This window comes from Leucoraja erinacea, chromosome 25 (assembly GCF_028641065.1).
Source record: "Leucoraja erinacea ecotype New England chromosome 25, Leri_hhj_1, whole genome shotgun sequence".
NCBI classification, from domain to species: Eukaryota; Metazoa; Chordata; class Chondrichthyes; order Rajiformes; family Rajidae; genus Leucoraja; species Leucoraja erinaceus.
Window position 1 is genome coordinate 6,975,420 of NC_073401.1, and position 72,089 is coordinate 7,047,508.

General features: G+C 41.5%; 1 protein-coding gene and 1 long non-coding RNA gene across 4 annotated transcripts; one reads left to right on the top strand and one right to left on the bottom strand.

The window, feature by feature from the left end:
* Positions 1-6,116: 6,116 nt before the first annotated feature.
* On the bottom strand, positions 6,117-41,944 carry LOC129709317 (uncharacterized). Of its 3 annotated transcripts, XR_008725496.1 has the most exons (5): positions 41,134-41,944; positions 38,520-38,628; positions 26,586-26,705; positions 15,143-15,258; positions 6,117-12,382 (listed from the first exon to the last, which is right to left on the bottom strand). It is a non-coding gene; the product is annotated as an uncharacterized LOC129709317 (long non-coding RNA). The 3 variants fall into 3 exon arrangements; XR_008725495.1 differs by lacking the exons at positions 6,117-12,382; positions 15,143-15,258 and adding an exon at positions 21,988-22,931; XR_008725497.1 differs by lacking the exons at positions 6,117-12,382; positions 15,143-15,258 and adding an exon at positions 25,505-25,901.
* A 98-nt stretch (positions 41,945-42,042) lies between these two features.
* Positions 42,043-50,789, top strand: tbx3a (T-box transcription factor 3a). Its single transcript, XM_055655600.1, has 7 exons — positions 42,043-42,743; positions 43,935-44,202; positions 45,316-45,462; positions 47,006-47,082; positions 47,465-47,628; positions 48,172-48,836; positions 49,543-50,789. The coding sequence occupies exons 1-7, from the start codon at positions 42,352-42,354 to the stop codon at positions 50,002-50,004; spliced, it is 2,175 nt and encodes a 724-aa protein (XP_055511575.1). The 5' UTR covers positions 42,043-42,351; the 3' UTR covers positions 50,005-50,789.
* Positions 50,790-72,089: the final 21,300 nt, after the last annotated feature.

Genomic DNA, 72,089 nt, shown 5'->3' on the forward strand with positions numbered 1-72,089 from the left:
AAAACCACTCATAGTTTAGTAGACATGTGTTCAGTGTTATTCACCGCTCAGACTGAGAGTCGTGACCTCTCGCTCCCACATCTTGCAGAGACTGAGGTAGTCCACACTTCCGGTGTTTATAGTCCCCCCCCCCCCCCCCCCCCCCCATCCCACCAGAAGGGGTGCGGCCTTCATGGCACGATTGACAGGAGAGAGAATCTCAACATTTTTCAAACATTAATAAGTTTGTTATTTTTCATCGATGCGAAAAAATCCTCTTGTCCTGCACAGTGGAGTGGGACTGAGTAAGATGGCCAAAAATCACAGCTGTAAGTGGTAGCATTTTTTCTAAAATCAATATACAGTGCAAACAGGAAGTGGTCAAGATTTGAGTTTTAATTATATAGATGATGTTGATCTATCTATATTATCCGTTGTCACAGCAGTAATTGGTTGCTACACCAATATTGCTGCACACACACTATTTCCCCATCCCTCTTCTCGATCTCATGTAATAACTGTGTAACCAGGAATGTTGAGCTCCCACTCCTACTCATTTACAAGCCATGCTTCAGTAATAACTATAACTTTTTGCTTTCACATACAACTTCATACTTCCTGTGCTCCTTCAGTTCACCGCCTTTATTTCTGAGATTCATTGCTTTAAAGAATATACCATCAAAGCACAGTAGCACAGCTGGTGGAGCTGACGTCTCATAGTGCCAGAGACCTAGGGTCGATCCTGACCTTGGGTGTTGTCTGTGTGGAGTTTGCACGTTCTCCCTGTAGCTCCATGGATTTCCTCCGGGTTCTCCGGTTTCCTCTCATCCCAAAGATGTGCAGGTTTCTAGGTAATTTGGCTTCTATAAAAATGCTCATAATGTTTAGGGAGTGGATGTGAAAGTGGGATAACATAGAACAAGTGTGCAGGGGTGATCTATGGTCGCTGTGGTCTCGGTAGAGCAAAGGGTCTGTGCCCATGCTGGATCTCTAAAATAAACTAATCTAACTCCTTGCCGAAGAAGTCTTGAATGGAGAATCTGGGGGAAGGAAAACAGACTCTGATTGGATCTGTTAATGGACATGGCTGTAAGCAGTGGTAACTGAGGTGAATGATCAGCCTATATTTGGGCAGGACATACGTCCGCTGCTCTAGATGCCAGCAGATCTATATCGGTGAGACCAAGCGGAGGTTGGGCGATCGTTTCGCCGAACACCTCCGCTCGGTCCGCAATAACCAAGCTGACCTCCCGGTGGCTCAGCACTTCAACTCCCCCTCCCACTCCGCCTCCGACCTCTCTGTCCTGGGTCTCCTCCATGGCCACAGCGAGCAGCACCGGAAATTGGAGGAACAGCACCTCATATTCCGTTTGGGGAGTCTGCACCCCCGGGGCATGAACATCGAATTCTCCCAATTCTGTTAGTCCTTGCTGTCTCCTCCCCTTCCTCAGCTCCCCTGCTGTCTCCTCCCACCCTCCAGCCTTCTGGCTACTCCTCCTTTTCCCTTTCTTGTCCCCACCCACCCCCACCCCCGATCAGTCTGAAGAAGGGTTTCGGCCCGAAACGTTGCCTATTTCCTTCGCTCCATAGATGCTGCTGCACCCGCTGAGTTTCTCCAGCTTTTCTGTGTAACCTTTGGGCAGGACATGTTGGCTGGACTAATGTGCTTAAAACAATGACTGTTGTAGGGACTCTGAAAATCAGTTTAATTCAAACCACCACGCATCTCCTTCGAGTTAGTTTAGATCATTCATTGGGTGGAGAATATAACCGAGACAATGTTAAATCCGAGAAGGAAGAACAGTATGATGTCATGTAAAATCAGCGAGCTTCCGCGTCAGGTCTAGAGTCAGACAGGGTTGCCCTCTATCCCCTGTCATGTTCATCTATTGTATTGAACCTTTTGCCGGGTCCATCAGGAAGGACGAGAGCATAAGAACACTGCCAGGCAGTGGGGGCACTCAGCTCAAAACCTCCCTTTACATGGATGATGTCGCCGTCTTCTGCTCGGATCCAGGGTTAGTCCGCAGACTGATTAGCGTCTGCGACCACTTTGAGTCAGCAACAGGAGCCAGGGTGAACCGCAGGAAGAGCGAGGCCATGCTCTTTGGCAACTTGCCCGACTGATCTTCCGTCCCCTTCACCATCAAGCATGACTTCTTGAAGGTGCTGGGGATCTGGTTCGGGGGGTGGGGGGGCGGAGGCGTGTAACATGAATTGGCTGGAGCGGATAGCCAAGGTGGGGAAGAAACTGGGGCTTTGGAAACAGCCCTCCCTCTCTATAACGAGAAAAAAATTGGTCATTGGGTATGAGGTACTATTGGGGCTGCTGTACTTGGTGCAAGTGTGGCCCATCCCCCCCTCCTACACCACAGGGATCGCCTGGGCCGTCTTCCAGTTCATCTGGGAGTCGAGGATGGACCGGGTGCGATGGGCCACCATGCACAAGTCGGCAGACAATGGGGGTAAAAGTGTGCCCAACGTCGCCCTCACCCTGATGGCCACCTTCGTGTGTGGCTGCATCAGGCAGAGCATTGAGCCAAGGCACGTGGGCACCAAGTGGCACTACCTGCTGAGGTACTACCTGCCACCGGTGTTGCGAAGGCTGGGCCTGGCGCAGATGCCATGCAATGTGCCAATCAGCTGGACATTGCCGCTCCATCTGTCGATCGTGGTAAGGTTCTTTCAGGCCAACACCTTTGACCGTAAGTCCATCGGTCAGTGGTCAGCACAGAACGTCCTGCAGGCACTGCAGGGAAATGACTCCATGGATCCTGTGGCGTGGTTCCCAGAGCAGAATGCCCAGCTTGTCTGGCAAAATGCCTCATCGGCAGAACTTACCAACAAGCACCAAGACCTGGCTTGGCTGGCGGTGAGGGGAGCCCTCCCAGTCAGATCCTTCCTGCACTGTCGGAACATCACTGCCAGTGCATGCCGCCCTCGGGACGGCTGCTGTGGAGAAGAGATGGTTGTCCACGTCTTTGTAGTGTGGATTTGCAAAGCGGTTCTGAGAGGTTTACAAGGGTCCCTGTCACGATTTATGCCGAACAGCTCTGTCACAGGGACACATTCAGAGACAGACATCGAGTGCTGCTGGAAGGTCATCAACTCGGTGAAGGACGCTCTTTGGTCCGCCCAAACTTTGTTGATCTCCTAGCGGAGCGAGATGTTCGTCCAGGAATGTTGCTGACTGGCCCGTCAAGTACTGGAGTACTTGCTGAGGGACGCACTGAAGCTCGGTGCAGCCAACGCTAAGGCTCGGTGAGGAAGGACCACAGTCTAAGTTCCTTCCGCTACTGGACATGGGGGGGGGCTGGGTGTGATGGAGACGCCCCTCAAAAATAAGGGAAGGGATTCCACGCCAGCGGGCCACATCAGTGGCAAGGGTGGAGGATAAAATTGTGTAATTTGTGTAAACAGTATTGATAGTTTGTCTAGCCTCCGAGAATGTTGGATGAATTTTTGGAACGTTTCCTGTATTGTATATATTTTATACTTGAATAAAGTCAATGATGATTTTTTTTTAAAATAAATGCATCTCCTGCAGATCAACAAACATGTGTCTATTGGGTTGTTGTCCTTTCTTCCAACTTCAGACATTGTGATGTAATCACAAGTTCCGTGCCCTGATTGATTAGAACAGATGTGAACATGAAACACATTGCAAATTAACGAGCTCCGTAACTGAATTCATTCAGTCAAAATGGAAAACATAACATCTGATTAAATGACTGCACATTCCTTTGTTTATTGTCTAAGATGGGTTTCTTTCTACCATGATTGGAAAAGTGAAGTGCACATTTTAAAAGTAACTAACATTTTCAGGAAGGAAGAATACATAATGACACTTTTGGCATGAATTACTATCTAATATCTGTTCATGGCTGAGTCTGTCAGCTGTCTGATTTTCTAAAATGTCCTTATTTGAAGTGGACACTTTTATAGAATAACAGAGAACACCTAAAGAAAAAATAAAGTCAAAGAACAAATATAAAACTACAAGCATTGTAGAATTTTATAATCTGCCTTCAATGAGAAGCAAAATTTAGCAGAGTGTAAAACACATGCTTATTTTGATTCTATCAACTTCCGAACATGTGGGTTACGTTGAAATTATTCCTATAATGTAGCAACATAACCTTTTCATATTACATAATACTTTCTTGGGATTATACATGGCACTTGATATAAATCAGTAAAGCAGTGCACAGCCTAAAACAATATCATAAACTGAAATATCTATGCACACATTTATCATTTTGCACATGGGGTTTGATGGTAAATAACAATGAGCGTGATTTTAAGTTCAGACAACTGCATTAAAAAGACTTCGTAACACAGTTTAAATTTCTCTCATATATTGAACTGAATGCATACATGGAAGAACTAAGACAATGTTATGTGGAAGCTTTTACTGATTAACATGTTTTTTGATGGATCAACAAAATAATCCCCTTCAGTTTGATTCAAATCAAGCACCTCATCTAATGTGTTGTAGATAATACAAGGTTCAAGTAAATGTATTCATGTATGTAAATTCATGCATTATTGTACTCGAAAGATCATTGAAGGTATTCCATTTATAATTTGGACAACAAGAACATTTCATTAACTAATGGAACAATTGTAAATGAAGTGCCAAGATAGAGAGACCCTAGATATATGTACACATTTGTTTAGGTGGCAGGACATATGAGGAGCTTATTCAAATAGTCAATAGAAGCCTTCGTTTCATAGATAGAAACAGGATTTAAAAGCAGCAAAGTTCTCCATCCTCACTAAATAATGATTAGGTCTCCGCCTTGCTACCAAGGCAATTTATGAAGTAGCCAAAGACTTAGAATGGGAGCAAAGGAGGTTTAATAGAAATCATTTGAGTTTGAAAAAAACTCATATTACATTGAGAAACCACAGAAAGAGTCATTCATTTTGGAATGGAACGAAAAGGGAAAAGTTTGAAAGAAGTGTTCAAACTCTATGAAGGTTTTAATAAATTAAGAAAAATAATTGTCACTGGCAGAAAGGTAAGTAACCGAGGGACACACATCGAATGTGACAAGCGAAAAAAGAGGCTTATGTTTAATTTTTTTAAATTTAGATAAATTATTTTGACAGGAATTATTAATCCTTATTGATGATGAAGATAAATATGACATCTATACAATTCTTCTCATTTTGCACTGTACAACTGTTGCTTTGCAAGATGAAAATAAAAGTTGATTGATTGATTGCTTATTCTGGAAACCACTAAACTGCACATCGAGCTGTTGAGTTATGAACTTGTTAATTTTTTGTTCATTTCAAATATTTGAAATCTATTTATTGAATATGAGTATATAAATACTAATTTATTTGAAAAAATAATAAAAGTTGGCAAGGTGGCGCAGCGGTAGCGTTGCGAGAGACTCGGGTTCTATCCTGATTCAGGTGCTGTCTGAATGGAGTTTGTACGTTCTTCCCGTGACCGGCGTGTGTTTTCTCTGGGTGCTCCGGTTTGTCCCACACTCCAAAGACGTACAGGTTTGTAGGCTAATTTGCTTTGTTAAAATTGTAAATTGTCCATGGTGTGTGTTGGATAGTGTCAGTGTGTGTGGTTCGCTAGTCGGCGTGGACTCAGTCGACCGAAAGGCTGTTTCCGCACTGTAACTAAACTAAACTATACTAAACTATTGTTTCTGAAGATTGGTGATATTAGCTCAAATAATTATTCCAAATGCTGTTGATTCTCTAACAGTTTTCACTTTGTTCAAATGACACCAAAATGTGCCTGAAGACCTAAAAATAAAAACTTATCCTTTCTGCTGCCAAAGTTTCTTCATGTGTAATTGCATAGATTCTCCCTTGGGTAGCAATCAACAATTCTAGCTTAAATTGTGCCCAAAATTGCATCTATTTAATGTTTTATCCCAAATTTCCACTCAAAAGCATTTTGTTGAATGCAAAATCTGCTTTCAACCAGCTTAATCAAGAAATAAGTCCAGGCTGTAAGCTGTGTGTAAATGATGAGTGAAATATACTGAAATATTTGGGGGGGGGGGGGGGGGGGGGGGGTGGGGGGGGGGGGGGGAGGGCGGGGGGGGGGGGGGGGGGGGGGGGGGGGGGGGGGGCGGGCGGGGGGGGGGACATGTATACCATACAATGCATACAATATTTCTTAAACTCATCAACTTAAAAGGGCAAAGATAAACATATTTTGTTTCTTGAGTAGTTTTCCATTGATTGATTGGAACCTGAATATTTGAAATTTATATCATTGGAGTGTTGGTTATACATATTACATCTCATCTTTCACTATAAAGAGTTTCTTGAAACATGCCAAATTGATGTCAGGCAGAACCAGGAAACGAACAAGTGATCCATGAAAAATCTGACTAGAGAAAAGCCCATCTGCTCCATATATTTATATCCTTAGTCCCACAGAGACTCTTGGAACATTATTGTGATCTGTTTTCAGTCCTACTGCCAAACATTATTTTGTATTCATACAGAATGCTTCAACATCGAGCTTTGGAGAAAACATCAGAATGTCAAGTCAGGGAAGTATCTTGGCAATCTAATTAATATTGACATTTATGTTTAAGCATTTTGTTGCAGTAAACTGCTGGAGCAAGTATTTCAATTTTACTTACTCTCATAAGGCTGCACTGAGTTAGTTCTAGTTTGGAAATGTTCACCATTAGATTAAGCATAAAATTAAGTTTTAGATTTTTTAATTAAAAAAATAGACAGTATCCATGTGAATTTTTAAGATATATTTGTCAACTTAAAGTGAGTCATACTAGGGTTTCACAAACAGTGAATAAATTAATTACTTTAAATAGTATGAAATTCAATATTAATTCTAAATAAGCTATTAATACAACCTACTAGTATAATATACAATACATGTGCTGTAGTAAACAGAAAAAACCCCACAAAGATGAAGTCAAATTTAAATCATAATGATGCACAGGTGTCATTGCCCCCACAATAGGATACAGATCCATTAATTTACTTTCTGCATGGACTTCATGTACAGCTCAGTGTGTGGAATTAACATATTTTGAATCCAGCATTAATCTGATTTATGCATCACTTGAACAATTAAAACAGTTATGAAAGCTGCCGTGTCTATGAACTAGTTGTTGATCTGAAACACTCTCCACGGTTGTTGCCAGACCTGCTGAGTATTTCCAGCTTTTTCTGTGTTTTTTTTACTTCAGATTTCTAGGAAGTGCAGTGTTTTGCTTGTTTAGCTGCAAGAACGTTTATTTATCAGGTTCTGAGGGTAGCATTTTTTTTTAAAGTATTTTAGGAATGTGGATATTACCTGAAAACTAACATTTATTGCCACTCTAAATCATCATCATCATCGTTAAAAACATTAGCGTTGCAGTGGTGCCAGTTTCCGACAGGAACGGTGACGGACGCTCCACACATCTCTGTCCTCCAGTTCCTGCAGACCTCCGCCGCTGGATGTATAGGATTTTGGTGTGTGTGCTTTATCATCATTCCTTACGATGCTGTGTACGACAGTGATCGCAAATTCTACTATAGTGTGGATGGCCGTTGGCTCGCTCTTTGTAAGGTCTAGTTTTTGGTCCTGCTGGGGGTCCACAAACCAGGTGGGGAAGATGGTTTAGTCGCCGACTATCCGACCACGGAGCAGGTAGCACAGGATTACAGTACCCGTGGCTGGGGGGAACTCCCCCCGACCTGACCTCGAAATGGTTTGGTCTGGGATCATTGATGAGTGAACAGCAATGCAGTTCCAAAGCTTGTCGGTGTGTAACTAGCAGCCAAGTTTGGAAGTTCTGTTGGACACATGTACCCATTGCTTTACTGCTTCTGGGGGTTTGAAGCCCTGTGTTTCAGAAATGCTGTGAAACCTTTGGCACGTTGCTGCAATGCATCATGGTACAATAATGGGGTAGGACATACTCATTAAGGAGATAAGCAGGTGGCCAAACATACGGGAGGCTCGGAACTGGGCGTGTTAAGTTCTTAAATAACAATAGTTGCAATCATCTAGGTATTCCACAACTCTCCATAGCTTCTGCTCCATAGCAACAAACAATTTGGGAAGTCAGGTGGCAAACCCTTAGGGCCAAAAAATTTGATTTTGTTAATTGATATTGATTCCCTAAATATTAACAATGAAATGTCAAAGAGAGGAAGGCATAACTTTAAGTAAAAGGTTCAAAGTTTAAAGGAGATATGCAGGACATTTTTTTTTAATACAGAGAGTGGTGGATTCCTGAAACATGTTGCATTTGTTGGTGGTGCAGACATGATAGTGACATGTTTGAGACTTTTAGATAGACAAATGGAATGGATGGATATTGATCAAGCGGAGGCGGTAAAGATTAGTTTATCTTGGCATCATGTTCAGCACAGATATTGTGGACCATAAGGCCTGTTCCTGTGCTGTACTTTTCTAGTTTAAGAAGGAACTGCAGATGCTGGAAAATCGAAGGTACACAAAAATGCTGGAGAAACTCAGCGGGTGCAGCAGCATCTATGGAGCGAAGGAAATAGGCAATGTTTTGGGCCAAAACCCTTCTTCAGACTGATGTACTTTTCTATGTTCTATAATAAGGAACTTAGCAATATTTTGGCTATTAATTGTCATGGGTAGGTGGATAGATTTCACTTATAGTTGGTGGCCCTTTCCTGGCATATGTGCCAGTTATCAGTGCAATGCTTCATTACTTGTTCGGATGCAGAGACATGCAAGCACTTTGTAATCACCATGAAATATGCTTCTGCCTACATTGTGGAAGTACGTTCTTTGATGATGTAAATGAAAATGTTGGTTCCAGGACTCTGTACCAAGGGTCCCCTGCAACTTCATCCTGGGATTGAGATAATTTGCCGACAAGCACAGCAACATCATTTTGCAAATTATTATTCCCATCAGTAAAGTGTTTTCCTCGTGATTTCTATTAATTTTAATCTTGTGAGGATTTCATGGTGCTACACACGCACATACACGCACACACACACACATACGTACACGCACGCACACGGGCACATGCTCCCACACACACGAACACGCACACACACCCTCTCACACACATGTGCGCACATGCACACATGCACGCACACCCATGTGCACATTTTTGCGCGCGTGTGTTTGTGCATGAGAGCATATCTGTATACGCACACACACACATGCGCATACGCACACACCAGGATAATTTCCTTCAAACCCGTCGCTACATTGTCACCTAGGTACAGTTAAAAGCATTGTTTTGCATGCTATCCAAACAGCTCAGACATACCATATAGATACAATGTAAAAACTCAAGTAGAATAGACCAAAGGAGAAGTGGGGATGTTTTTTACTGTTTTTTTTTTTTAATTGTCATGTGTACAAAGGTACAGCGATAAGCTTTGTTTTGCATGCCATCTGATCAAATCATATAATACTATATATAAATACAATTGTCAGACTCAAGTACAATAGATAAAGTGGAAGATACATAATGCAGAATATAGCTCTCAGCACTGCAATTCACCAGTTCCATACATCATGTCAGTTAGAATATGTAATCCTGACAATATGTTAGGAGTGTTGGCCTGCAAAATTTCTATATAATTAGGAAGCATTTTGATACACTGTTTTTCAGTCCATTACAAGGAGATGACTGAATTCTGGACATGTGCACATGCAAAAGTATCAGTCAAAAAGCAGATGCTACAAATCTGGAACCAAAACAATTCAGAAGTGGTCCCTTCATCAAAACTGGAACTGATTTTCGAGAGAAGGATCCGCTCCCAAGATGTTAACTGATCCTTTCTTGTCTAACTCACTCAGTGCTTCCGAGGTTTCTGACTTTGGTTCAAGTCTTCTGCAATATCCATTATTTGGGGAAAGAAAACTTGCAACATCGTCAATTCTTTCCAATCAGTGCCAAAAATAATATGTAACAAGGAACTGCAGATGCTTGTTTAAACCGAGGATAGATACAAAAAGCTGGAGTAACTCAGTGGGTCAGACATTTCTGGAGAAAAGGAATAGGTGACGTTTTGGGTCTGAAGAACCGTCTCGACCCGAAACGTCACCTATTCCTTTTCTCCATAGATGCTGTCTGACCCATTGAGTTATTCCAGCTGACTGTGTCTGTCTTCAAAAAACAAAATGATTACCTGTACTAATATTTTTGGTGAAGTTGAAATCAAGCAGATTTAACTGGTGTCAGTCATTCTACTTTTAAGGAAAAGGCCTGGTTAGGAGAAAAGGCTACACGTACAATACACAACAATATTTTTCTCAAGTGAATTAAAGGCTGGATTATCTTTGGAATAAACTGTATAATAAACAAGACTAATTATTTAAGAAGTACTTCCTTTTTATTCAAACAACGCTATTTATCTGCATTTTCATGAACTCAAGAAAAAGACCACATTTGTAGGAAGGAACTGCAGATGCTGGTTTATACCGAAGAGAGGCACCAAATTTCGGAGTAACTCAGCGGGACAGGCAGCATCTCTGGAGAAAAGGAATAGGTGACGTTTTGTGTCGAGATCCTTCTTCAGACTGCGAAAAGAATTATTTATTTTTCCTGCTCTTCTGCTCACCAAACAAAGTGCACAAATTGAGTGGCAAATATTCCGCAATTTGGTGGTCAGGCAACATCTGAGAACTAATAAACAGAATTAAGATTTCAGATCAATGATATTTCATCAGAATATCCTGATGAAAGGTCATGACTTACATCATTCACTCTGTTTCTGCCTGCATACATGTGGCCAGAGTAGCTGACTGTTTCTGTTTTTTTTATTTATTTATGACTATCAGTATTCACACAATTTTATTTTTGATATTATAATTTTGTGGGTTACCTTTCCCCTGTGGCCTGCGCTACCTCAGATTTGAGAGAAAACCATGTTTTTTTACACGTGAATGTAAATGCAAAGTTAGTGCAATAAATAATGCACTGTAGGTTCAGCACTGAACACAAACCTCAACAAAGGTTCACCATGTTCCTGTCACATAAAGAATCAATGACATTTGTTAGGTTCTCTATCATATTGTATATAAATTACCGCTTAACATTTATTTCTGATACAAGACCATTCTACAGATGATTCATTGTATTTAGAGGTAACTAATAATAACATATATTGACAATTACAATGGTTTCTTTGATCCTGGTATCTTTTCCATGCTAGTAATTTAGGTGCCATTTTTAGTATCAAAATAATGCTGTTGCTATGCAGGCAAACATACAGAAAATGCAAAATAACTCACAATCCTCAAACCGTTGACCTTCCAAAGAGATTGTGACCCAGAAATCATGACTTTGATTTTTGTTTAATGCAAAGTATTTGTGAATGAGTAGGATTAGCATCATAGTTAAGTTACAGGATATGCATCCTGATGCCTGTACTATTGATCCACATGCAGGTTTTTGAATCCCACCAAGGCCTTGGGGAATTTATTAAACATATCTAGAATTAAAAACACAAACTCAGTAAACATAGAAAAAACACAGAAAATAGCAGCAGTAGGCCATTCGGCCCATCAAGTGGCACGGCCATTCAATATGATCATGGGTTTTTTTTGTTTATTTTATTAGAAGTTAATACAGCACAAAACAGTACAGTGGCACCTAATTTTAGGTGCCAACTATGTAATACCGTAATCCATTCTATGTACAACCTCTAGTTTTATGTTATAAGAAGGAAGTAAACAGAACAAGAAAAAGAAAACAATAGAAAGGGGAAAAAGTGGAAAAATAGATGGTAGAGAGTAGAAAAACGTGAAGTGTGTATATAAAAAATAGAAAAAGGAAGAGAGAAAGTGGAAAGTAGAAATAGAGGAGAAGGCCCCTTAAAAGATGATCATGGTTGATCATCCAAAATCCGTACCCGTTCCTGCTTTCTCACCATGTCCCTTGATTCCATTAGCCCTAAGAGCTACATCTAACTCTCTTGAATACATGTAACTAGGAAAGTACTAGATTGTTGCTGAAACACATTAGGTTAACCAAGACACCTTCGGGGAGCGGAAAGCGACTGTTAATCCCTCTGCATTTATTTAATGTTGCCCCCTTCATAAAGATAACAGAATAATGTCAAAACAGGACACCACTAAAGTAGGAGGTATATGAGGTATGGCTTGTAACAACGGTAAAAGTGAAACTTGCACACAAGCTCAAAAATATTTGTACAGCAGGGCATTTACAGAAACATTAACGTTTCAAATCTTCTTTAAAACAACGAGGTGAAGAATATAAATACATTAACAATTTGTCTGCTAATCACATTTGTTACTTGATTACTTTTGATGATGCCTTTGGTGTTTCTTTAGGTTGATGTATAATCTTCATAAGAAAGCCAAGTTCTGGTATTAATTTTGTATCACTTTTTATTTATATTTGTACTCTCCATGTATGAAGTTTTGGAAGAACGCCTTCTGTAAACCAGAAGTCAATCACTTTATGTCACAAAGCATTCATGAAACAGATACTTAAAATGAAGAAAACAATGATTTTTAAACACATAAAATGAAAAGTATAAGGATTTGTTTGCATTCAGAGACTATGGTATTAACTGTGGTCACTTATAAGCATATACCGTTCAATGTGTGCATGAATATTAGTTTCTGCTCTTTATTTTGCTGCATTTACTATCTGTAGGGAAGCTCAAGGGAAATAGTACATGCAGGAATTTGGGTATTTAGGTATGCATATAATACATATGGAATTACAGAAGTAATTCATTCTGTGGCAATAACATGATGTATTTTCTTTAAAGAAGGAATGCATGAAGAGGCAGATATTTAAAATTTACTTTTTGGACTGTTTCAATGAAAGATTCGATTTGACTTCATGAGCTGAGTTTGAAGTGGTGTGATATTAATTAAACTTTTTCTCTAATTGTTTTTAAATCCTTCAAACGTCTCTATTGTGAAATGCAATGACCCTTTTTGCATTCCCAATAGCAGACACATTTAAAAAAAACACTTCACCTTTCAAAGATTTGGGTGTCTATTACGGCAGAGTGCAGACCCCATGACTGAAGCAAAAGCAAGCCACTTGTATCAATTCTACACGACACACTGGTCAACCTAAGGTGTACCTTCAGCAGCAGACAGGTTCCACCAAGATGCTGGACAGAACGCCACTTGAGATCCTTCTTCCCTGTGGCTATCAAACTTGGCAACTCCTCCACCTTCTGTGATGGGGTAGACCGAGATTGAGACTTATTGAGACAATCTTCTTTGCACATCCCCCAAGACTTTTCACTCGTCACTTTAATGTCATCAATTGTGTTTTTGTGCATTTCGTTGTTTAATGCATTTCATTGTCTCTGTACTGTACACTGACAATGACAATTAAAATTGAATCTGAATCTGAATCTGAATCTGTTTTGTGTATTCTGTGTTTTTATGACTGTTGGCAGATCAATTTCCCTCCTGGGATAAATAAAGTTCTATCGTATCGTATCATATCATAATGCATATGACACATTACACTTTTTTATTTTGAGGATGACAGATCTTTGACGGGATAACATAAAATTATCATGGTGACGTAGAGGGAAATATGCTGTTTAAATCTGGGAATGTTTACTTAAGCTTCCCATTTTTCCCGTATTTTGTTCACACTCATCCATGCTGGGGACTACGCTGATGGACATGTATGGTGTAAATTTATAAAAGACTGCATTAAAAATTCCTGTTATTCCAATTGAGTTTAAACGTACGATGAAAAATAGGAACAAAGAAAATTCCTCACCTTTATCTAATACGTGTATAATTATATCTTGATAATAAATACAAACTTGCAAACTCTGGCTTGACAGGTAGAATAGTGCTTCATGTTTTCAATTTATATTTAAAGGGATTGGGCATGCTGGTGCGCATTACTTAAATCCTACTCTCTATTTGCCTTGCTACTACTTTTTGTGTTGTTCATGCTTCCCCATGTGTTGCCTGCCTGTTATTTCCACGTTCCTGTTTCTGACTGATCATCATTTTATTGTCTGTTTCTGCAAACCAAGGGATTTGATCCTTTGGAACGTATGAAATTATATGACTTTGAAGAAGTCACAATGGCAGTGGTCACGTTTTACAGTGAGGTTCTTTTTGGAGCCAAAGTTTCACATCAATCTAGAGGTGGTGCATTAAACCCAGTCCAAACCTGAGCTGTTTTTTGCAGGATTTACTGGAAGATCAAGTAAAACATCCCTAAAGCTCTTCTGTGTGAAACTAATGTCCTGCAGCATTAGCCGCTGGTCTATGTATTTATATATCACTGCACCCAATACTTCAGTCCCTGGCATCTTTCCATCATTTGTCAGACTGCAGGGTGCGTTATCTGCTCGTTGTTTCTTACAGTATTCATTTGAAGGTCTGAAGAAGGTTCTTGACCCAAGACGTCACCTATTCCTTTTCTCCAGTGATGCTGTCTGAGTCCGGATTTTTGTGTCTCTCGTCAGTTTAAATCAGCATCTGCAGTTCCTTCCCACACAGTATTAATTTCTACTTTCCATTTATCAGATGTATTGAAATATCTTAATTGTTTCCCAAGAGCACTAAATGTTGCCTCCCATTTAAGACGAATCCCTAGAGAACACTGATACGCAACCTTTTCAGGTTGGGACCCTTGCTCCGACTGATTGTAATGGGGTATTGAGGTCTCCTCACTACCACAATCAGTCTGAAGAAGAGCCCAACCCTAGACATCACTTATTCGTTTTCTCCAGAGATGCTGCCTGTCTCATGGAGTTAATCCAGCACTTTGTGTCTTTTATTTTGCAAACCAGCATCTGCGGTTGCTTGCGCCTGCGAGATGATCACCATCCCTCTTCTTGGGTGCAGACTGGCAGCACAAAATTACTACTGCTGTGATTTCTTGACGGCAAAATTAATATTTTACTGTAAAAGGGAATATTGTCTGTCAAAAAATAGTATTCAATAAATGTTTAAGGATCAAACAAAAAGTACATTGATTTGTTTTTCTAAACTGAGAAAGTAATGATGTGCTGCTGGATTAAATGAGCTAATTCACATCATTAGAAAATAAGATTTGTTTCATTTGCCTTAGGAAAATAAATAAAATCAATCTTACGTTGCATATTAGTTATTACCTCAACTATGTTAAGAGATGGTAAGTTTTGCCTTAACGGCTCAGGACACCATCATTTATCTTGTTTTGCAGGATTACATTACCTGGCTCATAGTATTATTTATTCATCATCTAACACGGGCTCAAATGTTCAGAAAGTTGCCCTTGATTTTAAGGGGTCGGAAGTTTCAACTTTGGTTCATATTCTGCAGCTTTGTAGCTGGAACAAAAAATAGCTCAATCAACTTGGGAAAGCATAACGTTACTTTAATGTACATTTCCTGTAATTATGATTTTCGTTTTTAATTATTCACATCAGTAAATAAATATGCAAGATTTCTCCCCTAAACTTAATTATTTAAAAGTCACATTTGTTATTGTGAATTGTGTGCTGGCAGTTCATCCCTGGTAAGTGACTTAAGATACAAAGAGGGTGCAAATTACAAGTAGGCTGCATGTTCTAGAGTAAGAATGTAATGTTTATGTTTTATTTTGGAAACATGTTGCTTGTGTATTTACTTAATCAAAAAGTTTTGATTAAACCAACTCTTATCCAGGCATGTGGCATCATGTGCGATTACTTCTGATAAACGAGTACTGTTCATGTTTCCTTTATGAGCTTCATGAATTGTTAAGTGGCTCTGGGCTTAAAGGTTATCATATCAAAAATATATACACACCAACCTATATTTGAACTATCGACAGAGAGAGAAGTGTATGCATATAATTATGAGTTAACATGTGTGTTCATTATTCTTGTAACTTATAGTGAAAATGCATATGCACGGTCCCATTGATTATACAGCCCCGGGTAGTCCGGTGATTTGTTACAACTGATTTATTTGGAATGGCCACGAAATCTTAGGCTTGATGTCCAATTGTCCAATTGCTGAAAATAACCTGCCGTATATAAACGATCTACCAAAAAGGCGGTGTTATGAATATATAAAACTTGTAGAGTGACAAGTGGCCATAGACGTAGCCATGCGGGTTTGAACAGCAATGTGCGGTGCCAAAGAGATGTTACCTCGGGGAAAATTCGAAAAGCAAAAAAAACATCTTGTCAGTGCCCTTGGACCAGGAGGATTTATGGTCGGCTCGGCACATACTTCGAGAACTTGACTGAGAACGCACAGTCTAGGTCTCAACTAAATTGGGTTACGGTATTTCATTAACAGTTTCGCATCGGTTACCAGAAGTCATGAAGGATAGGTCATGTTGCTTCTGGTATTTGCCCATTAGCAATGCTGGCACCTGAAACTAGACAGAGATGTGAAAATGACTAGAAATGATTTGCAGACCAGCCGTTCTGCAGAAGCCCAAATTAATAAATAACGGTCGAGCCAGAGGAAGGAGGTGCGATAATCCGTGGTCGGTCACTTGGCCGGGTGCGTGGTGGGTTTGGAAGAATGAAGTAAGATAGATGCAGAGTGATGAATTCTTAAACGTGGAAACTCGGGTGGCTAAAACCAAGTCAGCCCTTCCAACGAAAGTGTAGTCCGAGCAAGGAGACATGATAGCTTGTGGGTTAGAGTACTAGTAACGTTTATACAAACTGGCTGGCAAGAGTAAGTAAAGTAAGGTCACTCCTTCATGAAATATACACCGGCGCATAGACCCGTTGATTCTATAGAGCTGGTCATTTTCTAGTCGCGTACCTTTGAGATCAGTCTTTAACATTTAATTTTTAGCTAAGATCGCCACACTTGTCCATGAGATTATTACTTCTAACACAATGTTAAATCAGCAAAATAAAAAATCCAAAAAAAAAATCATAGAAAGCAGAGTGTGTAAGAAGGAACTGCAGATGCTGGAAAATCGAAGGTAGACAAAAATGCTGGAGAAACATAGAAACATAGAAACATAGAAATTAGGTGCAGGAGTAGGCCATTCGGCCCTTCGAGCCTGCACCGCCATTCAATATGATCATGGCTGATCATCCAACTCAGTATCCCGTTCCTGCCTTCTCTCCATACCCTCTGATCCCTTTATGGAACGGGTGCGGCAACAGCTATGGAGCGACGGAAATAGGCAACGTTTCGGGCCGAAACTCTTCTTCATAAAAAGCAGAGTGTTGTTTTAAAACACCCGCATATCTGAACATGCAAACGGGCTGGAGGACAATTATTAAAGATGGGGAGCTTCTGATGACTATTCTGTTTATTCCATACCTGGACTCGAACATGTTGGTTACCTTCGGTGCAATCTTGTGACCACCTCCATCCAGCCTTGGGGCCGAGCCGGGCCGGGTCCCGGCGGGGGAGGGGAGGGGGTTGTTTCAGTTTGAATGACCTTTTTGAGAGTTTATTGATGACACTTAAATCAGCTCGAAAACGTCTGCATTTTTTTAACAGTCAGGGCCGGGTACAGATATGGTTGCGATCAAAGGCTACGCTGCGGCGTGTAAATTTATGGCAGTTCAGGGGAACAATACCGAACATTATCCCGAGAAAATATATGTCCAAACGACGCGTCAGAAGCTATTTCCATTTGAAGAATATTCTTTTTTTTTTAATCGAATGACAACCTCCCCCCCCCCCCCCCCTAAAAAAAATCGGTGTAAAAAGCTTTCAGCGTTAACGAAGAATGGTATTAGACACAAATTAAAATTTCCGCATGCACCAGGAACTGTTTCACGAGTCGGAAGAAACGTCTTTAAATTTAATTATCAGAAATCGGGGACGTGAATCCTTACGGTGGATTAAAGAGGCATGGGTGTTGCCTGATAAGTTAGGTGGAAGGCAGCGGGTGGTTTATCGTCAGAAGCGGCGGGACTGAGCTCACCGATCCGCTCGACTGTCTAACCCGCTCTCGGCAGCGCTGCAAAGTACCATTTGCATGGGCAGGAGTCATAGATTAAATGTGCAGAACCGCGTTTCATTTGCTACTGTAGCCCGATACTCGATGTAACTTGTTCACCGTCAGAGGGCAAAACTTTTTTTTTGTTTGTTTTAACTACATTATCAGCCCAGATATCAACGTTAGTTTTAAAATATTCTGTAGATGAGTGTAAAATAAAATCTCTTCTAATTATCGACGTGGCAACTCCAATTTATCTCAGCGCCTCGGTTGAACTGATTATTCTGCAAATAAAAAGTGTTTTTTTTTGTGTGTTATATTCCTGATTCGGGATCCAGGGATTGCAGGAAGAGCAAACAGCTTGCAGATATCGGAAGCAGAGTGCGGGACGTGTGATTTCAAATCGCACAAGATGAATCCAGCAAGTCAATAACCGGATTTAGCAAGTTGCAGAGGGTCCATTAGGTAATAGGTTCGGAAGAATAATGCCTTTAACAACCCATTAATGTCCCTTCACTCTTAAGTAAACTGCGACTCAACTGAAAGAATTACATTCATTCTCTCTTTCAGATACCGGCCGACCTGCTGTAAAATTAAGACAGCGTTACATCCCATTCATTTAATTCGACTTAAAGACTTGGTCCTTAACCTCCTCTGCACTTTGGCGAGTTGACTTATGTACCATGAGCGATGCGTGTGCCAGGTTTGAAATGAAAGTAATCACGTCTTAATTTTGCGCAAAATTCGCCATATCTTTCGTCCCCCACAATTAATGCGGGGATCGTGGAAATCCCAGTATTGCCTGTAATTTTTTTTTAAATTGGACATTTCCAATCCAACGACAGATTATTGAAATTAAAACATATATATTTTTGGATAATATTTTATTGGCGTTGTTACCATTTACCAGTGAGAAGATGGATTGTGATTGGTGTGTAAAAATAAAAGAAAATTCACCACATCCGTGTAAATTCGAGTTGCTGTTTGATATTTGTTAGTAAAGCAACACCATCTAGCTTGGCGTAAACCATATCCCGCTGTGCGTGTGATAGATAAGCTTTCCTCTCCACACTGCTCCACTGGCAGGGATTGACAAAATAAGATTGAGAAGAATTCGTACTTCGATAGAGACCTGACATGCAAAACCACTGAGGCGCAAGTGTGTGGGGTCGCTGGGGCAACTGTTCCTCCACAACCCCCCCCCCCCCCCCCCCCCCCCCCCACCCCATCCATCATCCTCTGCCGGGTGCTTGAGGTATTGACAGCTGAGGCCTGGCCTATGTTGAAAATGTACCAGGATGGCAGAAGGCCGAGAGAAATTGCGAGTTCTAGAGAAAACATTGGCTTGTTCAACCCCGACCAGTTCCAACATTTTTTTCAAACATTAAACAAACCTTCTAATTTTCCTTTTGTCCTTGTGGGATGTCAAATATCCTCTCTGTCTTCTGGGGGTGATGGCAAAATGTTCATGTACACTAGCCTGAAGAAGAACAGGAGGGTTATCTGTGATCAAGGGGGTGTTCTGGCCAATGTTCAGCACTCGACGAACACGGCTCAGCATGCCATTGACACATTGGCGTCAGTGGGAGCTTGTGTGTAAAATGGCTGACATGTTCGCATATCGCAAGCACCAAAAGCCGCTGAGTTGACCACGGATCGCTTTGGAATGAAGAAAGCCAGCAAAGCGCGCTTCACAATGGCAGTCTACAATAATATTGGTCATTGTATTACCAAAATACCCTAAACATATCACTTATGCTCACATTTGACATTGTTCCTTCCATCCGAACAGTTTCCCCAAGGAACAACACCGTGGCTATTTACTAATGTCCACCTTCATTCCGTGTGACAATATTCAAGGTACCACTCAAAGCAAGGTACCGTGGCCTGACTGCAAGCAAGAAAGAGAGGGATTGCTGTGCTTTCACGACATCAGAGTCGCTTCTGCGGCTAATTACATGGTCTTAATGTACGAAAACGCGATTGAACCATTGCAATTCTTAATTGTACCCGCTAGATGCTGCTCCGAGATCCTGTCTAGCTAGCCTGTCAAGGGGAGGGAGGACAGGGCGACATGACTCACTTGCAGCTCAACTCCATCGAACTGTCGGACGGAGAGCGTGAAAACACAAGCCGAACGAGTTTAAGGCAGAGCAAAATATTTTATGGCATGCAAAAACATTACAAATACCAAGAGGGCGAAAGGATTTTACAGGAAATACCTGCGATTATAGTTACAACTAAAACATAGAAACTTATTTATATTATATAGCTGAAGAAGTCTGGTATTTAGAAGTGGGTGGTGTTAAGTGTTTTGCTGGCACCGGGAAAACATTAAAGCTGTATATACATGTAATGATGGGGGAAGGCAGCGTCCTTCTGGAAAAGAAGTCGAGAAACTACTGAAATGTATTTACCGCATCAGAGCATATGGGATAGCTGACATATTGGGGGGGGGGGGGGTTCTTCATTGTATTAAATTGATCATACGCTTAACTAAATAGCTTCTATACACCCAGAGACCTTAAAACTAACTTCGATCTGTATTCCCAACTAGTGTGTGGTTGCTAATGGCCACAGCAATGCTCTTGAGAAACTGTTTGCTTTATAACGCAATGCAGGAGTGTATTGCCCAATATTGAATTATTTATGATTTCGAATGTTAAGATAGATTTGCAAACGTATGTAATACCCTGAGACCGTTCTTTCAAATCTTTCTGATTGGATGCAATGATCAACCGACCTTATTGTTGTAAATACATCCATTCGGGATATAACTAATTACCTTTGGTGCCAAAGGGAACTACTTCAATATTGGTTACCAATAACAGCACCTGGCAATTTACTTAAGTATTCAAGTTCTTGCTTTTTCTACTCTATCATCTTGTTTATAAATTCCATTAAACCAGCGACCACCGGAATTAATATATCCGTATATATTAATATATAAAGTGTGTAAAAGAACACACGCGCGGGGCGCACGCGCACACACACACACACACACACACACACACACACACACACACACACACACACACACACACACACACACACACACACACACACACACACACACACACACACACACACACACACACACACACACACACACACACACACACACACACACACACACACACACACACACACACACACACACACACACAATTATATATAGATATATATATATATATATTCGGTATGATAAACATAAAATGCTGGAGTAACTCAGCGGGACAGGCAGCATCTCTGGAGAGAAGGAATGGGTGATGTTTCGGGTCGAGATCCTTCTTCAGACTGAAGGTCTGACTGAAAGTTATACTTCATGATGAAGAAGGGTTTCGACCCGAAATGTCACCCATTCCTTCTCTCCAGAGATGCTGTCTGTCCCGCTGAGTTACTCCAGCGTTTATATATATATATAATATATATATTCTTCCAGCTTCCGACATAGCACATTAATCGTGTCTAGCACATTAATCGTGTCTATGTCGAGTTCATAGCTCATGGACCCCTTATACTGATCATATATTCCGTGCGGCAGGTGGCTTATATTTGCCGCATCAATTACATTGCTGGAATACAAAGGAGTAGGATACAACATTCCGCATAGAGTGGTGGAGGGGAAATTTGGAATGAGAGCTATGTTTAAAAATATGGCAAGAGAATATAAAGTTTTGTATTGGCAATAATATATATATATATATTTATATATATTGTGTGTGTGTGGCTGTGTGTGTTGTGTGTGGGAAGGAACAGCAGATACTGATTTACACCGAAGTCAGATATATATATATATATAGTTTCATTGCCAATACAAAACTTTAATATTCTCTCGCCATATTTTTAAACATAGCTCTCATTCCAAATCCCCCCCCCCCCCCCACCCCACCACTCTATGCGGAATGTTGAATCCTACTCCTTTGTATCATGTGCTTCCAACAATGTCATTGATGCGGTAAATATAAGTCACCTGCCGCACGGAAAACAAGATCAGTATAAGGGGGCCATGAACTATGAACCCGACATATACACGGTTAATGTGCTATGTCGGAAGTTTGATGAATATATGATTTTCCAAAATAAATACATGGAAATAGCGTTAACAAACAAGGTGAGCAATTGGTGTCACGGGCGGGTGCAGAATCTACCATGTATTCCTTCATTGCATGTAACATGCTGGGAACGATTCCTCCCAACATTTCTGAGAAAATATCGGTGGATTTTATTCATGTTTGAGACAGGCTAGTTTAAGATGTTCAATCACACCACAGACTAACAACTTCAGAAGTAGTCTGAGGTTGACAGCTTTCCCCAGGATATATAGAAAGCGATGAGCTTATCCAGAGGCACAGCGCAGGACAAACTGGCGAACAGCAATTTCCAGGTGCACCTTCCAAAACTTGCCGTTTCTAGTCCCTTATTTTGAATGCGTGTCTCATGTCAGTTCTAAAGGTTTAAAATATCCACTCTATCATATTGATTTTGGGACTTGGCTTTTGATTGAGATTGTATCGAAGATCGGTAGGGACCAAACCTGCAATATTCGTCAAAAGTCAAGTTCAAAGATGAGTGCAGGGGAATGTACTTTGCTTTCTTGCTCCTTTGAACAACAACTTTAAGGGAATGATGTGCCTCGCCGAGAGATAAGAACACCAGATGAAAGTATTTGTTATTTACTTCACACGACACTTACTTTTCTGCTTAAAGTAATACTGAAGGGAAAGGGTGAGACGTTTGCGTTTTAAACCAAGATTCCTATACACGTGGGTAAACATATGAACCCATTTCGACTTCTGACGCCAATGTTATTCCAGTAAAAAATGTGAACTTTTGACCCCCAACCTCCCACGCGTACACCTGAAATATTTCATTTTTGTTTCGCGTTCAGTGATCCTTGTCTTGTTTGCAGAGGTAAACATTATTGCAGAGTTTACTTCAGGCACGCTTTGGGGGCAAGTTTGTATCACTCAGTACATAAACTTTGTTGCGTTTAGAGGTCATCAGGGCGGGTGACTTCTGAGGTTGTCTTGTGTGTTATCCCGAGGAAACCTTTCCGGTAAATATCCCTCTGCTTTGCTTCTGGCGAAACAACTAATAAGCACACTTAAAATTTCGTTAGTAATTACGGACAAATGAATACCACGTCAATGCATTTTTCACATACTACACATCATGCCAGTGGAATCCCTTTCTTTAACAAAACACCACTTTTCCTTTCTCCGGTGGTGTGTTAACACTCCAAGTCAAGGTTTTTACATTGATTCATATAACTGGCAGCGGTAAATCACCGCCGGACCCATTTATCTAATACACACTTAACACAGGGGGAAATTATTGTGTCACTAGGTTTCGAAAACAAAAAGAAGAAAACCGAAGAAGGGTCTAGACCCGAAATGTCACCCATCCCTTCTCTCCACAGATGCTGCCTGTCCCGCTGAGTTACTCCAGCTTTTTGTATCTACAATCGGTTTAAACCAGCACCTGCAATTCCTGCTTACACAAGAAACAACGATAGTTTCAGGAGACTCAGTGTGCTCATAGCATAGCAATATGACGACGACTCACACAGAACGATATTAACAATGTATTATTATTTTAAAGTTGGTACATGGGATTTTAGTTACAATAATCTGAAATGTTCGCCAAAGTGGAAAGGCTAAGGGAAGATGAGACGTGTAGGAAAATCCAACTCGGAATTGCTTCCAAAGGACTTGCTTGTACTTCGTGCTGCAACTCTCTATGTTGTGGAGACCTTATCAGGCTTAACACAATGAACTATTACAACAAAAAACATGTTTGGGCCACTGACGACTATTGCACTAAGCCACGCACCATCCTTTCTCAAGGCGATGCCGTCGAGTCTGGTGGCTGTAGGCAAGACGGTTGTTTGCGGGGCAGGCGGCTTCGTGTTGCACAGAAACACCCATCAGTTATATTGCTAAAGCATGACAGACACAGGGGGGCCGATCGTGGCAGTGAAGAACGCAGGAGGCGAGAAGGGGGGTATTGTATGTCTAGGAAACTCCAGCAGTTGCTGTTGTCGACCACAACTCATTCGCTATGCGAATGTGTGACCTCTGTTTCACATCCCGGGCGTGGACGATCAAACGAGGTTGATTCGACCCGCGCACACGTTTTCCCATACTTTCCCAGTGTTATCCTTACTCTTGAACCCAGGACTGCTTGGGGGCAGTGGTCGAGTTAATAAGAATAGACCGTTGCTCTGGGCGGATGACAGCCAACTTTCTGGAATACTGATTTTAGTCCGTTTAAAAGTTAAAGGGTGATAAGGGTTGTAACGATGAAGGGGAAAAAAAGCTTGCACGTCGCTATGATAATTAGCCGAAACTGCATTCACAACAAATTGTGTATCAAAGGCGTGACTAGAAACGACTGAGGAAACATCCCTGGTCAAGGTCTTACTAGTGAGTGAATGGCAGATGTCATTTAACGGTCGGGGCTCCGTGGAAAAACTAGATGAGAACCAATGAATCAATGAAATCGGGACACTTCATTGCATTTCTGATGTGTTTGTGTTACCCAGTAAACCATTAGTACAAACCCAGAGGGTCTACATTTTTATGCGACATCGCCAGTTGTTAGAGAAACAAATCATAAAATCGTGACTCGGAGATCAATTTTCAGAAACGATTATAAACCTTTCCTTTGCTATTATGGCAATGCAATCGACAACTGGTTCAGGATATCTGTGATGTAATGTGATTCCGTCTTGCACAGGTCGTCCTCCAAATACTTGCATGAAAAGACAACGAATGCCCAGTCAAATCCCTAAGTGCAAAACCCACGGCAAGCACGTTTCCATCTTTGAACCGTGCTAATGCAATAACAATTTCTAATTCATCAGTTCTTGAATTACAGCAACGACGCCATCTAATAGCTTCAACAAAATTCGTGGTGTTATGAAGTTTAACCGACCGTGGGTAAAAAGGCAACCCTTTAATAAAAATCTAGTTTTCATTCTTATGGAATGAAATTTTATACCGAGGTGAGGAATATATGAAAGTGATGTTTCAGTGGCACAAGACTTCTGACATAGAAATCTATCGAGGGATCGCACAAATTGGACACTGGAGCCAGTTTGGCAGTTAATAATTGATTGGACAGTATATTAGTTCGGAGCCAGGAACTGCTGCCCGACGACGTCTTCACTGCGTCTAAACTGGTCAACCCCTCTCTCTTCCTATGTGTCTCTGTTTATCCCCATGTCTGACACCCTGTCTCCCAGTCTGCCCCTCTCTCTTTCTCTCTCCGTCTTATGAGAGGACGGGGGAAGGGACGCCGGCGGGAGGGTCCCAAAGGTCAGCCAAATTATGTTTTCTCCGCTGAGACCATTAAATCTGTGTATGGTTTAATAATGATTTGAATGGTTAGTGGAACCCTTAAGTGCCAGTTCCAACATCCGATTACTTGAACGACGTGCATTAAAATATCACAGAATTACATGCACAAAGCAGACAGCTCAGAGGGTACTTTATGTTTCGGGTACATAACACATATTCGGCAAGCTTCTGCGATAGCTTCTCATTTGACACGAAACCTTTTAAAAGCTTGATATAATTGAACCCCCACCCCTCCAAATTCACTACATATTAAGGACGAAGTACTATTTCTTTCATAGACACAAAATGCTGGAGTAACTCAGGCAATATCTCTGGAGAAAAGGAATATGCGACATTTTCAGACCCGAAACGTGACCTATTCTTTTCCTTCAGAGATGCCGGCTGACCCGTTGGTTACCCTATCATTTTCTGTCTATTGTTTAAGAAGGAACATCAGATGCTGGAAAATCGAAGGTAGACAAAAGTGCTGGAGAAAAACTCAGCGGATGCAGCAGCATCTATGGAGCGAAGGAAATAGGCAACGTTTCGGGCCAGCGTCTGCAGTTCCTCCCTGTACTGTTTCCTTGAGTTGAGTTTCAAACCTTTAACTCCATCCAATTTGAACGTGTATTATATATCCCAACGAGTCATACTTTACATGACATTTTCTCAACAACTTATTTCTGAGAGATTCCTGGCTGCTGAGTAGAAGAAATTGGGCCTGAAATTGAAATATGTTAAAGTAAACATGGCGAGTAATGGGATAGCAGCGAGTAGCAAAAGCCAAATGCGAATTGGGGTGGGATTACTGCCAACCAACGCAGTGTAGGGCACCAAAGACGGAAGCCCACCCGTCAAAGCTATGTATCTTATATCAACTAGAAATATGATGTTAAGTATAGAATCCGAATGGCGGTTCTGGTTAGTTTCAATTGGGAGCAATGTTTATGGTGATTTCACTCAAAACAGACCCCAGAGTTATCCCTTCACGTTCCAGGGCTACCTTCAAATATCCTCTAAACTACAGGGCACCCACCCACGTGCGTTGAAGGGACGGGCCGCCAAATAGAGGGAGGCAGAACAGAATCTGGTGTAGATTTCTCTCGTAGCCAAGATTCACATCAATTCAAATTTGATGATCTCCCATCCTGCCTGACTGTTGCTAGCCTGTGCATTCTCATCCGCTCACGTTCGCCTTCAGTAACTCGTTTCACATTCTCTGATTCCCTTTCCCTCCCTACCATCAACTATATCCAGTTGCATTCTCTAATATATATCTTCTTTTAAAAAGGGTTTTGTCCCTGTTCTAATTATCCTCGATTAACTACTTCATCGACACCGTGAGGTTTGCTGTTGTCACATGCATAGCTTCAAAGTTACCGGTCCGCCTACCGAGGATTCTTACCAAATAGGGCGCCTATTGTAGGGAGAAATACTGAATGCGCCTTTGTAACTTTGAACTGCGCGTCCAAGACAACGATCATCATGCCTCCACTGTCAATTTCAAAATCAGGAAGTTTAAACCCTGATAAATACAAGAAACAAAACAAATATAAGAAACAAAATCAAAAAAATGAAATGTTTCTCACAACCCACCCCCAGAGTGATAGCGTTTCAGCCATTTTAGTGAAAACTTTGAGTGTGGCTGTTTTATGATTTTAAAACGCCACATGTTTACTCCCCGCTAAACATAAAACATCAAAGGTTCATTCTAACAATGTCCACTCACAATAACGTGTAGGATTTATTCACTTTGTTGGGCTTCTTTGCAGATTTGAGTTATTTATACACACAAATAAAACCGTGGCCCTCGACGTTGGTCTTCAAGTAAGGGCGTTGAATAGATTGTTCTAGTTAATAAGTTGTGGATTAAACGGCGGGATTTTAATTTGTTGTGTTGAAATTGCCTTATCATGTTGCACTCTGTCGAGACTCGTGTCCTGGCCCTGGTCCCTCCCACATATTCGCCAACACAAAAGTCACTTTATCTAGTGGGATGGTGTGAAGCGTGCGTGTTGCGTTTCTCTTATCTTCAGCTCCCCGCAGTGGGGGGAGGGGGAAAGGGCGGAGTGGGGTGGCAAGGTGTGGAGGTGCCTTACAGCAGACTGGAAGGGCGGAGTTTGCTACGACTAGACAGTAGCACAAATATAGCAACATACCCGCAGTTGTCTGTTTTCTGTGACCAATATTGCAAGCATTTGAAATGACCATCCTCAAATAAAGACTTGTACTGAATAAAGAATCCCCCGGTATTTCTTCGTACGCAAATGCCCAGAACTCTCCCCAGAATACTTAACAAGAAAAAACTACAGTTAGCATTAGCGGTGAAAATAGACACAAAACGCTGGTAACTCAGCGGGATATGCAGCATTTCTGGAAGGGAGGAATGAGCGACGTTTCAGGTCGAGACCCTGCTTCACGCTGAGAGTCAGGGGACAGAGAATCGAGAGATATAGACAGCGATATATAGAAATACAGACGAAACGAATTAATGATATGCAAAAAAAAGTAACGATGTGACCCGAAACGTCAACCATTCCTTCTCTCCAGAGATGCTGCCCGCCCCGCTGAGTTACTGCAGCATTTTGTGTCTATCTTCGGTATAAACCAGCATCTGTAGTTCCTTCCTACACTCCCAAGCGTTAGCGGCGAATGAGGACAACGCTCTGATGTTACTTGGAACAATAAACACTTAAGCAAATAAGTTGCATTTGACATTAAAATATAGCAGTTGATTTGCATTTGTTTCAATTTATTAACGTATCGATCTGCAGAAGGACTTAGGTGATGACACCATGTTAGTTACTTTGTTAAAATATTCTGGTTAAAGATGTCGAAATCCTTATGAGTCAGAACTGAGAGGTGCAAGATTCCTTTCGGATATAACTATGTCATTTCAACAAAGACCAAAACGTGGTCTGTATTCCTGATAGGAACGTGGTATTCTAAATTATTTAGGAGAAAGTACACCCATCGCTTTTTGATAGTTATACCATTCAAAATAGCGAAAGTTAAAACATTTGGATTAATTTTACAAGTAAGATGTCCTTGTCCTTGTAAGATGTCCTTCTAATTGCGCTGGGGATGGAGGCGCGGGGCAGAGAAGACAAAATACGGCACTTGCAAATATATATAACTGACGGCTGGTCACTTATATCATTGATGTTCTCAAGGAACACAGTAACAAGCTGCATATCTGCGAAGAAGCCATGAATGTGACTATAGTCAAGTACTTTCGCATTCTCGTGTGTGTGTGTGTGTGTGTATGTGTTTGCGTGTGTGCGTGTGTATGTGTGTGCGTGTGTGTGTGTTTGCGTGTGTGTGTGTTTGTGTTTGTGTTTGTGTGTGTTATAGATCTTGATTGCAGGAGTGATACAATTACATCCTGAGGAAGTTTACCGGACTGCAACTTTAGTGTTTTTCTTTAAAGCTCCTTTTTATGCAATTTCTGCAGAACTAAATACATGTTAAAAGTGAATGTTTTTATGTCAAAATGGTGCTAAGAAAATCATATTAATAAATTAACTCCGCGGTTGATCAGTAGGTCGAAACGTGTTCATCTTTTTTTTTAAATCAAAACAACACCACAACAAGGGTTTCTTTAGGTAGACAAAAATGCTGGAGAAACTCAGCGAAGGAAATAGGCAACGTTTCAAGCCGAAACCCTTCTTCAGGCTGAAGAAGACATTTCTTTAGATCAGTTAATAAAGAGGCAATTTCGTAATGGCTTTTTTCTACTTTTTAGGAATCTATTATCAACACTTCACTTAAAATTCTACAAGCATGAAAGTTGCGAATACTTGGTCGATTTTGCCTAGGTTTGTCCACATTACATATTTATGCCCTTTAATGTGGCTTGGTCACGACATAGTGTACAATACAATGTAAGCTCTGCCACATCCAATCTTGGCATTGGAGTATTATCTATTATTATTTTTCAAAAGCCCAGGGTTGCTGGCTTAGTAGCACATTCAACAGTTATGGAAACATTGGTAACTGTTTCATCGATATGCAATATGCTGAAAACACTATTTTCTCCAGCTAAATAATAATTGGAGCTGATTGATTTTTTTTTCTCTATTGGAGAGACAAATATTAGAAATAAAACCGTCCAAATTCCCGATCAAGATATTTATTAATTATAGATTATTTACGTTTCCTCTGGTTTTCTCGCGATAAACTTTACCGCACTTTTTGTGGGCATGTTTGATGTAGTGGATATTTATTACAAAAATATATGTGGCTGGTCAGTTTGTTTATAGCAGTTGCCTCTTTTCCGCTCGCCCCCATTCACACATACACATGCACAGATATACACACATATATATATATATATACCTCCAATTTATGCAAGTGGCGTGAATTATAAACCTTTCATTCGTTTTTCTGTTCACAGAACTTCTAAGGTAGTTTGTTTTAAGTTGAATTCATCATTAACACATTGTAGACTGATTTTTATTAATTAATATATTATATAAAAATAAATTATAAATTAAGCCCCTTTTCATGAACAAAGTAAAATACGCATTTGTTTTTTTTAACTATCAGTCCTTAAAAGCTGAATAACTCTTATTTACTGGTTTACCGCCAGCCGGTAGATTACTGGTTGTTCTGTTTAAGCGCCCTTTAAATTAGTGATAAAACAGTGAAGTCGTGTGAGTATAAATATTCATTTGTATTGAATGTATAGGTGGATCAGCAAGTGACATTACCAGAAAAAATAGACCAGCCTTTACTAGGATTACAGGAACGATATCTTTATCGCTGCAAAATTCCAAAGCTTTGGTGAAAGTGGTGAGCAGTGAGTTTGGTCGGAATGGGATCGGCCGAAGGTACTTGGAAATGGGTTTCGGGGAACACATTTCTCAAACGACCAGATATTTACGAGGACATATCATTTATTGAAAAATAGCTTGAAAATAAATCATTCAGCGCGTTCTCGTGGAAAAGCAAGCTGTCTTCGAATTTGAGTGCCTTGGTAAATATTTGAAGGGAACGTTTCAAAAGGTGTAAAGCAGTTAAATAAATATGAAGCGTTTTATGAGATTATGGCTACTCGCGCTGGTCAAAAGAAAAGTCCAGAATGTTTGGTGAAGACTTATGGTGTAATGTCGGGTGTTGTTTTCTTGAATTTCTTAAACGACGGTGACAGTGGTACATTAGTTTCTCTAGCCCCTCATGCGCTTACTGATCCGGAACGGTCTGGTCTCGCCTAATGGAATCATTAGGCTACCTGTGTGTGAATACGGTGGCTGAGTGGCCTGGCTCCACTTTGACCAATATGATGAATGTTTTCAGCAGCCTTACGGGATGGTAATAGCCCTTGCGAAATGGGAATGTGTGCACTGCGTACAACAGATGCGACCCTTTGGATCTGTAGTTGAACAGGATTCCTTTGGCGTCTGGTTAATATCTGTCACTGAACTGTCCAATGATCTGAGCTTTGGGGTGATTGTGTACGAGTTATTTGTTTGGGGTAGCTTTAACATAGATCACTATTGATGCTGTCGAAACAAACGCCCTCTTACTGGTAATAATGATTTAGCTACATCCCTTAGCATTCACCAACTATGGCAAAATAACACAATTGTGGCACGCATTTAAACACAAATATTAGTTTCTTTCGTTGTTCTAGTTTCTGGTGATAAAACGATACGCGTGTCATTAAGTTGTTTTGATCATCTCGTCAATTTAAACTTACAAAGTAAGGCTGATGAGTCCCAGACAGACTGGCACCAGTGGTCATCTCTGTAGGCAATAGTGCTGTCAATTCGAGCCATGGGACAGGTGTAAATCTAGCTGACATTCCACATTTCCACCCTGGGTCCTTACCTGAAGCTAATCTCATTTATTACTGGTAGCGAAACGAGTACATTTTTAACACGTTAATCACGAGACGCACTCCGAATGGTGATAATAAAGGCGCTGCCTAGATGGGAAAGACAGCGTTGCTAAATGCGGCCCGGTTGTACCTAGGACCAGTTACCTGTGCAACCCATCACCCGCTTTTACCTGGAATGACACATTAACAACCAATAGTAAAACTCATTGTTTTCCTTCTTGCTAATATAGCGTTGGATAGATTTTTGTTGTTCTTTAAAGACATGGGATTGATAAGAGTTTTTGTTTTGCAGAATAAAAAGGAAGTAACATTTCGAGGAATTCAAGTACTCACTTTATAGAATCCAAATGTTAATTTTCTTTATTTGGAGTTAATGCGCTTTTTCATGCTGCCATCCAAAATGATTTCCTTTTTTTTCTTGTGCACACCATTTCCCAACTAGAAAAGACTGAAGTGGTTAATGTTTTCTGATGCCTTTTATTTGATTATTTAGCTTGAATGAAAAAAAAGTAGCGTTAAAAGTAATGATTTTCCAATATAAATCATTATTTTATTGTTAAATTATTTTAACTTTAGTTTCTGTCTTCTTTTGGTTTTTGACATCGGAGATAGTTCAGTATTGGACCAGTTAGTTACACAAAGTAACTTTCATAATAGTGTCCCGAGTTAAAGCCAGTTTAGCGTTCTGTCGTTAGGACAACGTTCATTTATATAAAGTTATATGTCTCTAACATTTATCACGCTCGTTATTAGATTCTCAACTATTGTTGTTATCGTATGGGTCGACTGAATTTTTAAGTAATCAGATATTTTAAACTTAAGATTCATGCGGACTAATAGTTGCATTTGACTAATTTCAAAATCCTATACATATTCAATTAAGCGGTTGTGCTGGTAAGACTGGTGTCCATTAGTCCGAAGAAGGGTCTCGACCTGAAACGCCACCCGTTCCTTCTATTCAGTTATGGTGCCTGTCCTGCTGAGTTATTCCAGCATTTTGTCTCTTCCATTAGTGTGACCTGATTTCTCCCTCACAATGTTCATCGACTCACCCTTCCTCCCTCACCCACCCACCCTCAATCACGGCACCCCTCCCCACATTATGCACCCACACATCCCACCCGGTGGAACTGCCCCCCTCCCCCCACGTGCATTTATCTGAAATTGATCACACCTTATCCATACTACATTGTGATAAGCAAAGCATGAAACGTTGCACCAGACCTTTGCTAGTGTTGTATTACAAACAAGAGTCTAATTACATCTCCGACACAAACACCGCACGTATCAGGGCACAAGGTCCCTAACTATGCTACAAGTCCACTACGTAAAACCGTTGGGGGAAATATATATTTTGACGCTCTAGAAATGAGTAGTTGGCGAAATAAAAGGTTAAAAGAAATGCAACATTCTTATTGCAGTTAAACTGCAAAAAGTCTTTATTTGAATCAAGTTACTTTGCGTTGAAAGAAAACTATAACCACGAGTGCGAGCGTTGTGAGTGCCGATGTTGATTATGAATCGTTCTCAAAGATGTGCTCAGGCATGAGATAATGAGGGCCGTGATCGCCCAGATCCCTTTACCTTTTCCCAGGATTGAAGCTGTCGCCAATGTACAAAACGACAGTGTAACAGTGCACCACGCTACTCACATCCAATTTGTTCTGTACAAAAGCTGATCCCCAAATCCGCACTAACAAAGCGGTACTCGGAGACACATCATATAATGTTCAATGTTATTCATTTTCTACTAATTAACTGGAATCCCACCTTTTCTCATATAGTCTCCAATTAATGTGCAATGTATGTCAGAGGTCGTTAGACTTCCAGTAAACCTTTGTTGAGATTTTGGCTCCCTCTCTATATTGATCTTATTAGGGCATTTCTTCTTCGCGCAAAAGGCCGTGAAGAGATTTTTTTCCCCCACTGCCTCGGTCTTTAACTTGAAGCGTTGATAATAGGATTCGTGTCTGGGCTCAAAGTTTAAAGCAATGTCGTGGTTGTTTGCTGGGTAGGTCAAAACACAACACAGCAGAGTGATTTGCCATTCGGATAATATCCGGTACAGCCAAACAATTTTCAGTTGAAGCAAATCTAATTAACACGGAGATAATTTAGATTCAACCATACGAATATAAAGTATAATTTATGTTACATATGCCTTATGAGCCACAATACTAATGCATTTAATTAGCACAAAATATGAGTCGAACACTTCAAACTCAGCTTTGCCTCGAATGTCGCATGTTCTAATTAACAGACAGCTTATCTGTATATAGGAGGGGGTGAAACAACAGAATGTGTTTCAAAAGATCATTTCTCGTGGCGAGGTTACAGTGATAGAAAGGCACCACTGGGGAAACTGAGACCAAAAAAAAAATGTTTTTTTCTCTATTTTACCCTTTCAGCTATCGGGCCAGTCTAACGTTATAAAATAGATTTTCCAGACTGCCCTGACGTTAGATTGAGAGCGCACGACCTCTGAATTGATTAAGGCTAACCCGACGAAAATGACATTACGTAGGCTATTCGATCAGTTTTGCTTCTAATGCACAAGAATCCTACCAAAAAAAAAACAAGCACGTCAGGACGAAATACATGACCGTGTAGTCGCAGCCTGACTTCACTAATGGTGGGATTTAAAACTTATCTTTGAAACTGTTGCTGGTCAGAATTCCAAACTATGAAAACCATGGAAGGTTTAATTATAATGTTATAATTTGAGGTGTTGAAGCCGCCAGCCTCTACTTTAAACATTTCAATTGAAACGGTTAGAAAAATATAATTAATCAGTTTGATTGACGCTCATATATCATCGGTGCAACTAAATAGCCCCATGGAAATTATTGTCACACTGGCGAAAGGCGAACCTACAACACAGAAAGTGAACTTCGGGTGAACTTTTTTGTATAGAATGAGCCCTTGCATTAAAACTAGAACCCGTAAGTGCACGCCTGATATGGGCAGTGCACACGGGACAGTAGCTAGATGAGAGTGCTTATTTATTTTTGTTTTTTCTCGCTCATGTTTAATTGACAGTTGGGTAAAAATAAAGCAAAACTTGAATATTTTGCAAAAATCCATTATTATTGTGATCGGATATGAATATTTTTTTTTCAGACTAATGGCAGGAATGGTTCTTTAAGCGTAGAAGTAAATCTACCTTTCGCTTGTGAAATTCTGGGTTGAGAAAACAGGAAACTTCAAGACAGCGCCATCAAGCGATAGGCGGCTGTTATTTCTCAAGGGAGCAATTTGGCCTGCGCGGTATCACAGGATATTCTAGAGCTGTTCTTTGCATCAGGAGATTTAAAGCGACCCCCCACCCCCCAATTTACCCAAGCAAGCATATTCCCGTTTATCAATCATTTGTACCTGAGATATTATTTTAATATATTATTTAAAATCACCGAATCAGTGGAAATAGTTCCAATGTCATTTTAGTATTTGCAGGGTAATATTTGCATTCCTTTCAACTAGAAAAAAAAAACCCATTATTAACCTTTTCCTAATATGACGGTGACATGCTTTTGTTCTCACTGGCTACAACTATTTTAGCCGTGTAAACTCGAATCGAGGTGTTTCTTTTCAGCAACACACCGCGACCTGATGCACTTAAGAAGTGTGCAGTTATATATGTCACACTTCTAAACGACCTATATTTACACCTGCCGAGTGATGATGGACCTAAGTGCATTGCAATTATGTGAATTGTAAATCTTTTCCGCATGTTTTAAAAAAAAAACAGGAGGATCATCTGTGTTTAATAAATCCTATCAACACGCCCTGCAACAAACAATGCGGCGCGCACAGATCACATTGTTTTAGACAATTTACGTAAAGAAAGATATTGATGGTCAGTGCTGTAAAGGGGGGCACAACGGGTATTCTTCGTGGGTTTTGGGCGTGTAAATTCCGGCAAAGGCCCCTTCCTGGTTTCACAAAGTTATCTATGATAGCAGGTAGATTACTCCTAACTTCACCCGTCTCTCCTGTTCCCTCTCCCCCACTGCATTTAACACTTCAACTTGATGCACAATACAGATGCTTCAGTAGTTCATTGTTAAAGTTAGCACCGTCTTTTAATGGTGTTAATATATTCAGCACGCGCGCTAATTCGTTCTGGGAATTAGTAGCTAATGGTCACCAAAGGTATACAATCGTCCCCTTCCACCCCTTGCTCACGCCAGGCGCCCTCTTGCTTACTTGCATTGTGAGCGTGAGACTGTAGTTAAAGGCTCGTTTAGATCATATTCGCATGTTTACTTAAAGCACATGAATTACCGTCCTATTTGTGTTCTGCCTTTTTTTTAATGGTTGGGGGTAGCATCGGGTCCACAGCGCGGGCAAATCATGTTAGCAGCATATTTCATTTACATTTGTGGTGACTTAAACGGCATTTAAGTAGCAACTGATAAAGTTGTGATACACTCTGCTCTCGCTCGGTGAAAGCGCTGCAATATACTTCCAACGTCAGTACTTATGATATGAAAAGAGATAGGCGGTGTCAAAATGTAAACAATCAGGAATGAACTGTACTGGGCCTGGCTGTTTATAGTCATTTTCTTAGAATTATTTAAATCTTTGCAATCATCTGATTATATTATTGAAATTGGCGAAGGGAGGCTTACTCGGTAAACTCGGTGTAATAGTGCAAAACGGAACAACATGCCTATCAGGTGCAAAGAAAAAAATTGCATCAATTATCCAGGCAGCTCAAGTCTCTCAGGGTACAGCCAGATACCACCTCTGGCCACAACTGGTTAAAATGCATCTTAAATCTCTGTGCAAGACTATTTAACATTTCACAAGTTGTTCAAATATTCCCAAGCATTTCATTATTTATTATACCATATTTATGAAACTTGATATATTATTTGTGGATTTCTCAAAATGCATGTTATTTCCCTACCTGTTGATATTTGAAGGCACTATAATAAAATTAATGTTTAATTACTCAAGGTAAGAAAGAGAAATGCTCCAAATTTGCAGATTAGTACGTTTATTTGCTTATTCGCTCCAGTTATAAAAAACAAAGATTGGGTAATATTTATCCAAACAAATTAAACAAACCAGCATGTTATATTTGATGCTATCCACTTATTCAGTCTTATTCTTCTTCAAATTATGGTAGACAAAAACAAATCCCACATTTTGTGTCTGTCTTCTGTATTTATTCTATCTCACTTCAATAAACTGTTCTGAATTAATTAAGTCAACATATATTTTCACTTTGAACTTGTTTGATATGTGCTGCATATTCTTAGCCATTTACTCTAACAAATACAATAATTATTCATTGATGATGTGCAGAGGATTAATAAAGGATGCGGCAACAATCTTTTACATAAAAATATCTGAAGTACGTTTTTAGTATGTTGGTTTTGCCTTTAATTAATTATCATTAATTCTACCTCAGCTGCGCCAATGGGCATTGCAACAATTACAGCAATGTCAAATGGTGTCACAGTGGTAGAAGCAGTTTATTCCCATATGTGCTTGGAACACATAAAGGACCAACACATATCACAACATTGTAAATAAATGGACAGAAGTAAGGAGAGAGAGAGAGAGAGAGGGGGGTGGTGGTGACTGGGGGCAGAGAGAGAGAGAGAGGGGGGTGGGAGAGAGGAGAGAGAGAGAGAGAGAGAGAGAGGGGGGGGGGGGAGGGAGAGAGAGAGAGCGGATAAAGAGAGAGAGAGAGAGAGAGAGAGAGAGAGAGAGAGAGAGAGAGAGGAGAGAGAGAGAGAGAGAGAGAGAGAGAGAGAGAGAGAGAGAGAGAGAGAGAGAGAGAGAGAGAGAGAGAGAGAGGAGAGAGAGAGAGAGAGAGAGAGAGGAGAGAGAGAGAGAGAGAGAGAGAGAGAGAGAGAGAGAGAGAGAGAGAGAGAGAGAGAGGGGGGGGGGGGGGGGGGTTAAGATATATTTCCACTGTTCATATATAGATATCATCCAACTAAATACAGTTAGAACATCGCCTTACACGAGGCAAAAGTAAATTAGTGGTTTCACCTTTCATTGCCATGTCTATACATTTTTTAAATAAATGTCAGACTTTTTGCAGCAAAGCTTCCTACAAAGAATACCAGTGGTAATGCAGTGTTACCACAGATGTCAAAATAGTGAACAATGCTACCTGTCTAGAGGAAGCATTTGAATGAGACATGTAACAAGTCCCATTGCAAGCTTTTTGGTGCATGGATATGTTCAGAAATATCTGAATAGCATTCTTCATCATGCTGTTGACAAATAGTTTCAAGATTATATGGTATTTACATTATATGTTGGGAAGTAAGATGAACTTACTTCCTTGAATAAGGACATTAATGCTGGTGGGGAGCCAATGGTCAATTCTTTAATTAAACTCATATTCTATTGGATAAGAAAATTACACAGATAGGAGGCACTTGCAAGATAAGCTTGCCTCAATAACTTTACTTGAGCAATTATTCCTTACATTTTTAACATATATAATATTTATCAGTGTTGATACCATGTTACTAATTATTCACCAGTTAGAGCACAGAGGGTGGGTTTGATTAAGGTATCATTCTTGCTTATTATCAGGGCATCAGGCTTAAATAACATGATCTTGATCGTAATATATGGCAAGAGACCTCATGAGTAATTGGAATAAAATAGATTTGATATTTTTTTCTTACACAGGCTAAGATCTAGTGCACACATTTCGGATATGGGGCTCCTTGCTTTTGCTTCAACTCAATTGGATTGGTTGCTTACATTTCCAGACATGCAATAGTCAGAAGGAGATTAATATTTCAACATCGGCAAGGTTTAATTGCCGAAGCTTCTGTGAGAAGCTGCTGAAAACGGTTGCTAGTGTCAGGCAGGGTGATTCAGTGAACAGACAAAAATGTAAAGTGTTTGGTGGAACTGAAATCAGAGGCAAACTCCACCAAGTAATATGCAATTACAAAGCGTTGCTATCTGAAAACAAAATTGCAAAATACATTTGGCAAAGCACTTTACTGAGGTAAAAAATGAAAAAAATAAGTTAGCTATTTAAAAATCACACAAATTATTGTTGGTAAACCCACACCAAACACCAGTCACTCTTTCTGCACTTATTACGCCTTTTTGTTGTAAGATGAGTCGAGACACCCCCGTCGAAAAAAAAATTACATCTATTGATCCCTATAGCATGTAAAACATCTGCTTAAAATTTGCTTAGTTAAAAACAATCACCAATAATTGCTGTCAGTTCCAAGAGAGCGAATGCCTACAATGCCATGTGTACCTCTGAGCTGCCCCGTGCTAGTAACTACATTACCAAATGCGTATCAGAGAAGGTTTGCTTCAATCTCCACCGCATGACGAAAGCACCGCAAAAGATTACTTTATGCTCACTGCATCTGTGTGCGTGTGTGAGTTCTGTCACCACTTACCTTCCAAAAATCAATCTAAGAATTTCAACACAAGCTGATTGGTGCGACTTTAAAATACAATTTGATGGTAAAATGAGATTTAAAAAAAAGTCACCTTGCCGTTTAAAGTGGTAGGTCTTGTCATACACGATCTACGGGCAACGCATCAGCAATAATGTTGCCGGCAGTTCTTAATGTATCAGCCCTTTCTTTGCACAGCGGTTCTGTAGCAAAAAGCACACAAAGAAAGCATTGATACAGTAGTTAGTTACCTTAAATAAGTTACGCACGGAAACTCCACTTAGTTAAATTTCCACAAGAAAAAAAAAATATTTTCGACTGTCATCTCATCGCAATGTCCAAATCATGATTTGGTTTAAAACGTGATTAGGACTGTTATGCTTAGATAAAAGGACGTTGGGCATTATCCAAAGGCTACTTGGATATTTCGCCAGAAAACATGTTCCTAAATGAAAATTGACAAACTGATGATCACACGTAACGTTCGGCGGTTTGTGAAAGGCTTAAACCAGCTGGCGTCAACATCCGTCTCTGGCCCAAAAATAATGCAGCAGACTCTTCCAGAGAACGTGAGACAACTGTTGACAATTGGGACAAAATTCGTGCCTTGCCACTAAATTGGTGGATCGATAATTGAAGTGGCTGTCAAGAGAACAGCGAGCTCGGATCGAGCGGTGTTTCTTTCTAATGACGACCCCGAGGAGAACACTTCTCGCAGAAGTTAGAAATTAAGTTCATGAACTTTATCATAACTGTGAAGTTTTTTTTACAGCGTCGTTTGGAAAGAACCAGGAAGCGTTTAGTTGTCGGGGGAAGGATACACACGAGTACAACGATTAGCAGGCGTATAGCAGGGGGAGATGTGTGGTCACTTGGACAATGAACGGGGCTGGTTTGATAAGGGGAAGGGGGAAAGTGCAGTAAAAGGCGAGAAGGGCAGTGGGAGCCTGAAAAAGACAACGAGATTAACAGACTGAAGACAGAAAGTGAGATCGCACTGGGAGTCGGCAACAATAAGGACGTTCAAAGATGAAGGCCAACTCCGAGTTGCATGCAAACTGCCATTTATTATGCAATATGGCAGATGCCGCTCCAATGTGTTGCAACAGCCATTACTGCTGCCTTTAGTTCAAAGCAGAACATGAAGTACGTGCATGAAAAATAGTTATTTCAAAGGACAACGGGTAGAGAATATCTACAATAAATTATTATTGACAGACGTCCCAATGTAGTATAAACAAATGTGCTGATTATATCTGTTTTGTTGCCTTGCAACAGTTTCTCAGACTTCCAGCGTACATGGCGTACATATACACGTTGATAACATGTAATACATCTATAATTTGGCGGGTCATCTGTTTAATATGAACTTTGCAACAATTACGCGGGTGCTAAAAGTAAGTTATTTTTACTGGTGTGAATTCGCGTTTATTTTAATATTTGGATTACCGCCACACGCTAGAGTATATCTCGCACCTGCATTGATATAGGATTACAATAGCGGTCAGTTCATTACAACTGGCCGTCAGCAGAATAACAAAAGGCGCCGGCCGCAGTGTAAACTTATTTAGCAACACGTTCGGTTCGATTGTAATGGCTCGCGAATGGACTGAGAAGTTTCGGAAGGAATAAGCATGTCATCGGCACTGGTTGGACCTCACACATACCAACAGAATATTTACAAGAAACTTGCCAATGTAAACGTGACCGCTCCCTCAGATAAACAGTAATCAACAAACCTCTGTATCATTTCGAGCTATAGCTCTGTCTGCATATAGTTAATGAAGTGAGGTGTCTGGTTGCCCAGCCACTTCAGAGCCGTTTGGTGCTGGCGTAAATGCTTTCAAAGCCCATTTTAATTTTCACATCAGTGCACTTACTACGTTTAAAGCTCTGACGGCTAACAAGTAGCTTGCGGTATTGGCGAATGTTTAACTAAGATGGCTAGCCATCAATTCCCTTTTGTTTGCTCGCAAATTAATCATCCTATACCGAGTTGGCGCCAGTGTAGATTTATCACACACGGGAGGGTGAATGAGTCGGGCGAGGAGAGACAAAGGGAGTTCGCACCTTCCTGCTTTTGATCCTAGATTAGTCCACCCTAACGCTTCATAATATGAGTCTCCAGAGTGCTTAGTCTGGGAGGTCAGCCATAATTGGCGGAAGTTAGAGCAAACGTTTTAAAACGTTACATTATAGCGCATATTTCATAGATATTTATAACTTCGACTGACTCACTTCCAACACGATATTCTAGAAATAATAATCAATTTGTAAAGACTACATCCCAACACGACCCGATCTCTCTTTTCTTTGCAATGATACTGTTATATGGAATGTTTAAATGGTGATTATAAGTTAAAGAAAGCAGAGATCCGAGCAGGACCTCTCTTTGTCAAGATGTCAAACAAAAATGCACAACGCATAGGTTCAGGGGAACTCGCCTTGAAGAGACCCTGACGGCATCCAATTCTCCACAGGTCAGACAAGTGCTGTGCGTTAGACATCCGCGGCAGAAGGAAGGAGCCAAAGGGCTCACAACACCACAGAAGCAGAGAGAGAGAGAGAGAGAGAGAGAGAGCGAGAGAGAGAGAGGGAGACAGAGAGCAAAACAAAACCGGGAAGCAAATAAAACGACGTTAGATCGTTGGCTACAACCGCGGAGGATGGTGCTGGTCAGAGCGAGCTATTCGCCAGGGTATACTCACAGATCAGGGAGGCGATATTTGGGTTTTTTTTTAAAGCGAAAAGTGATACGCGACGGTAGTTACAACTCGACGTCAGCGAGCTGGCGCCGAGCGCCCTTAAACATGTGCGTCCAAAATGCAATGTTACAAGATCTAATCACTTTAGATGTTCCGCTCCTATCTCCGTGCGTTTAGCCGATGGGATTGCTCAGCAGTTACAAATCTGTTTGCAGCAGCACTCCGATAGAGCGAAAGAGAGAGAGAGAGAGAGAGAGAGAGGGAGAGAGAGAGAGGGAGAGAGAGAGAAGAGAGAGAGCCCTTGGTCTTTTAGCAAGTGCAGCCCATTAGGCGCCATGTCCTGATAATTAAATCACCTCGTTAAATGAGGCTTTTCGTTGTTGTTTGAAAGCGTGGCCAATAAATAAATAAAATCTAAGCACTGCGGCCTTGCTTGCTTTTGTGAAAGCACACTAATCGCTCTCTGCCGCAGAGGCCCGGGGAACAGGGCAAAGCAGCACAAAACGAATATATATATATATATATATGAAAAACAATATTGAATATAAATAAAACGGTAATGGCCCAAGCTGGCATTTGCAGATTGTTGAGGAGGGAGCAGTGATGTTTCGGAAGCAAAAGCACGTAACGTAACGGCAGGGATGGATGGGGCAGTGGGGTCGGTTGAACCGCTGATTGACTTCAGCTTTAGGAGTCCGTCTCCGAGCCCGGCTTGCTTGTGAACACAGATGATTTCTTGTCGATTTCCTGGTACTCGGTGGCGTAAAGGGCACCTGAGGCGGCCCAAGGCACTCCCATTGGTTATCGCCCACTCCATTACCCCCCCCCCCCCCCCCCCCCCCCCCCCCCCCCCTCCCATAATGATGTTGACATATTCACACGGCTGAAGTAGTGATGCTCGCTGTACGTTACAGTTTCCGACACCTTCTTTTTATAACTCATCTATCCCCGGCTTTAGTTGTCAAAACCACGCCTATGGAGCCACACAATTGGTCCGAAAGCGTCAAATAGCCAATCAACAGGGCTCAGCTATTCGCAACACGCACACATACACACACACACATAGAGAAAGATCAGAGTGGACTGTTTGGAGAGATGCGTCTCGGCTCTGCCACCGTCAACCAGTCTTACTTTCTGTTAATGTGAAGAAACGAAACAATAATATTATCAACAAAAATGCCCCGCTTATAAGTGATCGTGCGACAGAGATCTGGAGAGTGGATGAATTTACCGATGAGAGAGCCAGTCATTCCGGGGACGAGTATGGCTTATCATCCGTTCTTACCTCACCGGGCACCGGACTTTGCCTTGAGCGCTGTATTGGGACATCAGCCTTCCTTCTTCCCGGCACTCGCACTGCAGCCGAGCGGTGCGGCCTCGCTAACACTCCCGGGCGTACTTAACAAGCCCATTGTGGATCAGCTTGTCAGCGCAGCTGAGGCTGGGCTCGCTGTGTCGGCAATGGGCCATCAGCCCTCGCATCTGAGGCCTCTTAAGACTCTGGAGCCCGAGGAAGAAGTGGAAGACGACCCAAAAGTTATACTCGAAGCCAAAGATTTGTGGGACCAGTTTCACAAACGCGGCACTGAAATGGTTATCACCAAATCTGGAAGGTACAGCGCTTTTTATCCATCGAAGAAACGAGTGCCAGCCTTTCCGGCTGGAAATCATACATTTAAAAAAAACACCCACTCGCGTGTAATTGTGGCACAAGATAATACGGGCATCTTACTGGGTTGTAGGTTTTAAAAACGCAAGATAATGTTTAATTGAGAAAAATGGCCAATGTCCTTAACGTGTAATCTGACAAGGGGGTTTCTAACACTTGGACTGAAAATGCTTCCTGAATAATGATCCATTTTGGTGACACGGTTTGGCTCGACTGTTAGTTTCTCGATATCTGGAGTCGCTTATTCATTGGATTAGCGTAGCGAGAGGCTCCGATCCCTTTAATCTGCATCTTGTTTTTTTGGTTTTGAGATACGACAATTTTAGATGGTCGGACTGGGAAAGAAATTAACCACGGCCAAATATTTGATTTTAGCAAATTGTAATGGATTTATTTTAACTAGGTTCTTCCTTGTGATGGGACGGGGTCACATGTGATCTGCGGGGAGCCTATTGAAGAATCTGACTTAGCGAACTTTTATTTATTCATTCATTTGATGGGGGGTAAACGCGGCAGTAATAAGCAGCTGTACCCTAAGTAACATGCACCGGTTGCACGACTAACGTCCCAAACCAGTACGTAGATCCCACAAGAGGGATTACAATTTATCTCGAAGGAAAGCGAATGGTAGATTATGTCTACGACACCTGCGAGAGTAACATTTTAACTCACGCAGTTTTTTTATGACACCAATCGGTGATTATAAAACCATAAATGTTAGCTGCGGCCTTACCCAGTTAGCAGGGTGACATATATGTATACTTTGGACAAGGGTAGCTGAATCATATTTTTTAAATTTCAATCAATAGGCATCTCGAGAATTAAGTTGAAATATCTCCAATGAAATCATATTGCTTCGACAGTTTGATATGCCCCTTTTATAATAAACGGCAGTATTTTCTTAATGTTAAGCATGATCACAAAGCGTACACAGATCTCTTGCAGTATCGTTTCACTTTTCTAAAAAGTGACACCACTGAGATTTGTTGCCTCAAAAATTGCATGGACAGGCTTACCTGCGAGTCTAAACTCCAGCCAAAAAAAGGCATTGGAATTAACGTTGGTTTTGCAATCGAGGGTTACGGTATTGGCAATTTGCTGCTTTAAAAAAAGTCAACTTCACGTTTTCTTTCAGGAGAATGTTCCCGCCATTTAAAGTTAGGTGCACGGGACTGGATAAGAAGGCCAAGTATATTTTGTTAATGGATATTGTGGCGGCAGATGACTGTAGGTACAAATTCCACAACTCACGCTGGATGGTAGCTGGGAAAGCTGACCCTGAAATGCCAAAGCGAATGTACATTCACCCCGATAGCCCGGCTACTGGTGAGCAATGGATGTCCAAAGTCGTCACTTTTCACAAGCTGAAACTGACAAACAACATTTCCGATAAGCATGGATTTGTAAGTTCAATATTTTATTCTGAATTAATCTCAATTAATCAGATCGAGTGATTTAAATATATACATTCCAGTGTATGATGTGTTTATTTAGCAACCTTAGTTTAAGGTGGTAAACCAGATTAAAAATATATAATTTCAATATTTACAAAACGTACAAGCGCTTCTCGGCTTCGGGACTATGCGGGGGTTTTGCCTATACTTTTGTCCCCAGCGTTTTATGATTGTTCCCATAACCTGGGGTATTGTGTTGATCGGCCATTTTAGGTATCTGAGATTGCAAGTATTATGGTCAGAAGGGGCATATTTGCCAATTTGTTTTACCAGAATCAAAAAGTGACAAGGCACAGGTTTAACTTTCTTAATTCTTTGATTCGTAAATCTGGAAGTAATAGGCAATGTCTTACGAAGCAAACATATTTAAAATATGTTTTTTTTTGTGTGTCTAAATCTGCCTTGAATTAAGCCTTGTGCTTGCTGTAAAAGCCACTGTAATAACAATGCCGATAGCAGGAGCTCCGCAATCAACTCATGTTAAAAGTGACATTCAAAAAAGCGATGCACTGACAAGTCAAAAAATCCGTAGGCGTATTTAAAAATCACTATCTACCTAACTCATTCCATGGCTCCGATTATTTTAAAGTACGTGGTGGTTTTGTTTATGAATTATGATGCAGATTAGCTACATATGTGTGTCTGTACGAACAAGTACATATTTCTGGAAAGAAAAATGGATGCAGAAGAGTGTGTAACTATATATTTAGAAATAGATTCAGGAAAAATATTTATATATCAGCCCGCTTGATTTTTGATAGCACTTTAAGCTGTGGGGAAGGCTATACTGTTGATGTTACCTCGCCGTCAGTTCACGCAGATGGTGAGATTTACATTTCTGCTGAAATCTGTCCTTTCATGTTGAAAAAATGACTGGCCATTAGTATATATTATTGCTGAACAACCATTAATGAGCAGTGTGCGTTCAAAGAGTAAAATGATATTACACTAAATTTAGCAACAGCAATCCGAGGGTCAGTCTGGCAAGATCGAGAGCATTGGTAGACTCTGTGGAGCTGAGCTCGCTTTAAGAATTATAATTCTTTGATTTATTCTCCTCAGACGATTTTGAATTCCATGCACAAGTACCAACCTAGATTTCACATTGTTCGTGCGAACGACATTTTGAAACTTCCTTACAGTACTTTCCGGACCTACGTTTTCCCAGAGACAGAATTCATAGCTGTAACTGCATATCAAAATGATAAGGTGAGTAGTAAACAAATATGGCAGTTCGCAACTTGTGTATAAAAACAGCTTGTTAGATTGAATTGGGTTTGCTCAGTAACATAAAACACCATTTAGGCTTGAAAGTTAAAAAGGCCGAGCTTTAGTGAAACACTTCTCTTTCCCCGCATCTTAGGTTATATTGGCCAATATGAGTTTTAATAGTAGACGACGGGTAGTGATTACATTTACAAGATTGCATGTTCAATATTCTGCCTACAATGTGGTGTAATTTGATTTTTTGCTTTGTTTTGTAACATGGATGAAATTATACACCAGTACAGACAACTCTTCTGAATGCACACGTTTGCACGGGTCGTGCCATTAGAACAATACTGCACCACTAAGTGGTGGGCTTTAATAGATTTCCAAACTGGTCACAAGATGTAGTCGTTTAAAAGCAAGTGGCACATTTTGCACTGTGTTTGGGAATTATATGAATGTAGACGAACCGCATAGTGTCTTAAGTCAAAACGTTGACGTGGTATATTGTTCTTGCACAGGTATCAAACTTATCAGGATGGTCGATTAATTGTAATTGCAGCTGGGCACTTTATACCAATAGTTTTAAATAATATCAAATTCTCCTGGTAGTATCTACCTCAACATCGCACTTCTAACTGAACAGGTTTTTAAAAAAAATTAAGATCCTTAATATTGCGGTGACCTGAATCATTATCGTTCACCGCTTTGTTGATTGAGAGGAGCGTCATTTTAAGGAGCATGTAGATAGCATAAAGGCAAATTATGAAAAGATTACTAACTTGGCATGAGCCAAACATGACCAAATTCTTCTCCTGACTTTTGGGGTTTCGGTTTCTTGCTCTCCTGGAATATTATCTCCAGCCCATTATTAAAATGACAGTGATCTTTAAATTCTCTACCCCCATTGAAATGAAAACGATGTGACAATAACGTTAGTGTTGACTTTGTTGTCAAAGAGAGGGCACGTTATGAAGGCGACGCCAGGCCATCTTCACTCATAAATACCTGCTTATCTTGCACCAGCTCACACTCGCGATTATCGTGAAAGCAGCTTGTTTTTATTTGAGGGCAGATATGTGATTTGTACCGAAGATCTTCATTTAATAATATAAATACTCCGCATTGAAACACTGAGTTTATGTCACTGTGCAAAAATAATGCGAACCATATCATCGCTATTCCCACCGTGATGTCTTCTTCCTGTTCGGTTGTGTTCCGTTTTGGCCTTGTATTTAATACCTGGGGCACAATTAAAACGTAGGAAATGTTGTAGCAACGGATCAGGTAGTGACAGAAAATAAGTTGTCTTTCAACTGTTGGTGCATTGCCATTTGTCGAATACAATGCGGCAGTGGATTGGCCATAATTAGTAATAAACTAAAATATTAATCTAGCAGTAACTTCACGCAGTGTCTGGTCTCTGACCTTCGTGTAAAACGCTCGCCGACAATGCCTTGAGCCTGAGAATTGCTGTTCATGTGTTGTGTGGCAGAACACGGGGAAGAATTGAACCTTATATATATATATTTTTTACGTCTAGATAACTCAGTTAAAAATCGACAATAACCCGTTTGCCAAAGGCTTTCGTGACACGGGGAATGGGAGGAGAGAGAAACGGTGAGATTGGTTCAGTCTAAGTCTATTTTGTCCGTGCGTGTGTCTAGTTATCTTGCTGATATTTAACGTGGCGGTGTTACAATATCAATCATGCAGACTGCGAGATTATGGATTGTTAGTTTGCTCGTTACATTCTGAGACAGAGTCGTAACTATCTTCCTACCCTTTGATGTTGGCGTTGGTTAGTGTCATTTTAGAACTTTAATTTCGAGAAGAAACTGAGAAGGGGGAGAGGGAGGGGGGGGGGGGGTAATCATAAGAAATCACCGTTTACTTTTTGTTGATGATTTAAATGTGTGCGGTTTCCAGGCTGAAATAAACAGAGCAGTTATTGAATGATTGTAATCGCTGTCATTGTTCATTTTCTTAAAATGTAAAACAGAAAACAGTTGGCAATCCAATCGTTGCGAGTTTACGAAGAGCAGCAGAAAGGGTCCAAAGATAATGGGACATCGGACGATTCATCCAACGAACAGGCCACTTTCAAATGCTTCGCTCCGTCCGTCTCTCCCGCTGCTTCCACTCCAGGGACCGCCAACTTAAAAGGTTATTATTTTGCTGGCTACACAAGGGGCCTGTTTGCTCTTTTTTATAAAGCGCGACTAAGTCCGTGTTTTTTTTCTCTCTCTCTCTCGCCCATTATTTGGGAGATGTTTGTATTAAAGATCCTAATCACCTCACACCATCAGTAAGTCAGGGGCACCACGCAGTGTTATTCTGACAAAACCCCGTTCCCCTGGAATACGTCTAAAAACATATTTCGGAAACACTGCAAATTTATAGGGATTTTAAACAAACCGAGACCAGATAACTGGATGTATCGAATTTGTGCTTAACCATGCCAATAAAAGTTCAGAAGAAACAGTGCAGAAATATAACTAGAGAAGTCGGGTCCCTCTCTCTGGATTGTTCGTGTCCGCCGTCCCCGTATTGTCATTGCATTGCGGTTTGACTCGGCCCTGATATTCCGGGACTCTCGCACCGCGCCAAGGCACCACGGGTTGTTAAAGGAAAAAATGGCTTTAGACCGTCTTTAGATTTGCTTTCACCGCATTATACACTTAAAAAAAAAAATATTCTGTTCTCCAGGTGCCCTGCAAAGCGATGGAGAAGAGAGCGATATGGATACTAAGGATGACCCGGTCGAGGGGGAGACGGATTCAGAGAAATTCTCCACGGTTCCCGAGCAGCGGAAAGATGAGCGCAGTTCTGTCAAGCCGCACCAATGCCCGTCTGACACGGGGAGCAGGAGCAGAGGACATGATAGCGCCAGGACTGATAAGAGTTTAGCGGATTTGCAGCACAGCCCGACAAATACTTCGTCCCGCACTGTCGCTCATAATGGCGAAGGATCGGGGATCAAAAGTCCAGTCAGAGACCATCAGAAAGGGGACGGATCTATTGCGGTGAATAAATATGCCTATTCACCTCTGACCGTGCAGACGGATGGCATTTCGCACTTGAACCATGGACATTTACAGAACTTCGCCTTTTCTCACAACTTGTCCGGTCAGCACTTCTTCAGCCCGTTTGGTGCCGGCCACCCCCTTCTGTTGCACCCTGGTCAGTTCGCTATGGGTGGGGCTTTCCCTAATATGGCAACGGGTATGGGTCATCTTCTGGCCTCCATGTCGGCGTCCACAGGCGGGATCGGCAGTCTGGACCCCCTGGCTACATCACAGCAGGGATTACCCGGCGGGTCGGCGGCGGCAGCTCTACCCTATCACCTCCAGCAGCATGTCCTGGCTTCACAGGTACGCCTCTTTAAAACATTCACTGTTGCCACAATCCCTCTTGCATGTGGACTCAGATTTCAAAATCAGCTTGATTGTTTTAACCAAGCCACTATTTTAACTAAGCCACAGCATTTTAACTATGCTTATAATAATAGTTAAATGCCATCTAGAAGAACCTAAAGATACTTTTATTTTTTTTTAAAGATTAAGAATTGACAAAACTATACACGTTTTCTCTTTATAAAAAATAATTTGCAAAATGCACCTGCACAATCATAAATAGTGGAGCGGTCTCCTCTGTTGTGAATTTTCTGCCATCCTATGGGCCATTGAGTTGGAACACTCAGCTGGATGCAGAGCTTGCTGTGTTTCTGCAATGTATATCTTACAGTGTACATTTTACTGCACTGAACATTTCACGTTTGTCCACTGGAATGTGGTCAGTGCAGTGAGTAAATAATGGTGATATTCATGTTTAGTTTTAATAAGAGCCACCCGCACATGGTCAATGTTCCAAATGCGTGCCTTTTCACTGAGGCTGCTATGCATTTGCCCGGTGCCAGGTTTCATTCATTAATTTCCATTAGTGCAAGCTGCTGTAGGAAGTCTACATTATCTTGCTTTAGAATCTTGGAACATTAGTTTATTGTTAAATGCAGAAATGCAGTTTGATCCATCCTGTGTGCTCGGTAATTATATACGACTTTTCTTGTTACATTGGCAGGGTCTTGCGATGTCACCGTTTGGTAATCTTTTTCCTTACCCTTACACCTATATGGCGGCTGCGGCTGCGGCCTCAATGCCCGCTGGAGTCCCTACATCCATCGCATCCTCGTTACATCGCCACCCCTTCCTCAACGCCGTCCGTCCTCGCTTGAGGTACAACCCTTACACGTTCTCCATGCCAGGAATGGACAGTAGTGGCTTGTTGACCACCGCTGTGTCGTCTATGTCCACCCCAGCTGAGGCTAAGGTCAGCAGCATGGCGACCAGCCCCGTATCAGCGGGCCTGGACTCAGGATCAGAGCTGAACAGCAGGTCCTCGACTCTCTCCTCGGGCTCCATCTCCCTGTCTCCGAAACAGTGTTCAGAGAAAGAAACGTCCAGCGAGCTTCAGAACATCCAGCGCCTGGTCAGTGGACTGGAAAGCAAACAAGATCGGTCAACCAGGAGCAGCTCTCCCTGATAGGATGGTGATGGCCGAAAGCCACAAGGCTTTGCATGTCACACACGTATTATCTGGTTTCGTTTTTTAATGTTATCGTAGAGCCTTGATCATATCGAGTTTCCCGGATTAGCGACAAAAAGTAGCTGAAAAGTGGAAGATGGGAGTTTCAGGACACCATTGGTAGCTGGGTTGTAGATGTCAATCTGCTTTTCATATATATGCAATAACAGAAGGAAACGGAGACTATTATAAAGTATTTATGTAATTATTTGATAACGTGTAAATATACTGAAATTAGAATACTCGAAATTATTCTTTAATTTATTGTTGTTGTACATACATCTGTATATAAGGCTGCAAGCCTTTATTTGTTAGTCATACCCATTTCAGTACAACTCCCTATTAATCAGAATGCCGGCATTGTTACCACTATTTTACCTAGTAATGTGTTACCTTCCAACATTAAAAACAAAACCTTTGTAGAGTACAAGATGTGCCATTTTTAGCTTTTATCATTGTTTCAGTGTTAAAGTGCTACTGTCTTTACAGTTTAGAGTAACAAAAAAATACACAAGCTCACCTGTTGCTTGAAAAGTAATGAAGAAGCTTTCGGGGGAGGGTGGGGAACTTGGTGAGTCGAAAGGAATGGAAATTTTATGCTTACAGCTTGAAAGTGCCGAGAGTTAAAATAAATAAATGAAGGTATATTTTGTGTTATAAAATATTGAATTTTCTTGGTTTTCTTGTACTATTTGTTTTGCTTTGAAGTTCTCATAAAATGTTTCAATAAATTTTTATCCAAGTCTCTTGTACCTGTTATTCCAATCAAACCTCCATTCAATCGTACCGCCCCCCCCCCCCCCCCCCCCCCCCCCCCCCCCCCGCCCGCAGATGAGTTTTGTGAGATCATTTATTTCACTTGCCAATTAATCCTCAAATTTAAAGGGGTTTGTTCATCCTTGCTGTTAAGATATGCAATTTCTTACAAGTGGTTTTGTGAATTTCAGGTTACTGATCACAGAGATATTTCCTTTCGCAGGTTTGCCCATTGTCCTTCCCACATTCTCCACTGTGTTATCTGGCCTTAGTTACTTCACTCGCCATTAAACTATCTCCCTTGCTACCGCACCACACAACGGCCCTTTTCAACTGTAAATTTATCCTACCCGCTGTCTCATTTAAACCTACTTTGCAGTTTGTTAAATAGTCCCCTAATATATTCCATATTTGCAATGTATGATATCGCCTCCACACTATGTTCCATAAACTTATTCCCAACCTTAAATATGATCTCATCCTCTGTATCACACAGAGGATGCTTATGTATCCTCTCCATTGTGGTGCACCAATTTCCCACTGTGAAATATTCTTCCCTGTGGAAACTGCATTCACACGTTGCCATGTAACCTTCCAATTGTATTGTGCTACCTCAATATGCCTCTGCATTACTCCGGTTAAACTGCTTTGAGTATCATTTAACCAAACTCTGCACATATCTATTTCCCACTTTTAAACACCCCCCACCATTCCCACTGTAAAGGTCGTGGACTATTTGCCACAGTAACTTTCTACCACCCCAGAGGAATATGTTGATAGTATATCCATCCTCATTTGTAGTGAAGACGCAATTTGTTTCACATAATTTGTGGGCATAAAACAACGCGGTATTTCTCCGCTGGAGAATGCAGTGTTTTATTTAAAGGAATAGGGTAACATTCTTGTTCAAAATTACCTCACCACTGATATCACGATTTCAGATCTGAGATCTTGAGGTTAGAATTTGTAAACCATCAGACCACATGATACATTCGCGAGGGCTCATTTCATGTCGCCTAACAGACAGTGGAATCTACATTTTGTTTTCCCCCCAACAAACGAGCAAGAGCCTTGCGGCATTCTCAATACCACGCTTCTGGAAATACAAGTGTGTTTTTTTACCTTAATGAACGAGGGGACTAATCAAAATGTCGTGGTCACGTAAAGAAACATATGTAATGTCAGTTTCATGGAGAGAAGGCAAATCCCCAGAGCGAAAGGGCAGCCCGGTTGCAGACTGCGTTGACTGTTTTCTTATTTATGATGTATGCAACTCACGCCCTAACTTGTTTAATTTTAAATCCAATTGGGGCTAGTAACCTGCGAATGTCTAAGCAACTAACGCAATTTATTTAGAAAACGTAACCTTTTCAAAGCGCCATCCCTTGAAAACTCATGGAACGTCCATAGAGTACTATTTTATTTTAAAGTTAACTTTTCAAGCCGAAGATGACGTGGGAACAATGTCCGCTGACCTGTTGACGGTGATGTTAATAAATAACCTCAGCGGCGCTCCTGTATCAAGGTAAACAATGTGCACTCTGCTCGTTTTATCACAGTGTATCAACTCACCTGGCGCCTCCGCTGATCTGATGTGTGATTTCAACAACTTGGGACTTTACCCTGGTCACCGAGCGCCATCTAGGGGTTAGCGCTCTCAATAATCGCAGTGACCCGGGTAGAGTGGAAAGGTCACTCCATGGCCAGCCTGCGTTAAAAAATCATCGCAGGCTCGCCTGTCTAGATATAGAATTGAAAATCGTTTCATTACCCCTTTTGAGGGGGTGGGAGGGGGTGCAATTGTTGGGATAGAACGTGCAACATAATTATTGTATTGTTCCCGTAGCAACACCTCCAAAAAATTGGCCTGAAGCTGAGATGAGTTATTTTATAAAGTTACATTTTAAAAAGTACAATTTCCTTCATAACTCCGGTAGCTGTAATATTTTTTTTAAAAAACGAAGAATGATTGAAAATATATTTCAAAATAACTGCGCCTATTTGAAAATTTAATTGTTTGGGGGGGAAACGCGATGGATTCATTATTTAGAATGAATACAGTATATTTTCAAATCTTCTGTGGTCTGGAGAAGATCAAATTAATACGCTGGTGTGGGTTGATGGCTCAATATAAAGGCCCCGCACGTCACAGAGGAGGTATTTTATGAATGAGGCCATTTAATTTCCCGCCCGACCCTTTTTATTTAATAATTGAGCGCACTGCCAAGCTGTAACCATTATAGCTATTTCGTAGCTTCACTTTTACAACCGTTTAAATAACAGTAAACGCCTGAAAAATAAGTTGAATTTATTCGCAGAAGTTCTTTATCCGCTGAGAATTTTTGTATATCTCGCATAAGTCACGATAATTTTACTTTTCAGTTATATCCTAGCGCAACTATACAGGTTGGATTCTAAGCCTGACGTCGAGATCAAGAGAAAGCCCACGTTCAAATTAATCTGATGTGTCACTTTGATGTGAAGTTGGGCTCGACCCACAGGTGAAGATTCTAACCTGTAGATTTGCAGGGGGAAAAAAAACAAAATACAAAGTTAAAAAAAAAATATCAGCAAGTCAGCAAGAGAAACAATTCTGAAATAATTTCCTCCCGAAATTTAAATTGATAGCAAATTTGCCAAACAAGATAAACAAACTGTAACTCAAATGCAAATTGCAGTAATACGGCGTGATGTTACAAAGTCTACTAAGTAGGTCGACAGCCGACTGGTAAGTACATACGTCGATAATGATCAATTCAGAGGACCACGCGTAGTTAATAAATGTCGATGAGGTGTGTGTTCTCCTCAGCTTCATTCTATTACTCAGCCGGGTCAGAACCGGCCGGCAGATTTACTGCAGCCGATGAAGCGTGAGGCGCCATCTATAGGGAGGTGTCAATTAGTTTGTTTCAGCCGGAGCGACAAGCCTTTCCTTTTGGCAACCGGTTCGTTTGACAGACGACTGACGCCGGGGTGTCCAGCCGCGCTGACCCTGTCCACACCTCGGAACAATGGCGAGGGGCCACTGGGCTTTTGCCTGCGGGCTTGAATGTGCATAGACTGGGTGCACCCACCAAACGCAGCTCCGGGGCACAGCTTCACGGAGGCCAGCCAGCCGGGGCACGGAGCGCTCTCCAAATTGGCTCTGGCTCGCGTCGAGGTCATAACAAAGGCTGCCCGATCACTGTGTGCATTTGGCCCCGCGAGGTGAATGCTCGCATACATTCCACTTGGCGGAGCTCCAGTACCAGATAACCTCCATAGCTGATCTGCAGAAGCGTTCAAGGAGCTGCAGAAAAGGAGGGAGGGATGGGGGGGGGATCATGTAGGGGTCTATCCCATTGGCACCGCCCGACAGAAAATTATACACCGACTCGCAGCCCGCAGTTGGAAACATCATGAAAAGACGGCAGAATATAAAACGTCCGCTAACACATATCTTTCAACATCGCTCAGACGACTCTTTCATTTTGTAAACAGCTGTATTCAGATTGCTCGATAAATGAGAAGTTGGTTTCAAGTACAGGATAGCACTTCACAATGTAATTATCTGATACATCTCTCTTCCGTTGACGGGATGTTGACTTTAAAAAAAATGATTTTGAAAAATAGCAGCAGCTTATTGAAGGGCTAAGTACAAGAGAAGCGAATGGCATTTTCCGACAGATCAAATCTGACTTCCCACCCCCACCCCCCCTGACTCCCAGTCTGAAGAAGGGTTCCGACCAAAGTGGTACTCGTTCCTTCTATCCAGAGATGGTAGTTACTCCAGCACGTTGTGTCAATCTTCAGAGCAAATCTCAAGTTCGACGCACATTTAAAATCTGCTGGTTTTGAGTTCTAGTTCGTCAAATGCCCTTTGGAGAGATGGGGACGCACAAAGAACCGCAGATGTGGGACTGAAGACGGGTTCTCAAACAAAGTTATTTGTCGATTGGGATTTGCAGATACTGCCTAGCCTGTTGAATTCCTCGAACACTGTTTTTTGCTCTGTGTATACAGTGAGTTTTTTTTGTTTAATATATTAGCACCTGAGGCATTGTTCAGCAGGTCGTGCAGACGCTGGGAGTTTCTAGTGCACTTGCCCTCGAGTGTATTGACCAGCATCTGCGAGGAGTTGTCTCCAAAGCGCTGACGTGTCTCCTGGTGGCGATTTCAGATCAAACGCCACCCTCGGGTTAACGAGCAACAACCTGCATATCTGCAGCACTTTGACTGCAGTGATACCTCCCAAGATAATTAGCAGGCAAAGGGGACTTCACAGAGCCTTACTTACCAAGATCATTGGTGCAGATGGTTAATTAAACCGCGATTTAAAAAATATATACAAACCGCGAAGATGCCGTAAATCAGAAATAAAAACAGAAAATGTGCTGGAAACACAAAGAGCATCTGGAGGCATTTGTGGGAAACGAGAGTGGAGTGGAGCGTGTGGAATTGTCAAGCTGAATGGGGGGGGGGGGGGGGGGGGGGGATCTGATAGATTTTAAATTGTAGAGAGGGAGGTGGAGGAATGGAAAGGACAAAGGGAAGAATCCACCTGGATCAAAGTATTGGTTGGGTTGATGAGTGAGTCATGGATACTGGCAGCGAGAATTCGCGCGTGTTAAGGGCGAGGTAATGAGATGGAAAGGTTGATGACAATATTCCTGAACTTTGTGATGTTGTAAAGTGATGAGCAATGGACCAACACCAGGATGCTGGGATATCAGTGGGATTTCAATCTGGAGAAAGTACAGAGATGCAGAACAGAAACTGGGTAAGTTGAATGCATTGCATTCATCAAAAATATTTAATATTTAAGTTACGCAAATGTCTGAGTTATTGTCAAATGTTGCACCGATTTATCCTCTACTTGGATTGTTTAAAACGTGTGTGACCTTCCTCTTCTTAGGCTGTTCTGTAATTTGGAGGACTCTCATTCAGTCTTTTTGAATTCTCAGCTGCCTGATGAAGTTATAGTAGGAACCACACATTCTTCTGTTGCTCACACAATATTTTGTTGTGCTCCTGATGCATGGTGTCACAGTTCTCAATACTATCCTGACTGTTTCTTCTCCACTTTGAATAGTTATGAACCTGAGATTCACAGAGGTCAGTGGGGAATGTTGCATTTCCTCATCTTTGAATCTTTTCTTCTGTCTGCCTGGTAATCTGTTCCCGTGCCAGAGCTTGGAGTGGAGTAGAAGTTTAGGGAGCCTGGTGTCGGGAAACCTACACAGCCAACTTTGTATAACTAGGGCCTCGTTACAGGGAGTAGCCTGGAAGAGGATTCATTTGGTTCACTTGTCCTTTCAGTGAGCAACTGCTAATGGTCCATACAAGAACAGCATCAGCTGTTGCCCTCTGTTAGGCAACACTGATCCCTTACATGATACATAACAGTGAGTTAGGTTCTGCAATGTATTTATCGGGTAATGTGAGCACAGTTGTTTATATGAGATAAAATGCAAAATTAAAAAATTGTGGCCCACGATGGTAAAATTAATATTGGAGACTGTACGTTCAACTTATCCTTTGTGGTGTGCCCAATGCTGTTCCACTGCTTGAATACTCTTATAGCAGTGCAACAAATGCATGGAAACACTCAGGTGGCCACATACTTACAAAGTGTATTGGAGTACAATAAATTTTAGTAGCATGTAGGTAACACGCCATGGCATTCTTGGCACACACAAGGTGGACTCCCATTGTTAGTTAGTCTATTAATAAGAGTGAGCAAGGGAGAAATGGGAGAACTGTCATAACCTCCCTGCACCTTCTGCAAAGAGATATAGGCAATTCTGACTTGCCAAAATGTGCGCAAATAGAAGTGTATTTCTAAGTTGGGTTAGTGTATTTTTTATCCCAAATGCAACTTTCTATTGTTACTGGATGCCCACTTATGTCCAGCCAAGGCTGCTGTCTACCTTCAGATCAGGTGCCTTTTTTATACAGCATTCAGGATCAATATGTGTGTGTGATACTTCAGCAGAGCATCTCAGGATGGGACTAGATATCATCAGCAACACAGCGGTAGAGTTGCTGCCTTACAGAGCCAGAGATCAGGGTTTGATCCTGACAACGGGGGCTGTCTGTACAGAGTTTGCACGTTCTCCTTATGACCGTGAGGTTTCTCCAGGTGCTCCGTTTTCCTCCCACATTCCGAAGACGTGCAGGTTTGCAGGTTATTTGGATGGGAGTCGGTATCATCAGCTCATTGGCCAGAATTGCAGGTGGAAAAAAGAGAACATCACAAAAAGAAACACTTTAAATCGATTTGGAGGTGGGTGCAAGGTTGATGGAGGAGAGGTACATGTGTCAGCAAACAAAGTAATGCTCCATGATCCTTCAAAACACAGCAGTGTACTATTGATATTATTCTCACCACGTACTCCACCACCCCATTATCACCTCTGATGTCCACACAATCATGAACCCAGGACCCTCCATTGGACTCGACCTACTGTGACAGGACACCAACAGCTTTCCTAAAGTTGTATCTTATAATATCAGATCAACTAAAATAAAAATAAAATGGTGTGGAGTGATGAAGCCATCATTTATTACATTGATGACAATAATCTGTATAGGCATATGGGCAGAAATGGTGGGTCAATGATCAGGTCGTACAATAAATCATATGGCATTTTGGCCACAGTAATATTATCAGTCAGTACTGCCGTAGAACAGGTTATTTTGGCATCTATGAAACAAAATCATGTAATGTGATTCAACAAAGGCTCTAATTACATTTTCTGACTTTAAGTATATATGAAGGAATTTGTTAGATTTGGGTGTTTAAGTATCATAACAAAAGAACAGGACTTTCCTGCTTGAATATCAGCAAGGAAACACGCCCCAAAAAACATAAAACATATTTTTGATGAAGTAAAGAGTCTTTTCAATATGATACATGGATAGACTGAGAAATTATTTATTCTGTTCCTATGTACAGTTGTGCAACTTGAAGTTTTGGCAAAAGCTTCTGGGGAAACAAAATTCTATGGGGCAAAACACTTTCCTGGAAGTATTTTGCACTGCCCTACTCAAATTTGTTGGATACTTCATTCACTGGTTACTAAAATACACAAATATAATGTTTACTTCCATCTGTTGTATGGCTTTAAAACGGCACATACTGTCTACTGACTGTCCATGAACATAAAGACTGAGAATCACCCATAGAGATGATTTAGTGAAGGCCTTAGATGCTTAAAAAGCCATGGGCTTAAAATGATGTTGTGAAAATATTAATGTACTAACACTGTATGAGATTCTGTTGTTTGCTATATCAACAAAGCCATAATCTATTTAATGTGAAGATGTTAAGTGGTTTGTTAAATAATAAGTATTTGCTTAGTGTAATTTCAAGTGCCTAATTTTGTGCATTAGATCCATTCCATGAGGTTTATATTCAGTTACTTTGCAAAATAGGTTTATTTGATTACACATTATCTAATTGTACAGTAAAGAATTTAGATATCCAATTATCAGACGGCCATAAATCTGTCTTAAGTTTGACTCTTTTTAACATAACCTGGGGTAAGGCTGTCACTGTAAATCAACTGTCCTTTGTGAATTCGCCATAATTTTCATTTCAACAAAAACAGATGAATTGAATAGAATAGTTTGTGTATTCTACAATAGGTGACAATTCCAGTTTCAGACCGCAAATTCAAAATCAATCCGAGTATTTCAGTCTCATGGTGTATATGATCATATAACCTTTACATCACTATTATATAGTCCTACATATAAATAAAAACTTTCTGACAGTGAGATTTTTGTTTGTATAAAGGGTAATTGCTGAATATAAATCATTCACACGAGTGCTCAAAATATTAGGACTTAAAGGCTCAATATATTAGCACTTAAAATTATTGTATGCAAATAATTAATGTCTAAAAAAGCCATTAACCTGTTTGCTCTAAATGGATTACTTCTATGTAAAGGATAAAAGAGCTTCATGTATGCAAATTAAATGTTCATACAATAGTCATTTAAAAAGAAAATCCTTTTCTAAATTATCTTTTATTGTAATCCGTCGTAACTTACTCAATCAACAGTCATGAGTTTGTTCAGAAACCATTTGCTGCCCATCATCTTACTGTGAAATACATCATGTGCCTCTGGTCTGAGACCAGCTGCTGACCAGAATCAAAGGGCATTTGTTCATTCCCTTAGTGTGATTCTAACTTTTAGGAGTAGGTTAAGTGTGTTGTCAATGCTGATAAAGCTTAAATATTGTGAATGTAGAAAGGAGGATCCACTTTGTCCATTTAAAAAATATATATATATATATTGTTATTGGAAGACATTTAATTAAAAGATTTAAACCATATATATAATGCTCTATATACAGCTAAGGCAACATGCACAGAGGTTTTTTTGGCTTCATTATTTGCTGCAGGGGATTATTTAGCCTCTACAGGCTCGATGTATTGCATTATGCAGCTGCAGTATTATAACACGTCTATCACTATTTCATAGCCTACCACACCTCTCCATTTTAACACGTAACCTTTATGTAACTGAAACAGCTGCTACTCAAAATCACGGCAACGCAGACAAAAAATTCTCACCCTAATATTAGTGATACATCTGTAACTCAACAATAATCAGTCCATTTCACTCAAACTTACTCCATGGCCAACGACATGAAAGACAAGATTTATTATTTAAGGTAACACTGGAGATATTTTGCAGATAAAGAAAAAAAACAGTTGTTTTTTCATTATTTGGTGCCTGATCAAACATACGAGAAGGTAGTGTACAAATCATTAACGTATTCAGCACAGGAATAAACTGTTCAGTTTAAGACATGCCAAAATTATGCTCTACTCAAACCTCCACCTAATTTCCTTTATGTGACATATTTTATCACAGTTGACCCCCCTCTTTCAGTATTCTTATCCAACCTTCCCTTAACATCTTTATTTAATCTTCTCAATAAATAGTGAGTTCTATGTTCACATATTCAATGGAAGAATCTTTTTTCCCCTCTGAATTCCCCACTGAAATCCTTCTTGATTTCTTTCTATAAATACATTTTGGAATTGCTCTTCCCTCATGGACATACTATCTCTTCATCTGAGAGAGACACAAAATGCTGGAGTAACCTAGCAGGTCAGGCAGCATCTCTAGAGAAAAGGAATAGGTGACATTTCTAGTCAAGAACCTCTGAAGAAACAGTAATTTCCAATCATACATTGAACCATAAACAGCTATTTTTTTAGATTAGAGATACAGCATGGACACAGGTCCTTCAGCCCACTGAGTCCACACCAATCATTGATCTGTTCACACTAGTTCTATGTTACCCTACATTCGTAAACGCTCTTTACACACTAGGGGCACCTGACAGGCAAATTAACCTACAAACTCACGCCTTTGAGATTGTCCAGAGTAGGTGAATCGAGGACCAGAGGACATAAGTTTAAGATGAAGGGGAAAAGTTTTAATAGGAATCTGAGGTGTAACTTTTTCACACAAAGGATGGAACAAGGTGCCAGAAGAGGTAGTTGAAGCAGGGACTATCCCAATATTTAAGAAGCAGTTAGACAGGTAATGTTTGACAGGACAGGTTTGGAGGGATATGGGCCAAATGTGGGCAGGTGGGACTAATGTAGCTGGGACATGTTGGTCGGTGTGGGCAAGTTGAGCCAAAGGGCCTGTTTCCACTGTGGGAAGAAACCAGACTACCTGGAGGAAACCCACATGGTCACGGGGAGAACGTGCAAACTCACGCAGACAGCATGCAAGGTCAGGTTTGAACTTGGTGCAATGAGGCAGCAGCTCTACCAGCTGAGCCACTATGTTGCACCTTCTGCAAAGAGGCAAAGCAACAGCAAATCCCAAAGTAAATAAGTTACAGGGCTAATTGCTTGTACTTTATGTGCACGACAAACAAACTAAAAATATGTCTAACATTGTGCCTGTCCAATATAATAACTTCTATTTATATAATGCCTTTAATGTGGGATATAAACCAAAGTGTTTCATAAAGCAAAACGATTAAAATGAAGGCTTAGAGAGTTAAAACAATTGAAAACTGATTTCTAAGCAGGTGGAAAGGGAAGAGTCAAAGAGATTTAGAAAAGATCTTTTGGATAAAAGCAGTTGAAAGCATTCCCAACAATGGTGGGAAATGAAATATAGATGAGAAGGAAGTGGGCTGGGTTGATAGAAGACCAGAGTCAAAGAACAAAAGCAATGAAACTAAACATTATAATAAAATATTTGCACTAAGCAGATGACTCGTACGTTCTCGTGCAGTTGTATGTTTTGCAAATTAGAGGCTCCAGCTGGGAAAAAGTGTGATGATAAATATTTATACATTTATAATATTTAGATTTTATTTTGCAACTTTGTGCAGCTGTAAAAACGAGATCTGTGCAGTATCATTGTTACAATCAAGCCATAACCTGCCTGGGCCTATTTTGCTTCGGTAGAAAGAGAGTTTATCAAAAAATAATTTACATTGTGCTTCTTGTGTGATGTGCCGACGTCTTTTGTTCCACGTCTGTACTTTTGTACAGTTGGGGGATTACTGTCCAGTAACATCCTTGAAAAAGTCTTGCAGGTGCCATTTGGAAATATTTGCTTGTGCTAATTCAACAACTTACTTTGCTGTGACAAATGAAAACTTTTAAGTTTTCCCAGTTTAATAATCGCAGAATACCTGAGAATAATTTAAAATTTTAGCTGTTAGACGTTGTAAAATATTCATTTCCTCAAGAAGTTGACGGCTTTATTTCCCATCCGCCACCATAGATGAGGCTCGCACCAGGGTCTCATCCATACCCCACAACTGCTCTCTCTCCCCATCCCCGCACTCGCTGCCCTGGCAGCAGCGGCTCGCCTGCAGTCCGTTGGTTTTTACTTTTTTGTATTGTTTTTTTTCGTTTTTGTCTAGTTATGTTTTTGGTTTTTAGGCTGTGTTTATGTGGGGAGGGGGGTGGGGGGTGAAACGGGGGCTGCTGTCACTCCCTTCGGGGGAATACGACCTTTTTGTCGTATCCCCCTTCTCCGTCTACGCTGAGGCCTAGCGGAGCCGGCGACCTCGGGACTCTGGAGGCAGCTGACAGGACTTGTCCTGGGCTCGCTCCCGGCCCAGCCCGGGATGGAACGGTGCTCCCGTGAGAGCGGCATGGTGAGGGGCTGGAGTGGCCCAGCCCGAGGGAGGAATGGCACTCCCGCTGGAGTGGCCCAGCCCGAGGGAGGAACGGCACTCCCGCTGGAGTGGCCCAGCCCGAGGGAGGAACGGCACTCCCGCTGGAGTGGCCCAGCCCGAGGGAGGAACGGCACTCCCGCTGGAGTGGCCCAGCCCGAGGGTGGAACGGCACTCCCGCTGGAGTGGCCCAGCCCGAGGGTGGAACGGCACTCCCGCTGGAGTGGCCCAGCCCGAGGGAGGAACGGCACTCCCGTCGGAGTGGCCCAGCCCGAGGGAGGAACGGTACTCACGTGAGGGCGATCTGGTCCGGGGGCTGGGACGGTGCTCCGGTGGCTGGGACGACGTTCTGGCGGCGGTGCCCAGAGTCCTGGGTTCAGCCGCGGGCCGGCAGCTGCGTGTGCTGGACTGGAGGTGCGGCGGCTTCGACCACCCCGGGCCGCAGTGTTTGACCCGGCCCGTTCGCGGGGTTCGGTGAGCTGCGGGACTGTTCATACCATCGCCCGGTGGGGAATTGCCTCAGCGCAGAGGGAGCAGAGGGAGAGACTACAACCCTAAGATTTTTGCCTCCACAGTGAGGAGGTGTTTGGAGGACTCACTGTGGTGGAAGTTAATTTGTGTTTCTTGTTGTTATTATTGTATCATTGTATGTATGACTGCAGGCACGAAATTTCGTTCAGACCATAAGGTCTGAATGACAATAAAGGAAATTCAATTCAACAAGGGCAGAGTCCCCCTGGTCCTCACCTTTCACCCCACCAGCCGGCAAATACAACACATAATCCTCCGCCATTTCCGCCACCTCCAACGTGACCCCACCACTCGCCACGTCTTCCCATCTCCTCCTATGTCTGCCTTCCGCAAAGACCGCTCCCTCTGCAACTCCCTTGTCAACTCTTCCCTTCCCTCCCGTACCACCCCCTCCCCGGGCACTTTCCGTTGCAACCGCAAGAAATGCAACACCTGTCCCTTCACCTCCCCCCTCGACTCCATTCAAGGTCCCAAGCAGTCATTCCAGGTGCGACAAAGGTTCACCTGTATCTCCTCCAACCTCATCTACTGCATCCGCTGCTCTAGATGTCAGCTGATTTACATCGGGGAGACTATGCGGAGGTTGGGCGATCATTTCGCCGAACACCTCCGCTCAGTCCGCAATAACCTACCTGAACTCCCGGTGGCTCAGCACTTCAACTCCCCCTCCCATTCTCAATCGGACCTCTCTGTCCTGGGTCTCCTCCATTGCCAGAGTGAGCAACACTGGAAATTGGTGGAACAGCACCTCGTATTCCACCTGGGCAGCTTGCGTCCTGATTGCATGAACTTTGAATTCTCCCAATTTTGCTAGCCCTTGCCGTCTCCTCCCCTTCATTTAACCCTCGAGCTGTCTCCTCCCATCCCCCCCCTGCCCTCGGGCTCCGCCTCCTCCCTTTTTCCTTCCTTCTCCCCCTTCCCCCCCCCCCCCCCCCCCCCCCCCCATCAGTCTGAAGGGGGTATCGGCCCGAAACGTCGCCTATTTCCTTCGCTCCATAGATGCTGCTGCACCCGCTGAGTTTCTCCAGCAATTTTGTGTACCTTCGATCTGCCAGCATCTGCAGTTCCTTCTTGAATGCTTTATTTTAATGTCTTTTCATTAAAATGCTAATTCACATTATGTGGTGAATGTGATTTCTACATCAGTCAGAAATTAATGATCTTTCTCTACGCAGGCCCTTTTTCATCATATAATGAATCGATCGTTAAGGATGTGTATGATAGATGGGTTTCATCTTTTCAAAGATAAGGCCAAGTTTGGCAGTTTGGAATCTCCCCAACAACTCTCACCAACTTCTACAGATGAACCACAGAAAGCATTTAATCAGGATGCATCACAGCATTGTTTGGGAACAGCTCCATCCAGGACCGTAAGAAAATGTAATGAATTGTGGACGCAGCCCAGGAGATCACACAAACCAACCTCCCTTCTATTTATTTCCATTTATACCTCACACTACCTCAACACAGCCAGCAGCATAATCAAGGTTGAGTCGCACCCTGGCTACTCCCTCCCCTCTCCCATCAGGCAAAAATATAGAAGTGTGAAAACGCACACCACAAGATTCTGGGACAGTTTCTTCCCAGCTGTTATCAGGCAACTGAATCATCTTAACACAACCAGAGAGCAGTGCTGAACTACTATCTACCTCTTTGATGACCTTTGGACTATGGACTTTGCTGGCTTTACCTTGCACTAAATGTTATTCCCTTATCATGTATCTATACACTGTAATTATATTCAAGTATTGTCTTCCTGCTGATTGGTTAGCATGCAACAAAAAGCTTTTCACAGGACCTCGGTACACCGGACTGATACTGAAACATCTTTCTGAAATGATTTTTTTTTAGACATTTAAAGGATTGTTGATAATTAATTTGTTAGAAGGATGGGCATTAGGATGAAACAATGGGGGCTGGAATATACTCATTTCTAGCCAGCAATCCAAACAGAGCGATTGGTTAAGCTCAATATTTTGTTCAGCTTGTTCCTACATTTTACAATGGCACATTACAACAACAAACTGGAGCTCAGATCCCAGTGCATCTGACATCCCAGGGCACTGCAGAAACAAAGGGCCAAGCACAAAGTTCAGTTTAGTTTCTTGTCACGTGTACCGAGGGACAGTGAAAAGTTTTTGTTGCTTGCAAACCAGCCAGCAGAAAGGAAGTACATGATTACAATTGAGCCATTCACTGTGTACAGATACACAATAAGGGAATAACGTTTAGTGCAAGGTAAAACCAGTAAAGTCCAATCAAAGCTAGTCCAACGGTCCCTGATGAGGTTGCTAGTAGTTCAGGACTGCTCTCTGATTGCAGGAGGATGCTTCAGTTACCTGATAGCAGCTGGGAAGAAACTGTCCCTGAATCCAGAGATGTGCATTTTCACACTTCTATAACCTTTGCCCAATGTGAGAAAAGTTGTGGCACTTTGCATCTGACCCTACAGATGTAAGTCTGCAAGGGCTGTCATATGCATCACAACAAAATTCCTTTCAATGAATTCAGTGACCTTGACTATAAAAGTAAGTGGTTGGTTGTTATGACTTTATCTGTTACCTAATTATATGGGTGATTGATGGTCAGCATGGACTCAGTGGGCTGAAGGGCCTCTTTCCATGCAGTATCTTTCAGTCAATCAAGAAATAATGATTTTACTTAATTTTTCTAACACTTACAGATGCTAGGAAGTTTATTTTGTAACATTCTACTGAATTTGATGTTCTGACATTATTATGATCATAGACATTTAAAAGTAAATCTGGGGTCTGTGATAGCAGCGAGCTGTCGGATATCTACCAGGAAATGTGAACATGCTACCCCTGTCCAAGGCCAACAAATCTGTACTCCATGTAATGGGATGGTTATGGCAACAAGGACACCACAGTGCCTCAAAGGTTACAGCCAGCTACTGGGCTAGCACAGGCAACAGTCTGGAACAAGCATGTCTGATGCATTTGAATATAGGAGTAGGTACACAGAAACCTGAGAGAGAAAATGCCAGTAGACTAAAGAGTTCAGACATTGGCATATGCAACCTCTAACATGCGATTGGACTGCATAAGTATACCTACAAAATAGTTTAATTTAGTTTAGAAATACAGAGCGTAAACAGGCCCTTCGGCCCACTGAGTCTACACCGAACAGTGATCCCCGCACATTATTACTGTTCTATACACGCTGGGGACAATTTACATTTACACCATGCCAATTAAACTACAAACCTGTTTGTCTTTAGAGTCTGGGAGGAAACAGAAGAACTCGGAGGAAACCCACATGGTCATGGGGAGAATGTATAAACCCCGTACAGACAAGCACCCGTAGTCGGGATCGAACCTGGGTTTCTGGCGCTGTGAGCGTTGTAAGGCAGCAACGCTACCACTGCCCCGCTATGCCGCCCCTATATAAGTGGTAAATACGATTGTTAAACCTCTCCTCCCCACAACCCCCTCAAAATGGATCAACAATATAATATAACAAAGTCCTCATTGTAAAGGAAGTAGAGTATAGGGTACTAAATATGCTTGGATGCTACATATAGATAAAATATACAAAAATGAAAATGTAGGGGATAGAACAATGTTGATTGAGATATCAAATAGAAAGAAACCATAATATTACTTTCTCCTTTCTTCTCCCCCCCCCCCCCTGACATCGATCCTACATCAGTCTGAATCAGGGTGAAGAAGGATTCCGTTGCCTATTTCCTTCGCTTCATAGATGCTGCTGCACCCGCTGAGTTTCTCCAGCACTTTTGTCTACCATATTACTTGAAAAGGTTGTTATACATTAAAGGTCAAATATGAGATCCATTTAGTTAGAATGCAGATGAACAATTACTCTATTGGATCTAGATGAAACCAGAGAACATATGGGGAAGACATGAAGAGGGGATACGAGGTCGACCTTCTGCACCAAAAGGATGGCACTGGTAAGTACTGGGAAATGCATTGCCTGGAAGCATGTTTGAAGCTTGATCACTGATGACATCTAAGTAATATCCAGATGAGGGTTTTAATCACCGTGACCCAAGTTCTGGAATATGGGACTAATACAGAAGGATGACACAAAATGCTGGAGTAACTCAGCGGGACAGGCTGCATCTCTGGAAAGAAGGAATGGGTGACATTTCGGTCGAGACTCTCCTGGAGACAGAGGAGTTCAGTGTGAAGGAGATGGGTCAAAAGGCCTGGTTCCATGATGTACAATTCTGTGACTCTTTAGCTATGTTGCACCGTTAACAGAAACTTGATTGAGTTAGTTGATCAAACAAAGAAAGGGTTAATGAGGACAGTGATTGATTACGTGATTGTGGACATTCAAGAAGACATTTGGAATGGCACCACGCTGTTAATGACATTAAAGAGATTGCATTGATAACAAAGTTGTGTTTGAAAACAAAAGCAATGGAGACGACAGTTTTTCTGATTAAATGGAAGAATCCAGGGAGGTTCCCTCCATGAATGTGTAATTGTTTTCTTTACCTTTCATGAGAACTAGAAGTTGTTTTAATGAAGCAAAATTCAGAGTGCTGGAGTAACTCAGCGGGTCAGGCAGCATCTGTGGAGGGATTGGACAGACAACGTTTTTGTTCACGACAATTTGGACCCTGTCTATTCTCTCCACCGATATTGCCTAAGTTCCTCCAGCATTTTGCCTTTGGCTCAAAATTCTAGCAACTGAAAATTCTTGTGTCTTCATATAAATGGAGCAATATTTCAAAATTTGAAGCTAATATAAAACAAAGAAATATTTTCATCAAAATGACCGGTAATAATCAGCCTGAGAGGAACTGAAAAACTGGTAAAATATGCAGTGATGGGGCAATTGAAAGCAAGTACTGAATAGTGTGAAGTGCTACATTTTGGTAAGAAAGGAAGAGACAATATGCAATTAATGGTGTTATTTTATAGGTTGGCTGGAAAGGAAGTGAACTAGTACATACAAGATATTGAAGAGAGACACAAAATGCTGGAGTAACTCAGCGGGACAGGCAGCATCTCTGGAGAGAAGGAAAGTTTGACGTTTTGGGCCGAGACCCTCCTTCAGACTATTGAAGGTGGCAGAAGATAGACACAAAATTCTGGAGTAACTCAGCGGGACAGGCAGCATCTCTAGAGAGAAGGAATGGGGAATGTTTGAGGTTGAGACCCTGAAAAAGCAACAAAGTTGCAAACAACCACAATGAGCATTGGTAGGAACACATTATGGAAGCATGTGATGGCTCTGATTCATATTTACCTGGAATGGTACCTGAGTGTGAAATTAAAATTATGTGGCAACATCTGAGAGAATGAATTATTCTTATAAGAGCTAAGGTTAAGAGGAGATTTGATAGAAATGTAGAAAATCATACATGTTTTAAAGTGTAAAGATAAAAAATGTAAGTGATACCTGAGAAATAGTCAGCGCAGGTCATAGATTTAAGGGTCAATGGTTATATAAGGAGGCGTTTTCTTGGAGCTGTTGTGTTCTAAAGTGTGTGGTCCGAAGGTGTGGTGGAAGTAAACTCTATGGTAGCATTCAAACAAAAATTGGATTAATAAATGAGAGCAAAAATAAAATGATCAGTCCATGGGAAAATGAGGGTTTGTCTGGCACTAATAAAGGACCTGCAGAAAGGAAATGGGCCAAATAGTCTTGTCTAATGGTACTTCAAACTGTAATTCAAATACTCTGAACTGTAAGAATCTACCCTAGCATGGAAGATGTGATTGACATGAATTTCCTCTGGCTTCTGTGTTTCCAATAATTCATAAAAATAATAAAGTTAGAGATCTTGGTGAATACAGATTATTACAGCTAATGGAATGCAAGACTTTCTTGGCTTGTTTTATGTTGCTATATGGTAAAGACATTTGCTACCTTTCATTTTTGATGATTCCAGACAAATTGCAAATGTTTGCTTCAAATATGTGAATGATTTGTGCACGCTAAATGTGTTTCTCAAAGGGAGCATTTCAGAGAAAGTTTAGTTGACTAATGCCTGGAATAGGCAGGTTATATGAAGGGAAACATTAGTCTTCAACTAGAGTTTAGAAGAGTGACAATGACTTAATCGAAACACATGATCTCAAGAGGTCTTGGGAGAATGAATGAGCAGCAAATTCTTTTTCTGGTGAAAAAAATCAAGAACTAGGGGGTTGCTGTTTTAAAATAAGGTGTGTCCACGTCAGTGACAAGGTAAACACATTTCCTCCATGGTCACGTGTCTGTGAAACTCTCTTGCTCAAAGGGCAATGAACAGTCTAAATATTTTTCAGACAAGGATAGACACATTTTGCATTAGCAAGGAATGAAAGATTATCGTGGTTAGGAATGCAGAGATGAGGTGACAGTCAGATAAACGTTGATCACATTGAATGGTGGAACTGGCTCAAAGCCCAAGGGCTGATTCATACTTCTACTTCTTTTGTGTGCTATGCATACTTAGAGCAGTTTTTCCTTCACTTGCCTTATCTTACGATGAAATGACATGGGTGAGTTCTCGCATTGTCTATCCATGCGATAATGCCAGTCAACTATTGGTCATCCGCTAATATTTGTGAAGCTCAGCAGAGAGCTTTGGATCACACTCAGACAGTCATGAGTTTAATTCACATCCACTTACTTGTATAGGATTATTTTTTCCACTTCACGGTTGGGTTTGTCAGCAATGAACTGTGCAAAATAATGAAAGAAAGGAAGAACCTTGATTTATGTTATGCCTTCCTGGACCTCAGGTCATCCCCAAGTGCTTAAAGCCAATTAAATGCATTATTTAAATGTGGTCACTACATTGCAGTGTTGGAAGCGATACGTATCTTGACCAGAAAAAACTCTCAAAAATGTTACTACAAAAATGAAAGGATAACACAGTGGCTCATCTGGCAGAACTGCTGTCTCATAGCACCAGAGACACCAGTTCTATCCTGACCTCGGGTGCTGTCTGTGTGGGGTTTGCATGCTCTCCCTATGACCATGTGGATTTCTGTCCAGTTTCCTCCTACATCCTAATGCCCCTGTCCCACTTAGGAAACCTGAATGGAAACCTCTGGAGACTTTGTGCCCCACCCAAGGTTTCCGTGCGGTTCCCGGAAGTTTTTGCCAGTCTCCCTACCTGCTTCCACTACCTGCAACCAGCTGCAACCTCTGGGAACCGCACGGAAACCTTGGGTGGGGCGCAAAGTCTCCAGAGGTTTCCGTTCAGGTTTCTTAAGTGGGACGGAGGCATAAATGTGCACTGGTTGTAGATTACTTTTGACGTTGCAAATTGCCCTTAGTACGTAGAGAGTGGATGTGAGGGTGGGATTACAAATAACTAGTGTGAATGGGTGATCGATAGTTGGCGTGGACTCGGGGGGCTGAAAGGCCTATTTCCATGATGTATCTTTCAATCCAACAAAAAACATTTTTCAGTTGATATTGGTTGAAGGACATGTTGATCAGGACAGCGAAGAGATATCTCCTGCTATTATCTTTTTTCCTCGTCCATCTGAAAGAGAATGGAAGATTTCAGTTGATCATTACATCCCTAGTAATCATCCCTCTGCAGCTCTCAGAAGCCTGTGCAGTGTGGGCTAACAGGGGCAAGGACCTCAGTAATCATTAAACATACAACTGTATTCAACTATGGCGTGTGTATAATGGAGATCTGTTCATTATTCCCACCCAAACACAGTCTAACTTTAATTTCTGAACACACAACAGGCAGCACTCAGTACTGAGCTAGACAGCAGCATTGATTTTTTAAGTAGTTTAGTCTATTATTGTCACGTGCGCTGAGGACCAGTGAAAAGCTTTTGTCTGTGTGGTATCCAGTCAAAGAAAAGAATATATATATACATGATTACAATCAATCCATCCAAACTGCACAGATAAAAGGTAAAGAAGGGCACAACATCCAACGCAAGATAAAGTAGAATGAAATCTGATTAAAGAGTTCAAAGGTCTCCAATGAGATAGATGGGAGGTCAGGACCATACTCTAGCTGGAGAGGATTTCAGTTGATCATTACAACTGAATGATTGTGGTTCAGTTGCCTGATCAGGGCTGGGAAGAAACTGTCCCTGAATCTTGAGGTACGCATTTTCTGTGCCTCTTGCCTAATGGGACAGGAGGGCGTATTCAGGGTGAGCCTAGTCCTTTTTAATTATGCCAGTGATCATGTGCTGAAGTCTTCATGGTACCATTAGGACCCACAAACTTCTGACTCAGAGACTAAAGTATGATTAATTGAGCTATCATGGAAACTTGTTCTAATATTAATTCCTTGGGTGTGGATTTTGGTAGCAAAGCCAATACTTATAGTCTAATTGTTCTACCAAGGTTGCCTTGTACTGCCAGTTTCAGATTCAGATTCAGATTCAGATTCAGATTCAATTTTAATTGTCATTGTCAGTGTACAGTACAGAGACAACGAAATGCATTTAGCATCTCCCTTGAAGAGCGAGATAGCAAACGATTTGAATAAAAAAATAATAAGTGTCCGGAGGGGGGGGGTGGTGATTGGCAGTCACCGAGGTACGTTGTTGAGTAGAGTGACAGCCGCCGGAAAGAAGCTGTTCCTCGACCTGCTGGTTCGGCAACGGAGAGACCTGTAGCGCCTCCCGGATGGTAGGAGGGTAAACAGTCCATGGTTGGGGTGAGAGCAGTCCTTGGCAATGCTGAGCGCCCTCCGCAGACAGCGCTTGCTTTGGACAGACTCAATGGAGGGGAGCGTGGAACCGGTGATGCGTTGGGCAATTTTCACCACCCTCTGCAATGCCTTCCGGTCGGAGACAGAGCAGTTCCCATACCATACTGTGATGCAGTTGGTAAGGATGCTCTCGATGGTGCAGCGGTAGAAGTTCACCAGGATCTGAGGAGACAGATGGACCTTCTTCAGTCTCCTCAGGAAGAAGAGACGCTGATGAGCCTTCTTGATAGTTCAAACTGTGACAGTTTGAACTGTCCGATGGTAAAGGTACATTGGCAGAACATTATGAGATGCTTAGCTGCTCTGATCTTTATGATAGAAAGTTTCGGAATACTATTAAATAGGCCTTTGTGATTTGCTGAATGTTCCATAAAGAAGGAGCACAGTTTACCAATCTTATGTCTGGTGGAAGCAGTGAATGGATGAGGTGCCTGTGAATTCAATTGTTTTTCTGAGTCAAAATGTGGGCAATGCAAATAGAATGTCTGACGAGTCACAGCCTCTGACCAGCTCTTCAGTAAGACCCTGTATCAGTAAGACCAAGCAGAGACTAGTTAAATGCTGAACATTTACGCTCTGGGTCTGCCTGGGTCAGCACAAGATCCCTGTTAGCTAATTCAATTCCCCTTCCCATTCCCATAATGACCTGTTTATCTTCGCCCTCCTCCTTTGCCTAAAGCATGATGCCTAGACCAATTCTGCACATAATCGATATTCCTTCAATTTTCAATCCCTACATATCCAAATGCCTCTTAAATGCCACTATCTTTCTGCCTACACAACCAGCCCTGGTAATGCATTCCAAGCACCCATCATTCTACGAGTAAAAATCTTGCCTGCATATCTTCAAATGATTTGATATTTCCATTCTGGCAGAAAGACTCTGATGATCTGCCCAATCTATGGGTCTCATAATTTTATAAA

Excerpts from the sequence above, each read along its gene's own strand:
- tbx3a (XM_055655600.1), top strand. The coding sequence starts at position 42,352 with ATGAATTTACCGATGAGAGAGCCAGTCATTCCGGGGACGAGTATGGCT. Across the intron at positions 42,744-43,934 it reads GTTATCACCAAATCTGGAAG|GAGAATGTTCCCGCCATTTA; the intron begins GTACAGCGCTTT and ends GTTTTCTTTCAG. Across the intron at positions 44,203-45,315 it reads TTTCCGATAAGCATGGATTT|ACGATTTTGAATTCCATGCA; the intron begins GTAAGTTCAATA and ends TATTCTCCTCAG.